Source organism: Protomyctophum parallelum, assembly GCF_964188405.1.
Source record: "Protomyctophum parallelum genome assembly, chromosome: 2".
Lineage (NCBI taxonomy): Eukaryota > Metazoa > Chordata > Actinopteri > Myctophiformes > Myctophidae > Protomyctophum > Protomyctophum parallelum.
The window spans coordinates 19,981,416-20,053,504 of NC_139699.1; the positions used below are offsets into that span (position 1 = coordinate 19,981,416).

The 72,089-nt window shown below is 44.0% G+C and overlaps 2 protein-coding genes across 2 annotated transcripts; one reads left to right on the forward strand and one right to left on the reverse strand.

The window, feature by feature from the left end:
• Positions 1-15,896: 15,896 nt before the first annotated feature.
• LOC310854918 (putative phosphatase phospho2) lies at positions 15,897-22,683 on the reverse strand. Its single transcript, XM_083759679.1, has 6 exons — positions 22,617-22,683; positions 20,173-20,253; positions 19,233-19,327; positions 17,531-17,694; positions 16,920-17,063; positions 15,897-16,177 (listed from the first exon to the last, which is right to left on the reverse strand). The coding sequence occupies exons 2-6, from the start codon at positions 20,241-20,243 to the stop codon at positions 15,920-15,922; spliced, it is 732 nt and encodes a 243-aa protein (XP_083615805.1). The 5' UTR covers positions 20,244-20,253; positions 22,617-22,683; the 3' UTR covers positions 15,897-15,919.
• Positions 22,684-23,258: 575 nt separating this feature from the next.
• On the forward strand, positions 23,259-50,900 carry syap1 (synapse associated protein 1). The gene is made up of 9 exons (XM_083794399.1): positions 23,259-23,558; positions 27,646-27,764; positions 30,332-30,398; positions 31,228-31,301; positions 32,463-32,602; positions 35,507-35,646; positions 37,919-37,968; positions 39,828-39,987; positions 47,802-50,900. The coding sequence occupies exons 1-9, from the start codon at positions 23,363-23,365 to the stop codon at positions 47,930-47,932; spliced, it is 1,077 nt and encodes a 358-aa protein (XP_083650525.1). The 5' UTR covers positions 23,259-23,362; the 3' UTR covers positions 47,933-50,900.
• Positions 50,901-72,089: the final 21,189 nt, after the last annotated feature.

Sequence of the window (72,089 nt, forward strand, 5' to 3'; positions counted from 1 at the left end):
ACAACTCACAAAGCTAAGTTTAATTCAACCGTCCGTCCTTTCATTAAGCCACAGCGTAGCTCAGGGCTTTCGGCTTTCCATTCATGCCCGAAGCTCACACTACGCGCAGCCCGTCACGTCATCACTCCGTGACAGCCGCAACCAGAACCAGTTCCTGCTGAAACCACACGGGGTCGCTGAAGGCCAGCTAACGGACTGCACTCAATTCAATTCAATTCAAAGGGCTTTATTGGCATGAGAAAACATACGTTTACATTGCCAAAGCAGAAAGAACAGTACAACAATACAGCAATACAATCAAAACAAAAATTATGTACTTTGTCAGATTCTTCAATAGATCAACTTCTATGTTCAAGATCACTCGATGCAGGTATAGTGCAGGCATATACACAATGATTAGTCTTTACGGTGGTTGTGTTCCATTTGATATCCTTCTCCTATCACAGCAACTCACAAATCTTGCTGCTGTGTTTGCACATTGTTGTACTTCGCCCAGCAGATATGGGAGTTTTTTGTCATTGGTCATGTTTTCAAAATCTCTGTGTGTGGTTGTAATCTGTGGGAAGTATGTGTCTCTGATGTCTTGGTACAATGGACAGATGGTTAGGAAGTGTAGCTCGGTTTCCACTTCATTTAGTGTGCAGTGGGTGCATAGTCTGTCTTCTCTCGGGATACAGGTCTGCCTATGACGGCCTTTCTCGATCGCGAGACTGTGCTCACTGAGTCTGTACCTAGTTAAGATTTTTCTTTGTTTTGGGTCGGTCACAGTGCTCAGGTATTCTGCCACTGTGTATTCTCTGTTTAGGGCCAGATAGCATTCTAGTTTACTCTGCTTTTGTGTTGCCACTTTCCAGTGTGTCAGATAGTTTTCCTTTTGCTGTTTTATAATTTGGTTTAGTCCAATGGGTTTTCTATCTCGTGGCTCTGTTTGTGTTTGTGCCCGGAGTTCCAGGGCCAGCTGGCTGAGGGGGCATCTCTCTAGAGTTTCACTGTGTGTGAGTGCCTTGTTATGGAGTGCATCTAGGTCACTTTCTTTTAGGTGGTTGTAGAACTTAAGTGCTCTCTTTTTTATTTTGATTATGAGTGGGTATCGTCCTAATTCTGCCCTGCATGCATTATTTGGTGTTTTTCGCTGGGTACGGAGAATGGATTTGCAGAATTCTGTGTGTAGGGTCTCGGTTTTGTCTCGGTTTTGGTGCACTCACTAGTGCTTCTCCCTGCGGTCTCAGGCTTCCACGCAGCCTTCTTTAATGTTAACGGTTCGCACTTTCACAGTGCTTCCCTGCAGCCAAGCTTCCTTACGTTGTGCGTATCATACCGTATGGACATAACAATTGCTTGCTTTCACTCAGCCATTCAGTCAGACAGCCATGCTCCCAGCCTCCCATCCCCAGCCATTATTCAGCCTTCTTTCAGCCAGTCACGCTCCCAGCGCCTCCTTCAGGCCCCAGCCATTCAGCCATTCATTCAGCCAGCCACGCTCCCAGCCTCCCATCAGCCTTTCTTCAGCCATTCTTTCAGCCAGTCACGCTCCCAGCGCCTCTCACAGACCCCAGCCACCCCTTCAGCCATTCATTCAGCACCAGACGTGCATTTTATGTAGTCCTAGCCCTTCATAGTACACACGTATATTGTATAATACTAATATAGCATAGTACGCATAGTTGACATAGATACTCCACCATTACGTTCTTAGTTTATACATGATTCACGATACATTATTTTATATACGTGATGTACGACATGCTTTGTTCCTGCTTAAACGTTCTGCTAAATGCCTAAATTGCAAATTGTATCTTGTTTTCAGCCAGGCGGTCAGCCAGCCATTCTTCAGCCATTCATTCAGCCAGTCACACTCCCAGCGCCTCTCTCAGGCCCCAGCCATTCTTTCAGCCATCCATTCAGCCAGTCACACTCCCAGCGCCTCTCTCAGACCCCAGCCATTCCTTCAGCCATTCATGCAGCCAGTTAGCCAGCCACGGCCCACGCCCCCTGCCACGCTCCCAGGGCCCCATTCAGGCCCCAGCCACCCCTTCAGCCATTCATTCAGCACCAGAATTGCATTTCACGTAGCCTAGCACTTCATAGTACACATGTATATCGTATAATATACTATAGTATAGTACGCATAGTTGACATATATACTCCACTGTTACGTTCTTAGTTTATACATGATTCACGATCACCACTTTTATATTTGTGACGTATGACATGCTTTTGTTCCTGCTCTCAGCCTCTCACTCAGCCTCAGCCATTCTTTCAGCCAGCCAGTCAGCCAGCCAGTCTCCCGGCCTTTTCATGCAGGCCCCCGTCCCCCCTCCTTCTCACCTTCCACTGCTAGTCCGACGGCTGCCCCTCCCTCTCTCCTATCCCCCCCTCCCCCTCCCTCTCTCCTATCCCCCCCTCTCTCCTATCCCCCGTCCCTCCCCCCCACTCTCTACCCACCTCCGCCGAGGCTCCGCCCACCTTCCTCATGGCTTCTCCTGCTGAGGTTCCGCCCGCCTTCCTCATGGCTTCTCCTGCCGACGTTCCGCCCACCCTCCCTCTGGCCTCTCCGCCTTCCCACAGGCTTCACCCGCCTACCCTCCCCTCCCGGCCCCCCCTCCCCAGGCTCCGCCCACCCTCCCTCTGAAGCCTTCCCACAGGCTTCACCCGCCTACCCTCCCCTCCCGGCCCCCCCTCCCCAGGCTCCGCCCACCCTCCCTCTGAAGCCTTCCCACAGGCTTCACCCGCCTACCCTCCCCTCCCGGCCCCCCCTCCCCAGGCTCCACCCACCCTCCCTCTGGCCTCTCCGCCTTCCCACAGGCTTCACCCGCCTACGCTCCCCTCCTGGCCCCCCCTCCCCAGGCTCCGCCCACCTTCCCTCCGGCCTCTCCGCCTTCCCACAGGCTTCACCCGTCTACCCTCCCCTCCCGGCCACCTACTACCCTACGCTGGATCTCCCCAGCGTTCACTCCACGCTGCTACCCCTCAGCGTCCTTTCCGACCCCTCCTACCCTCCCCCCCCCCGTCCTCCCAATTTATCTCTCTCCACAGCAACCCCAGCGGTCGTCCCGTCATAATTTACAGATGATCTGCTGCCTGCCATCTCACTCCTCTCTCTCCTGTCCTCCTACCCTCCCCGTCCCCCCCTCCCTCTCTCCACGGCCAGACCAGGGCCGCCCCGAGAGTGCCTGCCCCAGGAGATCCAGCTAGACCACTTCCCCCACGCTCGATCCACCTTCCTCCCGACCCACTCCCACCCCCAGTTCCAGGCCTTGCTGTTTTTTGTTTTTTTTGGGGGACCTATAATACAAACTATGCGCAGACACGGGTTCCTCTCTCAGACCCGTATCCTGCCCCAGACACTCAATTTCAGGTTCAGGTTCAGGTTCAGGTTCATTCGTCATGTGCATAGATACAGAGTAGGCCTATAAATAGTTGATGAAAATGATTTAGTGTTAAGCGTTATATGCGACTTCGTCCGTGATGTGCATGCCCGCAGGTCACCATTCTCCCCCGGATCTTCCCCTCGACACCTCTCCGTAGCGGCCCTCCACCCTCCTAGGCAGTCGGCTCGGACCGTCCTCCCTTCCCCAGACCTCGCCACGCCCTCGGCCCTCACTAGCCACGGCCACCTCGCTCCTCCGCCCTTACAACTCTCCCTTCCCTAGACCTCGCCACGCTCTCCATCCTCCTCTAGTCACTTTCACTAGCCACGGCCACCTCGCTCCTCTGCCCCTACAACTCTCCCTTCCCTAGACCTAGCCACGCTTTCCAACCTCCTCTAGCCACTTTCACTAGGCACGGCCACCTCGCTCCTCCACCCCTACAACTCTCCCTTCCCTAGACCTAGCCACGCTCTCCAACCTCCTCTAGTCACTTTCACTAGCCACGGCCGCCTCGCTCCTCCACCCCTACAACTCTCCCTTCCCTAGACCTCGCCACGCTCTCCAACCTCCTCTAGTCACCTTCACTAGCCACGGCCACCTCGCTCCTCCACCCCTACAACTCTCCCTTCCCTAGACCTAGCCACGCTCTCCAACCTCCTCTAGTCACTTTCACTAGCCACGCCACCTCGCTCCTCCACCCCTACAACTCTCTCTTCCCTAGACCTCGCCACGCTCTCCGCCTCCTCTAGTCACAACTTCCACAGCACTCCCCCCACATCGGCGCCACATCCACTGCAGCCAGCCGAGGCCCCCAAGACCTCGCCGCCCACCTGCTTGGCAGATGGGCCTCCCAAGCCTACCAGTTCCACCCGTACGAACCTCCCTGCTTCCCTTAATAAGTATAGTCGCGGCCCGTTTCTCCTTTTGGGGATATCGTCCATGCGCACCGTAAGACGAATGCCTTACGACGAATGCCACACGACGAGTGCCATTCGACCTCCTCCCCAAAGACTCCAGGGTCGGCGACCCCCCCCCCCCCCCCCCCGGAACCTACACATCCGCATTCATTCACCCCTCCTTCATCCTTCCATTTCTTCATTGTCAATAAATTCCTTAAACCTCCCCAATGGCGTGTTTATTCCTACTAGTGAAATGGAGTTGGAACAATTGATGTTCAGGAGGAGGAGAAACGCGCATTGGCCATGCCCTTCATGCCACTCTCCGCCCTCCACGTCAATCTACCTGTCCCCTCTTATACCTGCCCAGTACCACCCAGAATCCTCCCTGCTTCGCCCGCCTCGCTGCGTCGCACACTAGCCACCTTCCTACAGGCTTCTCGCAACCCACCCCCACCCCTTCACCTCCATAGCAGCTCCTCTCCTCTCTCCCCCCAAAGGAGCTACTACATCCACCTTGCCAAAAGTGGATCAAACGATTAAAACAAAACTCTCTCCCGTCCTTATCAGGTTCCTGCGGGGGGATATCGTCCATGCGCACCGTAAGACGAACGCCTTACGACGAACGCCACACGACGAGTGCCATTCAACCTCCTCCCCAAAGACTCCAGGGTCGGCGACCCCCCCCCCCCCCCCCCGGAACCTACACATCCGCATTCATTCACCCCTCCTTCATACTTCCATTTCTTCATTGTCAATAAATTCCTTAAACCTCCCCAATGGCGTGTTTATTCCTACTAGTGAATTTTCCGTTAATGAATGAGCTACTTTATCATACTACATCGTCACACAAACCTCAAAAGTATCAGCTCTGGCCTAGATAGCTGGCGTACGTATCACAGGGTTTGAGTCCCGATCCCAACGTCCTTTGTTGCATGTCACCTCCCACCCCCATCTCTCTCTCCCCATTCCCTGTCAGTCTACTGTATACATCAATAAATGTATATCAATAAAGGCAGAAACTGAGAAGTCACAGTTTTGGAGATACATTTCCACCCGACAGAGTGAGTGTGTGCGTGCGTGCATGCGTGCTGTCTGTGAAGTTCATTCAATCACTGATTATGTTCTGTTTGTGGGAAGGTAGATCCAGTAGATTACAAAGAATGTGCAGTTAGATGACATGCCCCTAAATAATATTTAATTATACTATTAAAATAAATACTATATACTATTCCATTTCCCCCTGCTCTATTTCCAGTTCCAAGTGCGTTTGTCTTATATGTCACGCCAGCTCCGCTATTCCAAAGCTCTCTCAGGTACATTCATTTTAGGTAGCCTACACATACTCTTTTCAGCAATGGTATAATATTTTTTTTTTTGGGTGGGTAGATCTTGTTGAGCTGGTTATTTTGAAAGTAGCTCTTGAGTCAATTAAGTGTGGGCACTCCTGGATGATAGGGATCAATGTCTGTTCTTTGTTGTTACTGTCGACCAAGGACCACACTGGAATTAGGTCTTTGACCTTATTGCGTGTCCTATATCAGGTCTGGCTTAGCATCTATATGGCATGGAGCACAGGCATCTTCCCTTATGGAGGATATTTTTGAGGATGAGGTAGACCATGGGGAGAGAATTTTGTCCATGCCAATCAGGAGGGGAAGGGCCAGGAGGATGTGGTGGGTGAATTCTCTGATCCCAATTATGAGGGGTCAGCACCATTACTCGCCATGACTCGCCCTATTACGAACCCTGTGCTATATCTTGCGTCACCCCTTACCCCTTGTCCCTGAACTTATTTGCCATTTTTGAGTGGTGCAACCACTCCTATAGACAGCTATGTGTGTCTCTGGGTGCCTGGGTCCCTGGCTGGCTGGCACTACATTTAGTTGGGAGAGGGAAGGGAGATAATAGTCACTGTAGTGTATACGTACAGTATAGGCTACTCCCATTGGCTGCAGGCGACACCTGTCGGCAAGGAGTGTTGGGTGGGAGGACTAAAACGAAGGCTCTACGCCGAATTGTTTTCGTATACTAGTATAGACTATCGAGAAAGTCAGATGCACCACGCGGTGGATTCAAAACAACCTCTGCAGTGGTGGGCATGAGGCACTTTACCACTGCGCGGCCGCGCCACCCCTAGCTCTTCTCTGAGTTTATGGTGACAGCTGTTTTGTGCCTGTAATGGGTGGCTTCCGCTGTGTCGCGGCCACATGCAGCGTCATACCTTTCATGGATATGCTTCACTGCGAGTGCCGCGGGTATTAGCTGAGAGCGGAGGAAGTGGCTGTTGTTGAAATAATGCCACATGAGTCCTCTCCTCTCTTTGAGACGGTTCTGTCAGCCTCCGTTCTCCAAAGCTTTGTTGATCAAGATCCATTCGTCATATACAGTAGCATATCATGTGTTGTCTCTCAGATAGAATAGGAGTTATAGCAGTCCCAAGTTAACGTGTGTGCACAATGCACATGCACTTACACATACATACGCACGTACACTGTACACATGCAGTTACGCACAGATCCACACTGGCGATAATAAAGACACTCATATGGTATTTTACAGCCATGTAGATTCAACCTAACATGGCATAAATAGCCTAATCATGGAAATGTGATTGATTGATTGATTGAAACTGTTAACTGTGGACAACACCATAAAGCATTATACACTTGTTTACAATAGGGTCCACCATGTTCAATTCATCATAACATTTAGACTTCTATATAGTTCAGTTTCGAATTGCAGCCGTCCGTAGGTGCCCTTTGAGAGCAGTTTTGTAGGAGTCAAGGGATTTGCATGTCTTAATGACCGTTGGTAGGGCGTGCCACATTTTGGTGGCATTGGAGCGAAATTAATTTAGTCCCTTGTTTGTGCCAAATCTGGGTTGCACATGGTTTGTTGAGCACCCTCTGGTGTTGTGGGAGTGGACTTCGTTGACATTAAGAAAGTATTTAGACAGGTACATGGGTATCTTGATAGTGTATCGAATCTTGTGGCCCAGACCCATTGCAAGATGCTGTACTCTGTCGTCAACCCTAAGCCATTCCAGCCTGTCAAAGTGGGCAGGGGAGTGAGGCCAAGTAGTAGCCTGACCAGTTTGTTTTGGAAGTCTGGAGCCTTTGGGCCTTTGAGGTGCTGTGGTACCAAGAGGTGCATGCATAGTCGAAGAAACCTTGTACGAGGGCTCCTGTTAGGATCTTCAAGGTGTTTTTGTCGATCAGTGAGGAGATCCTGTATACTATAGGCATCTTGTTCTTTGGTTGACTTTTTGAGTGGTGCAACCACTCCTACAACCAGCCAGCAATATCCGTGTGTATCATGTATCATGTATCATGAGCACGAGTGGTGTGCACATGCGTGAAGCCAGCAATGCCCAGCAATATCCGCACGTGTGTGTACAATGCGCGTGCCTGCACAATGCGTGCCTCACATCTTGTGCTAAATAAATAGCATCAATGCTAGCAAGCTAAAATATAGCCATCCTTGCGCTAGAAAGCACCAATGTTTCCATCTAGACCACCGGATAATCAGCAACATCGCGCTAATTGACCAAACCATGGAGAGATCCGTAGATTAGGAGTTATTCAGCTTTTAGTCTGCCTGTATAATGGGAGGTGGTTCACACAGGTGTGATTTTTTTATTACGTTGCCATTTTATCACGGAAAGATTTTCCTCCAGGATGGAGCCATCAGGATTGTCTTTGCACTCTCCTCCTCAGCTAAGCATCCCTCAAGTATATCATAGAAGCCTTGCTGGTCAGAAATATGTTTACATTCCGAGCCGTTTAGAAGGTAAAAGTCGCTGTGAAACTCCTCTGTTACGTTTCCGCATCGTTCCATCTCTTCCTGGTGTATAATCCATGGTGAATTTAAGTACAAACACATCTTTTAAATGTTCTGATATGATGTCGTAGCTACTTATGCAAATGTTCTAATTACACAGTAGGCTACGTATAAAACACAGCTATATTCATAGTGTTGATTTAAAGGGGAAAACGCACTCATTTTCTAAATTGAACTGTCGTGAGTTGATTGTTGTGTAGAAGTAATACAATCCTTCTGTTTAGCCTAGAACTGGAGGTCTAGAACTTGAGGTCATGTGATCAGTGACATCACAAAGATGTACACAGGCCAAAAAGTTTGGCCTGCAGAGTTCTAGACCTCCAGGCTAAACAGAAGCGAGGACGTTTTTTTGTATTACTTATACACAACAACTCTAACTAATGACATAGTTCAATGTTGAAAATTAGTGGTTTTCCCCTTTAAGTATACAAAAAAAGGGACATTTACAGGCCCATTTGGTTCCATTGGTACATGCTCACGCTCACTAATGCATGCATGCACCCCAATTTGTCTTTCAGTATAAATAGCTATACTGTAGTGTATACAGTCTGCCAAGTATTGTGTTCTGTAGATGTCACACTTGCAAGTCTACATGTTCAGTATTGTTTTGAGCCCCTTAGATATTCCACCAGATTGGTGTTATTGTGTGGCCAGGCGCAGTCCATTAACCCAAAAGGATTAGTACACCGCGGCGCAGAGAGACGGAGGAATTAGGCAGGTCAAAACCATCGCCTGAAAGCACCTTTGGAAACGGCACCCTCCATTTAGCCTCGGGTTAATATGTCTGATAGGGTAGCCGGGAATCACATAAAATAAGTCTAACTCCAGACAAAAAAAGCCCTGGATTGAATGCATTGTCTCGGTCCAACATATAATAATGAGTCTGGTGAGCTCGTGATGTGGGGGGTTGCTTATGTCAGTCAGTGGTTCCCAAACTTTTTCATGTCAAGGACCCCCAAATTGACACTAATTAGGCTGCGGACCCCCATTCGAAAAGATATGCCAGGGACCCCCATAACAGAAGATTTTTACGGCTCTAGCAATGATTCTCAACCATTTTCTATCTCTAGGAACCCCAATTTATATTGTAAAATCAATGTTAATTTGATACACTTTCAGAGTGACAGACCCATAAGGGTCCATTTGGTTCCAAACTATCATTTAGCTGGGGACCCCCTGGAACTCCCGCCCCGGACCCCGCTTTGGGAACCACTGGCTTATGTATTCCGCTCATGGTCTGCTGTGTACAGGTAGGCAGGAGGTCGTTTGGCCAGAGAGGTGCAGAGAGAGAGAGCACAGCTATTATGGATGAGGACTAGTGATGGGAGATTAATCTACAAACACATCGGTATCGGCCGATATAGGCCTTAAACCAATTAATCGGTAATCGGTATCGGTAAATAATATATCGGATTTATCAGATATTTACATTTATTATAATGATATAATTTAATATAATATAATTTATTATGTAAAAAAATAAAATTGAAAAAAAGCCTGAACAAGCCTTTTCTGATGAAGGCTACAAGTGTTTTCTGGGGAAGCTTTCGAAAGAGTAGTTGGAACATTTAAAAAGAAAGAAAACTACATTCAAGCTGTTTATGTTGGGATATGAGCCAACATTTCAATCACGGTGCATCCCTAGTTTTGGAATAAAGAGGCATTGTTTTTTTTTTCAAATAGCCTATAGCCTTTTTTCAGAATGGCCAAAATAATTAATATATTTTTAATACAGAATGAGATCATATCGACATCGGTTATCGGCCATAACAGCGATTAATTATATCGGCCAAAATTTCTCATCAGTACATCCCTAATGAGGACGTCTGTAAACTAGTCTGAAATAAAGTATCTGCCGTAATGATGCTTCTGTGGTGGTGTCCTTGCTTCAAGTACCATGCTATAGTAGCGCCTTTGATTTATCTGGGTTTCTAACTTGGCCAATTACCTACAAACTTGCTGCCTGGTTGTTTTCCCCACGTGAAGGAGAACATCTTGTGTAACCCATCCCCCACGCCCCCCCTCCCTGCTATACCCCCCCCCCCCTCCATGTCAAACAACACTTTGTTGCTAGGCTTGCAGGAAAAAACACAAAAAACAAAAAAAAATGAGAAAATTAATGGCAACAGTTCCGACCTTGCGGGGTTTCGGCATCATAATTTTCTACAATTTATACAATCATAAATTTACTACAACGATCACTGCCGCACAGAAATCAAGCGTGACGTACATTTGCCTATTCGTCATGTTATCCACTAGGGGCTATATATACATATAGACTAGTGATGGGAGATTAATCTGCAAACACATCGGACGGTATCGGCCGACTATAGTTGTTTCTTCATCGGTCCGATTGTCTTTACAGATAAACAAGCCCAAAGTAATTAACAGCTTGAACAGATATATATTCTATCACAATATTAAAATAAGGTATTAAGTTAAATCTGACTTGCCGAAGCCTGCTTTGCAGATTTGCACATCTGCACACACACACAATAGTAATAAAATAAGAACAAAAATACAAGCTTCTCTGGCTCAGCATTCTCACCAAAAGTCTGAAAACGAAAGGAAATGAACTATAACATCTGTGGGTTTGACATACTACACTGATGAAGACAGCATGCTAGCATAAAGATGAAGACATTGATGAAGGATTTTCGCTGGTAAAGCGGCGAGTTCTCCGGTATGCTAGTATGACAAAGTAGGGCAACATAATTTAAATCTGGACATAAGAGGTTTCTGCCCATGTTTTGCCAGTGTATATTCCCTGTGGCTGTACTGTACGCGGTGGTTCATCATCAATAATATATGAGTGTCTGTGTGCTGCATAGTGCAATGACAACTGTCAAGGCGAAGTTATGCTGAGTAAATTATGTTAACTTGATAGGGGGGGAAACAACAGTCAGCAAAGTCAATATCTATAGACTTTGCATTCATTTCCTTTTTATTTTAGAGTATAACATTATGATTTGAAGGCATTTGCAGTTTTAGTGGTGCCTGTGATTAATCTTGTTGTAGCATACTGTAGTTTTGTTTGAGTTGTTGTTTGTAATTGCATTGAAATGTGGTTTGAGATTACGGGGAGGAGGAAGGAAGATGCGTGGAGACAGTGTGAGACAGACAGACAGACAATGACCAGACGAGAGAGAGAGAGTGAGAGGAGAGAGAGAGAGAGAGAGAGAGAGAGAGAGAGAGAGAGAGAGAGAGAGAGAGAGAGAGAGAGAGATGAGAGAGAGAGAGAGATGAGAGAGAGAGAGAGAGAGACACAACACACACACAGACAGACAGAGACAGAGACAGAGACAGACAGACAGACAGACAGACAGACAGACAGACAGACAGACAGAGACATGAATAATTGAGACAGTAACAATAGTGTATTGTTTGCTGGGTAGACATTGCCCTCTGGTGGTCAGAAAGGAACAATCAATCTTAATAGGCCAGAAGGACATCTCTATGATGTGTGTGAACAACACCTCAACAATATCACCCACTCATCTGCTTTTGACTATTATAGAACAGTAGTTGTCACGTCTTCGTGCCACCCCCAAATTGATATGTGTAAAAACATATTGTGCCAAGGGACCCACAGAAGAGAATATTGTAAAAAAGTAAGAGCAACATTATTCAAACATTTCCGAAGAAATAAAATAAATATAGTGTGTGTGTGTGTGTGTGTGAGAGTGTGTGAGTGATGTGTGTGTGTGTGTGTGTGTGTGTGAGAGAGAGAGAGAGAGAGAGAGAGAGAGAGAGAGAGAGGAGAGCATTATGTGCACCATGTGCAGTAAGGAACAGCAGGATTATGGTTGCTCGATGTAAAATAAATCAGTTCCCTCCTGGAGGGTGGATACGGGGTTAGGGGTGTGTGTGCGTGGGTGTGTAAGCACACATCACAGGTACCCTCTGGTTGGCTACCCTGCTCTCAAAGCAGGACGCATGATGGCTTTGAACAACAAGAGACATATAGGACTAGAACAAAGGCAGACACTAGAGATGTTGCGATTCCTGTGAGAAGTGAGTGCGTGCATGCGTGTGATCAGAGAGAGAGAGAGAGAGAGAGAGAGAGAGGGGGAGGGAGAGGGAGGGAGAGAGAGAGAGAGAGAGAGAGAGAGAGAGAGAGAGAGAGAGAGAGAGAGAGAGAGAGAGAGAGAGAGAGAGAGAGAGAGAGAGAGAGAGAGAGAGAGAGGATGCTCTCCTCAAGGTCAGTGGGGTCACAGCAGGTGGGCTGCAGGTCAGAATCAATGAGAATTGCGAGAAGTGGACTGTTCAAAGAGAGACACAGGAGGGACATTTGATGAAAAATATTCACCGGACAAAATATACTGAAATTCGTCCATTGTTTTCCCTCTGCTTTCTCTCTACTGCCTATCTGCCTCCATTCTATTCCTTTCTGGTCCTTTTCGGTTTAAATGTCATATTCTATTTATGTCGCTGTTGCTATCATTTAATTTTCATTAATTTGTCTATGTCTATGAAAACAATCCCAAAATAAGCCTGACTAGTAGAGATGCGCGGGCCAGCTTTTATTCATAACCCGCCTGTCCCGCCCCGCCACGGGAGCCAGCCCGCACCAACCTGCCCCGCAAAAAATGCTCCGTGCCACCATCAGCGATGTCATCTCTGTCTACAGAGGTCAGTAGTAAGTACCACATAGTCCAACCCCTAGGCAGCGATGGCCTTAGCGGTGTTGTAGGGCTCGTTTGGGTCATAGAGGAGGCGGCCGGCGGGCCGTCTTCACAGAGCAGAACCTGCACCCTCGGGTGCATGTATCTCCCATCAGCATTATGGTAGCCGTGGCTGTGGCATACTCTCCTCCTCCCCAGCACTCCCCGATATTTGGACACCTGGCCTCCTCACACACGTGTGCAGGTTAGATCTCTCAGTGTATTCTTCAACTTGTTGTAGTTCTTCCCAATTGGAATCTCCGTCTTCAGCCAAGTAGGAAGCCTAAGCCTCTCTCCTTTCTCTCTCTTTAGGTTGCCTCTGTATTCATCCCACTTGCCTCTTTCTGAAAGTTGCCCAGAAATGAAATCTTGCAGGTCAGGCCCATCATCTCTCGACGAATCTTCCAGACGTCTCTTGCTGCCGTGGATGATTTGTCCACTGTGATCATGCCACTGGCGTACATATATCTGCTGCATTTGGAACTCGACCACAACGATGAATGAAATGACCAGAATAAACAGGTTTGTTTGACCAACAGCATGATACGGGGGTGCAGTACCCAAGACTGAAAATGTGTTTTTGCAAATCTGCACTGATCTCATTAAATGACCACCTATGAGATCCTCAGGACTGAAACCAGTCCCAGGACTTACTTTAAGCCCTGTAGACTAGTCATCTGGGAACTAACCTGGAGACTAGTACAAATTCAAAATAGCATCTGACATCAGACGTGGATGTTTTGGTTATCTCCATATATGGGGGTTCCAGGAGTCAGATTTGAGTATAATCCGCGTATAATCCGCGAATACGTGTAAAATCCGCGAATAATACACGAATACACCTATAATACACAAATAATACGCGAATACGCAAAAAATGAAAGAAAGCGAAAGAAAACGAAATTCGTGACAGTGTGCAATTTGTTATGATAGTTTATGAATCACATTTCATATGGACAAACAAGCCATTTGGACAGATTTAATTCAAAGAAAAGTACCTGATTGGGTACAAGTCAGTGCACACATAAATGTACATGTTATTTATGTTAAGACTGTTAAAGGTCAAAGTCAAGTAGCGTCCAACACAAACGTTTTGTCCAAACCAGTGGTTCCCAAACGCTGTGCCGTGAGACAAGTCTAGGTGTGACAACCACATTATTATTACAATATATATACTGTATACAACCATACAAAAAGTTATGCATTTTACCCAGTTTAAAAAACGTTATGCCACCCTATACTCTTCTGCTCCGGCTGACAACTCCCTCACACAATTTTTTTAGATAAACTGACTATACCAAACATCAGCCAAGAGCAACAAGAATACATGGATAACCCAATAACGGAGATGGAAATAAATGAAGCAATAAAATAAATACAAAATAAAAGGGAAATAAGTTTAGGGATAAGGGATAAATAAGGCAGTGGCAAAAATAGGGCACAAAGTCTATAATAAATGATATGCTAAAACACTTTTAACCTCATTATAGTCAACATAACCCAAACCCCTAATAATTAATTATTTTTAATAACCCATTTAGACCTGAGGTTGATTCTACAGTTCGACAGTTTTCTGAAAACCTATGTTTCTATGTCAGTGATCCTCAAACTATTCTATTAAGGACCCCAGAAAATTATATGAAATTGGCCGCCGACCCCCATCTGAAAATATGTTGTTCCACCGAAGCAAAGATTTCACTCTTCACTATTCTTTCTTAGCTTCTGAAAGAGGCGGTCGCACTTTCTCCTCTCTCTTCAACCTCTCTCTTCAACCCTATCTCCCTCACCGCGTGCCCCTCTGCACTGCCTCTCGTCTGATCTCTGACCAAACATGGAACTTATTAGCTGGTCCTTGAGCGCTTTCGACAAAATTCTTTCGGACAGGCACTCCGGTGCTGGGGAGCCAACATGCCCACCGGGATCGTACCCTGCTGGTTATGTCAGAGACAACTACCGGGAGAATTGGAACATCCTCTGTTTCTGCACTAACGGTGGTGGACGTAGAGGACATCTGGATCATTGGATTAATGGTGGTGAAGGGGCTGCTATGTGGACTAGGCGGCACCCTGATCTACCGGAAAATTGCCCAAATTTCGAAGGGAGCAGTCGACAACGTCGGTGAGACTCCGAAGCCGCTCACCGCGATAGATGACCTTGGGAAATTGACGGGGAACATGTACATGGCATTGACTGAGCTAATTAGAAAATTGGATACCAACATGCAAAGACTATCTGATAGACTCACATCCGTGGAGCAGAGATCCCCCCCCCCCCCCCACCTGCTGCCGGGTGTAACAACTTTTTTCCTGCCTTCAGACAGCCCCCTACTGAGGCGTTGTGTGAGGATCAGAGTTTTTTTTATTTGTTGCACATCCAAAAATCCAACCCCCCACCCGACCTCCCAAGTTCCGTGCCTATACAATGCAACTGTATGTGATATGATGTCTCCATCCCTCCCCCCCCCCTCTCTGTCAATACCCCTCACCCATTCCATGCCTCCCCCTCCCCCCCCACCCCCCCCTCCCAAGTTCCGTGCCTACACAATGCAACTGTATGTGATATGATGTCTCCATCCCTCCCCCCCCCCCCCCCCTCTGTCAATACCCCTCACCCATTCCATGCTTCTCCCCCCCCCCCCCCCCCCACCCACCATCCTTCTTTTTTCTTACTTTCTTTTTCTATGATGCAAGAAAGATGTATTTGGCGCTGCACTGTGGCGACATGGACTAGGGCTACGCTTGCATGCGGGCCCTTTGTCTAAGACAAATTTCTTCCTCGGGAGACTAATAAAGTATATCTCTATCTCTATCTCTCTATCTCTATCTCTCTGAAAGAATATATATATATTCAAAGATTTGCACCACATTTTCAACATTATTCAAATAGAGCAGATCTTCAAGCTCGTAGCCAACCTTGTAGACCTGCTATTTTTCAATAGCTAAAGTATAACATAATGCTTAAGACATCAAAAGGGGTTCCCGCCTGAATGGCATAATTAAGAAAATAGCCAATCGACACATTGTGAGCTTGTAGATCCGCCATTTCCCACAATGAATGCAGGTGTGCCTTGGGGCAAACCCCCCCCCCCCCCCCCCCCCCCCCAAAAAAAAAAAAAACACCGGTCCAAAAAATAAGAAAAAGAAAACTACGCGCCGACACTCGTCTTCAGTTCGTGCAGGATCTCGGAGCCGCTGCTCCAGGCGACCACTCTGGCCTTCAGGGAGACGAGGTCGTCGTCCTTCAGTTTGACCAGCAGCTTCTCCAGGGTGAAACCCTTCCGGGGCATCACCACGTCGCTGCCGCGGAGACACGACGTCGGGCACAGGTCGTTACCGCCGTCGCCCACGTAGAACGTGCGGTGGTACTCTACGCCTCGCTCCGCCCGCCGCTCCGCCAGGTACACCTCCAGGGAGGGGTGGGGGGGAGGGGGGATATGATAATATATATAATATCAAGCAGTATCACTGTTATGATATTTGGCCTCAGCTGCCTGACTCAGTCACAAAACATTTTATCTGCATAAGCAGCATAATTATTGATAACCATAACACGGCCACTACTGTATCAGAGGAACTGACTGTACGTGCAATATAAGATATGAGATGCATGCTTGTTCCTGCTCATTCTGTTCTTGGTTTCCATAATCTGCTATAGGGACGTCATAGATCCACTGTTCTCACTGTATATATTTCTCTGTGTGTGTAATAAACTTCAGAAGGTACAGTATGTATATACACCGCTGTGTTGGCATATATGTTTGGCCTGCGACTCGACGGATCTTCACCCACCACTCCAAGGTTTAGATGGAGACTTCTAGAGGCCTTATAGATGGTCGCCCAAAAAACACGATACATGATATTATCACGATATTTTCCCATAATTATGTTTTTTTTTTAGGGTTATTGTTCAAGTTACTTAATCGTACAACTACCTACAAGACAACAGAAACTAAGAGAAAAAGGAGTAACGGAACATTTAGAAATGAAACTGTCGTTCTACATAAGTATAAATTAAAGGTATAAGAACTGCACATCACAGAATGCGCATTCACTGTATCACAACATATACTGTACGATATCTCTGAAAAGGCATAGACATTGTATCACAATACAATATTTATCACCGTATCGCCCACCCCTACATACCTCCAGGACCTTCCGCTTGCAGAGGTTGACGGGGCAGCGCGTGCAGTCGTGCAGGTGGTGACGCTGCACCTCCATGTAGCCGCGCTCGTCGAACCGTGCCGGGTTGGTGAAGACGTGGTCGACAGCCGCCTGGACGCCCGCGGCCTGGAGGTAACAGTATAGGGGTCGTCAGAATTATTTACATTAGTGGTTTTCAACCCATTTCCTATCAATCAAGTCTGGTCCATCATTTATTTGGCATTTGAGCCACGGACCACCATTTGATGAGATTTAGACTCTCAGAGGCAACACTAAAGAATATTTTTGTTGCTGTGCTGTGTTCACGTTGGTACCAATAGGAGACTGGCAAACGTTGATCACAATAACAGTTCTTCTACATTCTCTGATTGTGTAGACTCCTTTTAAATTAAGTAATGCAGATGTAACTCTTGAGAGCGTAAAATGAAAATAAAAGTGCACCTTTATGTTTACAAACCCTAAAAGCCATACAGATTTTCTTTTTTAATCTAAACATTAAATGACAGACACGCAATTAAATCGTTAATCACACACTTATTTGAGCAATTTACAATTGACCATCAATAAACGTCATGACCGTGATAGATCCTAACCTGGAGGATCCAGTCGATGAAGATGGTGTTGGAGTCTGAGATGACGATGCAGTCGATGGTGCTCTTGTGCTCCGATATGAACGTCAACAGTTCGGTCATTCCGTCAGTGAACGGAATGGTCTCCATCACACTGCGGACGCTGGCTGGACTCACGGCCTGGTCTCCTGTAGGGAGGTGCAGAGAGTGCTAGAGAGGCAGGGGCTGAAATCCCGTAAGAGGGCACTTTTGGACAAAAATTGCGAAAATAGCAGATATACGCGGTGCGGCGCAACCCAGCTCTCTTCATCTACTGGAGGTGTACGACATGGATTTTAATTTGAAACAAATTAGTTCAACGCAAAATGTTGCGTTCAAGTTCAGGAGACTTCAGAAAAAAGCAATTCTCCTGAATGCTGCCTTCAACATTAGTAAATGTATGCTGCATTCGTGGTCTGGAGAGGGCAGTTGTTTTACAGACGGTAAAAGGGCTGGGGCTGAATCACCCTTTGATGTCTATTTGTGCACGTGCCTGGTCTCCTGCTTGGACCAGACAGGATAGAGGATTTAGGGTTGGGGTTTGGGATCCGGAATCGGAGGAACCGGAACCAATCACATTTGGAAACAATTGTTTGGTTCTAGAACGGTTTCTGTTCTAAATTCTTGGAACCTTGGTTCTTTCACGGAACCCTGTTTTTGGTCCGTTCTGAACCAACTGTTAGGATTTTGAACAAATTCATTTTCAGTGGAAACAAATGATTCCATATTAGGCAGGAAAAAATAACCTAACCGGTTCAACCGGTAGAAAGGGGACCTCAGAGTCAGAGCTGGTATGTGGACATACCATCTGCTATACAATTACAATACCAGGGGTTCTCAAAACGTTTTCATTTAAACAACCAGAGTTACAGACCTTCAAGGGTCCATTTGGGACCCCCTCAAGTACCCCAAAGGGTCCCTAGCTGTACCTCACTTTAAGAACCAGTGAGGTATAGGAAACGTTAAAGGGAATGTTAAGGAATCCAAATCGTTAAAATCCTAAACGAATCCCAACCCTAGATAGGATAGAATAGAATAATCCTTATTAACCACGTAACCCCTCTTATACTTTGTTGATCGGCGTCCCCCAGGGGTCCGTACTTGGCCTCCTCCTTTTAGCCTCCCTCCACACCAAATCTAAATAGCATAGTACAAGCCACAGTACAAGACGGGCTCATAATCCAGGTGTGATACAGTCACACATTTATTCTGAAATAGGATTAAACGCATAATGATATGACACCTTCCTTCATACCTTCATACCACCTTCCTTCATCCCCCTCACTGTATACGTTTCTTTTCCTTTTCCTTCCTTTTTTACCTCCTGTTCTGTTCTTTGGCTATATATAAGTGACTATTTGTACGTCTCTAAATGTTTTGAGGAATTGAACAAGGTGGACCCTCTTGTAAACAAGTGTAATGCTTTATTGGGTCGTCCACTCACAGTTGACAGTCTTTGTATTGAGTTGTGCTCAATACAGAAATAATGTACTGTAATTCTGCAAACTGTTAATACATTATTTCAATCAATCAAAATACGTGTTTTCGGATCAAATCGTCTGCCAAGTCAATCAAACAAAGGTATTGGAAAATAATACATTAAAACAGAAAATAGGTATGCCACCTTCAGTTTAGCAAAGAGCCCATATATATATATATATATATAACAGCATAACAAAATGCTCACCAATGTAGGACATTACTCTGCCCATGTATGCTGTCCACTGGCCTTTCTGATAGGATTGTGTCAGGGAATCAGGAAGGGATTGATCGGGGAGACATCTAGTGAGAGGCAACACACGCGCGCATGCGCGCACACGCACGCACGCACGCACACGCACGCACGCACGCACACACACACACACACACACACACACACACACACACACACACACACACACACACACACACACACACACACACACACACACACACACACACACACACACACACACACACACACACGTTTAAAAAATGAAGGAAACATAAATCTGAGTATAATGTTAGAAACTATATGGACAATTCAGTGACAAAGTATAGTGCAGTGGTTCTGAAACCTTTTTTATTTATTTCAAAGACCTGCATAACTCTGAGAGTATGCTAATGTGCACTCTCTCTCAAGAGTTACAGACCCGTCTGTAAGGGGATTTAAAGTATATACAATACGTGGTTTTGGCCCCAAAACATGTCTAATGTCTAACGCGTGAAATATGTAACATCGTCAAATAATGTTGTGCTGCACGGGCCGCGTGAGAGCGGCCTAATACAGGACGTCATGTGACAAAAAGACTTCCTTGTATAATTGACACAGTGCAACAACACTATTGGACAATTATTTCTTGTATATGTTATTTGTCATGAGACACCTCTGCTCGAGTCTGTCTTTGATTGATAGCACACTAGAGTAAGAACCTCATTATTGCACCATTATGATTGCATAATGCTACAATGTGTGTGTGTGTATTCTCACTAATATTACATCAACTGTCTTAATGCTCAATTCACACACGCATGTGTGAATTGACTGTTTTTTAAATGTGCTATTACTAATAAACACACTCAGTTACATATCACGTCATAATAATAATAATAATAATAAATAAAACAATAGTGAGCTGATTAATCACCTAATCACCCAGGTGTCACTGTTGTCGTTAACCACTGTGTAGTCAAAATCAAACACGACCAGGGTCTTCATCGTTCTTCACCTGAAGTGGGAAGAAATACTTTTTGGTCAGAGAATGCTATAACTCTATGCTATATAGACTCAATCGAGTCTGACTTTTGCTTTTGTATCTTCAAGTAAAAGTCAGACTCGATAAAATAATCTATTGATCTTGATCCAAGCTAGGGTATAGCTTAGCCCCTTTCGGAAACCCTCGGTTAGCTTTTCTGAACTTTGGACATCGCTACCCTAGGGTCCCTGACAGCTTATTCCACCCTCCATAGGATGAATATGTACATACTCTCTGTTCACAGAGAGTGGCGGCGCCGTTTGAGTGTTGGTGAGATGCTTCAAAGATGCATAACACAGCTATAGGAGACCGCCGCAACGTGTACGAAATGGCATTAACCGCCGATGCCTTTTTTTTTAAAGTTTTGGCTTCTCTGAAATTCTCTCTTTCTCACTTCCCGCCTCTCATGTCCCGCCTCCCACGACACAACAGCATTATAAACATCCTGCATGTACGCGGTCTGCCAATCAAAGGCAGTAACTAGGACGTGCAGCTAGCCAGTCGCCGCTCGGGAGGCGGTACAATAGGAAGTCAATAAGGAAGTCAAGGAAGAGAGAGGAGAGAGAAGTTCAGCAAAGCAAAACTTAAAAAAAAAGATAAAGAATACTTACCGGCACCGGCGGTTAATGCCATTTCGTACACGTTGCGGCGGTCTCCTATAGCTGTGTTATGCATCTTTGAAACATCTCACCAACACTCAAGCGGCATCGCAGCTCTCCGTGAACAGAGAGTATGTACATCTGCATCATATGGAGGGTGGAATAAGCTGTCAGGGACCCTAGGGTAGCGACGTCCAAAATTCAGAAAAGCTGTGCCGAAAGGGGCTAGGGTATTATGCTATAACTCTATAAGTGTCCATTTGGTTCCTAACTATTAATCATTTAGCTGGGGATAGGGAGAACCACTGAGCACACCACTCCATGCACAATCATCAAACAAGTTAATAATCACAATGCATTGTATAATAGGACCACATTGGAAACAAGCCTGCATGGATTGTTGAATTACCACTGTATTTGCAATAAAGTATTCAATCAACCAATGAAGCTTCATTTATTTATGCTAGCTGTTGTTATAGAGTCTAGACCAGTGGTTTCCAAACTTTTTCATGTCAAGGACCCCCACACTGACACTATACCTAGCCCACGGACCTCCAGTTTGAAAAGATATGCTATAGGGACACCTAGCCCCTCTCGGAAACCCTACATAAAGCTTTTCTGAAATTTTGATGAGTTTTATGTAGGGTCACTGTTCATGACTATATTTTCGTATGGGAATTCTGGAACGCGGACGTAAACATGCTCTCTAAGCTCGTATCTGCGGCGTGTGACGGCCTTTTTTTGCTTGAGTTATTCTGAATTCGGGAACTTTAAGTACCTATACATCCCGCTGCGAATATCTCCTGTGGCGCGGAAGCCGTTAAGTATTTTTAATCTTTGTTTGACCGATTTGGTCGCTTTATTTCTTCTTGTTTGTTTACCGTTTATTGTACCGCCTCCCGGTGTGCGGTTGGCTTGTGTCGGCTACGTCCCTGCCTCTGATCTGCTCTGTCATAGCTATAGCGCCACTAGCTAGCCAGATAGGCGGTACAATGAGGTGTCAATAAACAAGGAAGGAAGAGAAGAATCAAAGCGACCAAATCGGTCAAACAAAGATTAAAAATACTTAACGGCTTCCGCGCCACAGGATATATTCGCAGCGGCATGTATGGGTACTTATACTTCACATATTCAGAAACCCTCACACGAAAAAATGTCGTCAAAGAGCGCAGACAGGCGTTATCCATGTTGTTTATGTTTTATGAATGTCCGCGTACCAGGTGGCAGGATACTGATGCAACAGGACCCAATGCACTGGGTCTAACAAATGTCAGAAACTTCAGTAGCATTGGGTTCTGCTTGGAGGGCTAGGGACCCCCATAAGATAATATTTTTACTGCTCTAGCAGAGATTCCCAACCCGTTTAATTTAAATGACCCCCAATATGAAATGCATTAGTGTACGGACCCCCATTTAATGGCATTTATATCTCTGGGACCCCCAATTTATATTGTAAAATCATCACTGTAAGTTTAACTCATCACTGTTAGTTACATTCCATTCCAGTCATACGCATCTGTCAAAGCTCATATATATTCATAATAGGCTCATTAATTATGTCTAGTACACAACAGCGTTAATGCTGAAATCAGTCTCGACAGAAAAGCTCAGTCAGTAGGACTACAGAAGACACCATTATAACATATCATATAATTGACCAGGAATTAAAGGCAGCCCAATCGCACTAACATGAAGACTCATTTTAAGGTTATAATTGATGAATAAAGCGCTCTGTACCCTGAGTGTGTTGTCTGTCTGACTGAGCTGAAAACACCGGCACTGTTGTTGGTCTTTCTGTTTTTCTTCTTCTTCTTCTTCTTCACTTCACGGATCTCTTCAAGTCTATGCTTCATGAAAGCAATGCAACAAAAACAAATGGAGCTCATCACTGCCATCTAGTGGACGAGCAACGCGTGCACAGACGCACGCACACACACACACACACACACACACACACACACACACACACACACACACACACACACACACACACACACACACACACACACACACACACACGCACACGCACGCACACACACACACACACACACACACACACACACACACACACACACACACACACACACACACACACACACACACACACTGACACACACTGTTCATTTTTAAATGTATACAAGTCATATATGAGAGAGAGAGAGAGAGAATCAATCATAATATCATCATCCTGCAGATGATTGGAGGAATCATTCTTTTACAAACGAGGAGATGCATTACATCCAAAGCAACACCAGATGGCGATGATAAGTCACAAGAGCAGGACAGCTATATGTATGCAGAAAAAAAGCTAAGAAGAAGAAGAATAACCCCTCATCACCAAACTTCCTGCTTACGTCACAACATCATATCTAGAAAAACATCGAGTCAGTCAGTGTGTAGTGCGGATCATTGTTTACTTTAGCTCTTTATTTACGTTACGTTTCCATAGTCAGAAAACACAACAACGGTTGCTCATCGTCAGGATGTTGAAGGGCTGGGGGGCGTGGCTGGGCCTGGAGGACCACCACAACAAGGGGTCCGTGGTGTCTGTGGAGGAACAACAACAGACAGCACAGAGTCAGGAGGAGAAGATTGTTCAAACACAGAACGAAGTCAACAAACAGCAAGCAGCTGATCCAGAGTCGGATCCTACGCAGGAGAATAATAAAGGACTGAGTGGTAAGAATAAGAAAACCCGAACGTTAACTTTTCTTAGGACTGATCATGAGTCAGATCATTCTGGGCTATATAGAAGTGTATATTTGTATACGTCTCTTTATTATGATGAATTGAAAATGGTGGATCCTGTTGTAAACAAGTGTAGGCCTAATGTTTTATTTCATGGTGTCGTCCACAGTTAACAGTTTTTGTATCGAGTTGTGCTTGGAATGTACTGTAATTATCCAAACTGTTAATAAATACTTCAATCAATCAATCAATCAATCAATCAATCAATCAATCCTATAACAGAATAAAGGACTGAGTGGTAACTTGGTAAGAAACCCGAATGTTTTGGACTGATAAGGAGATAAGAGTCAGATCATTCCTATAATAGTGGTATTAATAAAACCCCATTTTAATAGTTGGTCCAGAATCAGATAATGCCTAACAAGGAGAAATAACTGTCTTAAGAAAACAGAACCGAATATTTGGACAATTTGCACACTCTCTCTATGGCTACTTTGTTCTATGAATACTGAAACTGCAAGTCTGCATGTCTTCTTCATTTGAGATGTTAAAATAGGTCAAAGACAGTACTGCACAGCATAGGCCTACTCAGGATTCTAATGTGTTCACAAACATTGCATTAACAGGATATGAACTTGGGATATTTTAGAATGATTAGACCAGTGGTTCCCAAAGTGGGGTCCAGGGACCCCCAGGGGTCCTTGAGGGAGTTCCAGGGGTCCCCAGCTAAATGATAATTTGGAACCAAACCGGTCAGCGGTGGACTAACGGTTTGCGGAGCGGTCTTGATATCGGAAGGTCGCTAGTTCGTATCCCCGGACCGGCACGTTAAAATTACCACCGCTGAAGTGCCCTTGGACAAGGCATTGAACCTCTACCATGGAATGTTCTATGAGCAGGGCCTGGCTGTAAACAAGTTATTGAGCTTAGTCAAGTTACCCTGGGTAAACATAGTACCTTTCCTTTCCTTTTCCATTTGGTTCCATTTGTACACAGGTTCCATTTGTACACAGTTGGTTAGTTAAATTAGCATTGGTTTTACAATTTAAATTGGGGGTCCCAGAGATAAAAATGCTATTAAATGGGGGTCCGTATACTAATGCATGTCAAACTGGGGGTCCTTGAAATTAAACGAGTTGAAAATCACTGCTATAGATATGCCAGGGACCCCAATAAGAGAAGATCTTTATGACTATAGAGTCATAAAAACCTTCTCTTATTGGGGTCAAGTGGGGGTCCGCGGGGCTAATGAGTGTCAATTTGGGGTCCTTGAGATGGAAAGGTTTGGGAACCAGACTATCAAGGTAACCTGGTGACACCCAGTCTGTTCCTACTAGTACTTCCTATAGCAACATAATTACACCACTATAGACTTGTTTTATTTGGTGTTATTTTATCATCTATCCCTGTGGAACCCATTTAACTCTGTACCTGTGCAAGTTTTCTTTTTCTTTTTTACTGTGTACTGATTATTCACAAACACTGCAGTATGTCTACTAGAAATAAACTTGTCCAGTCTGTCCTATAGCAATGCAAATCCAACTATAAAATTATACAATTTGAACCTAGAAGGATTTCATTTGGAATACTAATACAGACAGTAAAGTGATGCAATTTTATGAACTTACCACTCTACTCTGTGGTAAGTTATATTATTTGTTTTACCCACTCTTGGTTATAGAGGTATTGTCATATTTAACTATTATTTATATTTATCAAAACTGTGTAAATGATGATGATAATAATAATAATAATACTTTTGTGGAAGCACCATAATAGTCATCCCTACCACAAAATGTTGTGACATTTTAATTTGTCATTGCCCAGCCCTATCTATACATTTGAACTAAACTAAGCTACCATACTGTACATGGGGTATGCGATACATGCAATGCATGTACTACGATTTACAATTTAGGCATTTAGCAGACGCTCTTAATCCAGAGCGATTTACTGTACAATAAACATGGTGATACTGATGGGCCATATGGAAAAATATGATATCACGATATACTTTCAAGCAGTATCATGATACATGATATTATCACAATATTTGTTCAAGCGTTTTTTTTAGGGTTATTGTTCAACCACCTACAAGGTAACAAACTAAAAGAAAAAGGAGTAACAGAACATTTAGACCAAAATAGTTATTAATTTTGGCTAACAACACAACTACTTCTACAAGTATAAATTAAGGTATAAAACTGCAAGTCATGAAATGCACATTCATTGTATCTCGACATATACAATATCTCTGAAAAGGCATACTGTGGAGACATTGTATCACAATACTACGGTATTCATCACCATATATCGACCCACCCCTGGGTGATACATCAAATACATCAAAATAGTCATCAAGAATCATACATACATCAATCATCATACTCAAACAGTGTGATGAGGCACACTGGTCCTTCATGAGACAAGTCCAGGTGTGCCTTTGATTTTGTGACAACCACACCTTAAGTACAGTGTGTTGTAACATGTGCAACTATTATAATTGTAACCACATGAACCCAAGCGTTTCCACATTCAGTGAAAATGTGTAGAGGGGTAAAAAGGAAGGGGTCTAGTGTAGACTTGTGGGGGACTCTGTCAACTAAATATGTATGTGTTTTTAAGTGGTGCAACCTCTTTCTTAAGTAGCTTTTGTGTGTGTGTGTGTGCCTGCCTGCCTGCCTGGTTGCCTGCCTGCCTGCCTGGCTACTTGGGTCTGAGCACGGAAATTGCATTTGGTTGGTTTGCAAAACCAAGTGCTACTGTTGTGCAGCCTAACACACACATACATATTAACTGTATATATGATAATTTCAGGTGTATCAGTACAGTACAGTACAGTACAGTACAGTACAGTACAGTAGAGGGACCCCCTGGGGACCCCCACATGGTAACTCTGTCATTTCTCGACCATTTCGGACGCGGGGCGGCTCGCCGGAACCGGGCCGGCACCCTGGGCGCGTTCCTGCGGGTCCCCCGGGGACCCCCACACGGAGTTGTACCACTTGCTTCACATGGGTGTGATTTCTTATTAACCCGCTTATGGCCAGTGACGTGCCTGACGTAGTGAAAGCCATAAATCCATCATGGCCAGTGACGTGCATGACGTAATGACACTCCCCTGAAATCGGGAACATAATAATAAGAAAATGTAGAAAATGTAACAACGGCTGATGTAATCTACCAAAAACCGGCCGAAATCCGCACGTGAACGGGCGATCGTGCACGCGCGCCATCTTTATGTGCATCGCTGCGTAAAATGCGATCTTTTGGGCTTGATTAGAGCTTAATTTGACATCAGATTGTCTGTCTGACTGCAGAAAGCTAGTGGATGTTGTGATCCGTAGAACCGGAAATGACATCGCCAGATTAGCTCTATTTGGTCAAAATAGGCATAATGGTGAGTTCCCGCCACCTGGTGGCAATAATATATATTACTATATGATTGCCGTGTGAGAATTAGCTGTATATACTATATCACAGATTTTTCTTTTGGCATTAAAATGACGAATTTAAACATATGCTGGCAGAAGGATCAATCCAATGTTAGGCTGGCAGTTTTAATAAAAAAAAAAAAAAAATGCAATTTTCTCCTTTCACTCCAAACATGCTTTGAGATTTTCATTCACCCATCAGTGTGCCTTGCACAACACGTTTGAAAACCACTGGACTTTCTGACCTCTGTTCTTTCTCCCCTTTCCTGTAAACCAGGGATTGCCAAACTTGTTTGTCCCAGGTACCCCTTCGGAGGGAGATTAGCATATACATAATCTTACATTTAGATGCCATTGAAACCATTTGTATTAAAACTTTTCAGTCAAAGTCACAACCACCCTTTCACAACTGTTATTTAAGATGCTATCTTAGAATAGATGGAGACTTATTTGACAGTGCAGAAACTGCCTTCCTTGATGCATTGACTGCATCAAGTGTCTGCTGTTTCATTTCTATTCTAAAGCCCTTGAATATGATGGAATTATGATTATGGTAAGCTCACATATTACACATACTGTACAATTCACTAGCCCAAAAAATAATAATTGACAAAAGATTGATTACAACATTTTTCTGTTTGCAGACTACATCTTCACTTTCGCCTCTTCTGCCTCCAAGAAGATCTCTGAGTCTGTAGCTGGGACTGCTCAGACCATCAAGAAGAGTGTGGAGGAAGGAAAGATTGATGGCATCATTGACAAGGCATGTATATTCTGAGAGAGAGAGAGAGAGAGAGAGAGACTGATTTAGAAGACATTTTTTTAAGTGGGTGCGTGGCGGTGATCCTTTTTATGTTATTCGATTTGGAACTCTGTGGACCGTGTAAGGTTGGGCGATATGCCACTTTTTTTCAACCGCCAATCGTCTGACCAATATTCGCCGATTAACGATGTATTCGTGTCATAAAAGTAAAGTGAGAACAGCTCACTGCAGGTCGCAAAAAAGCCAGATATACAAGCTCTCAAGGCGCCGCGTCCTGCCTGTTTTCGCAGCTCCGTTCGCTAGGCGTTGAGAGCTTGTAGATCAGTCTGTTTCTGCAGACTGCAGCGCAGCTGCGCAGCCAGGGTAACTTGCTCCCTTGCCTCCCCGCACCGGTCGTCGGAGGCTCGGATCGGAGCTGCCCACAAGCTGCTGCGGCCGGGCTGATCCACACAGGCTCTCAAGGCATCGCGTCAGGCCCGGCGCCAGGATGAAATGACAGAGGGGGCAATCGGGGGCAGGTATTGGACATGAAGACAATGCGCCACATTTGCATATCTATAGAGGGCAGAGGCGCACAATTTCGTTGGCTTCCTTCCTTTCAATGCCTGGAAATGTACCATTGTTTTGTCTGTAACTATTTGATCTAAGGGGGCAAAGAGGTTGATTTAGGGGGGCAAACACCCCCTTTGCCCCACCGTGGCGCCGGGCCTGCATCGCGTCCTGCCTGTTTTTGCAGTGCCATTCGCTACGCGTTGAGAGCTTGTAGATCTGTCTATTTTTGCAGCGCTGGTGTCGGGGTTAGTTCACGTTGTCAATAAAAATAACTTGGATTACAGGCGGAGATGAAGTTCAATCAGTGGGTTGCACCAGTAGGGGCTACACGCTAAGCTAAGCGCTAAGCTAATGAATGATCCCCGTGCCTATACACTAACACTAGTAGACAGTTTTTTTATTTTCCCCCCCGCCACTCACGGGTGGCGCATTGGGATTGTGATGAGACACGAGACAGCAGTGTGCATTCTGTTGTGACTGTATATTATTAAACTGCATGGGTCTGGACTCCGGAGCTTAAACAACATGTAGGCTACAGCCTCCCTCGGCTCCCAGCCAGGCTGCCGTAAGTGCCGTGCCGCGGTGCCCGATGCTGGCTGCTGACAGTGCTGAGTGCGGGGACTGTGGGAGCATACCATTATAACGGGGGATTTCCACCCGGCCGCTGTTACTACTTTGCTGGGCCAAATTGATTCACATGTTGCTCACACTTTACAGGTTATCTGGGCTAAATCGTCCCGAGAAATCGCCTAATAAAGATATTCGGCGATTGGATTCGTATATTCGCGATTGACGATGTATTCGTATCGTCACCCAACCCTAGGACCGTGCACCCTGTAAACTAAAGAGACAATTGTTTGAGACGAAAAGTTCCTGCATTCCTTTTCCAAGTTATATTCTTAAAAGACTTGTCTGGCAACATGTGGAACATGATGCCAGTGGAACAGTTGGAATGTGCCTTGAGGTTGTTTTCAATCTCACATGCATGTGCGCGGAAACAGGAGGCCTACATTGTTGATCCTGTATGCTTGTATCAAAGATTAAGCCATGCATGTCTAAGTACAATTGGCTTGTACAGTGAAACAGTTTACTATGTTTACTATGAAAACCTGCAAAGCCTGTCAGTCAGTCTGTCCGTCCGTCACGCCTCGTGATATGGCCAATACAGAATTCATTCCATATGTTGATCTGACCTCATCAAACTCTGGACACTCAATACACTGACCCGCTGCCACCCTTAGATCTCCATATATGGAGCTGACCTGTTCTGACATTCCATATGTTGACCTGATCTCATCAAACCATGTTCAAGACACGCTCCATATATGGCCAGTACAGAATTCATTCCATATGTTGATCTGACGCCAGCGCTCGCCCAGGCTGATGTGTTCCCGCAACTTCACCCTTTTAGGGTGTGGTTGCTTCTCGATGTCAAGGCGGCTTACTGGTATTATGACTAGATTATTATACTATTATTATGACTAACTCTAGCTCTGGTCCATAGCATTAGGATAACGTTTCCTTAACGCTATGGTACTTTAAACTTCCTGCGCACGCATGAAATCGTATGACTTTGACTGCTGCAAAAATAACAAGAACGCTCACCAATACAATGTCGGTTTTGTGGAGTTGATAGTGTACTTTCCCCACCACACGTAGAAAATGCACTTTTTGGGCAGAAAATACAATATTTCGGTGGAAGAAAAAAAATATGTTTCTTACTCCACTGCACCCTCTGCAGATTTTGCCAATAGAAAATCCCCATTGACCAGATATTTCCTTCCGGGGGAAATAGTATTGGTGAGTGGCGAAATCGTAATTTTTGCAGTGTGTTTAGTGTGAGATGAGACCTTTTCGGACAGGCTCTAACCTCTCTCGTGTGTGTGTGTGTGTGTGTGTGTGTGCGTGTGTGCGTGTGTGCATGTGTGTGTGTGTGTGTGTGCGTGCGTGCGTGCGTGCGTGCGTGCGTGCGTGCGTGCGTGCGTGCGTGCGTGCGTGCGTGCGTGCGTGTCCAGACTTTCCTGGGAGATTTCCAAAAGGAACAAGAGAAGTTTGTCCAGGAAAATAAATCTAAGAAATCAGGTAAGAATGAAAGCACGTCAAATGTCCTTATCCTTTTGTGTTCTTCTCGTTACTTAACCACTTTCACCTGGATGTCCAGGTTGAGTCTTATTATTTCCGACGGAAGAGTGAACGTGAACACAGCTTCTGGACCAATCTTTAGCCCCCATGGTCACAGAACTAAATATTGGACCCAGGCATAGAGGGACAAATCTGAAGGAAATCTACATTATTCTCAACCTTTCTCTGTCCCAGCAACACACACTCGTGGGATCTAGTACCAGTAAACTGTTACAAATGATGCAAAACTGACCCGGGACTGGGAATGGTTTGGTCACTTTCTAGAAAAGGGAAACGACAGTTAAGGCCTTATCTTACCCTTTATCCCTAAACTTCTTTGCCATATTTTACTATCTTGAAAAACATTTTAAAATAGTTCAACAACTAGCCGATCGACAAGTTCTTAGCTTATAGATAGGTCTTTTGAACAATTTTAAAACGCACTTTCTATGCACAGAGCCAGTTAAGCTCTGACAGCATCTAGTGCGAACACAACTAGCTCTTTATTCCTCGTTTCCTGAAGGGCATTTCTCTATGACCTGCGGAAACGTAATAGGTGTGTGTGTGTGTGTGTGTGTGTGTGTGTGTGTGTGTGTGTGTGTGTGTGTGTGTGTGTGTGTGTGTGTGTGTGTGTGTGTGTGTGTGTGTGTGTGTGTGTGTGTGTGTGTGTGTGTGTGTGTGTGTGTGTGTGTGTGTGTGTGTGTGTGTGTGTGTGTGTGTGCGTGTGTGTGTGTGCGCGCGCATGTGTGTGTGTGCACGTGCGTGCGTGCGTGCGTGCGCGCGCGCGCAGACTCGGCAGTACCTCCCTGGGTTGGTTACAATGAGGAGGAGACCATTCAACAACAGATCCTGGCTCTGTCTGCTGTGAGTACTGCAGTTCATATATTGCATGGTGGTGTCAACATGTGCCTGTGGAACTGTGCTGTATATGGCAGTGACCCCCAAACGTTTTAGCTGGAGACCCCGAAAGGGAAATGTCATGTCTCCCCCGAGGACCCAAACTAGTGAAAATAGCCAATTTCTTAGAATGTTTTATAGCTTTGATTTTTTTATGTTGTTTATGAAATGTATTTGGAAAAAGGTTCGTTTTTTTTTAGTTTTTAGACAATGTTTTAAAATATTGCAAAAAAGGAAGGAAGGAATACCCAAAAATTAAGCCAGGGACTGATGGCGGGCAGAGAACCACAGGGGCGTGTGCACTGGCACTGCCCTTTCTTTTTGCGCAGTCAGAGAGCAGAGCTGTCTGTCTTCATGTTGCCAGGCAACCAGATATGCACCTGTCACTCACTTTCAGGTTTCCGCCCCTATCACAAAGGAGTTGTCTCTAGAGCCCAAGTTCTTAACCCATTCTGAACGGGCAACCATTTTGGTGTTAGCATCATGTTATGCTTTAGCTATTGAAAAATAGCAGATCTACAAGCTCATATACGAGCTTGTAGGTCTGCCATTTTTTGAAAAATCGAAGAACGACTGACATTTTTAGAATCTGATCTCAGGTCAGAATGGGTTAATCAGACCAGTGTGTGTCCAGTGGAAAACTCGTATGAATCTGATCTCAGGTCAGAATGGGTTAAAGTGTGTTGACTCTGAGAGAGTACAATTTACAATTCAGGCATTTAGCAGACGTTCTTTATCCAAGAACGTAGCATCAGTATAAACAATATAATATATAGAGCGTCGAAGTCTGACGTCAATATCGGTAGAAGAAACAGACTGTATCAAATATGACTGACTGACTGACTGCGGCCCAAACTCCCCAAGCTGTGTGTGCGTGCGTACCCCCCAAGCTCACAATACGCCGATCTACAAGCTCACAACACGTCACAGTGAGACGTGTTGTGAGCTTGTAGATCGGCTTTTTCTGGTCATTTAATAGTTATTTTAATATTAAAGGGTATTTGAAGTGATCAAACTATGGAATTGAATACTCGTTTAGAAGCATCTTCCATGAACATGAATGGCCTTACAAATTTTATAAAAGCAAATAGGTTATTTATTTATTTTTGCTTTATTCCATGACTTCAGGACAGGAGGAACTTCCTGCGCGACCCTCCTGCAGGTGTGCAGTTCCACTTTGACCTGGAGCAGATGTATCCTCTGGCTGCCGTGATGCTGGAGGAAGACGAGCTGCTCAACCGCATGCGCTTCGACCTCGTTCCCAAACAGTCAGTCCTCCAGCACAACTCTCTCTCTCTGTGCGTGTGTGCGTGCGCAATTCATATCGTTGCTGTCAGGCAGAAACATCTCATCCATTTTTTTTACATTTCTTTTGTAAATTAAAGCACTATACTTGATCATACTACAGCGTCACACGAAAACAAGGTTAGAAGACGTGACAAGACAGACCAACTCAAATTCCTGAATTTTCTTTTCCCCAGGAGTAAAAAGAAAAGAGACATTAAAACAAAACAAGAAACAAAACTGATCTGCTATTTTTTTATTAGAATCCTGAACGGAAAACTGTTTTGGGCATAAGGCTTCCACCCAACAGAGACGATACTGTATGTATGAATGCCTACAATTGACGATATTCAGACCGCGGCCATCTTGCGAGCAAGATGTGCAACTTCCCATAGACAGAACATTTTTATCTCACGATTTTGCAACCCATTTCTTCACCCAGTGTCAATTATCTAATGTAATCCTGGGCGCTACACTTCCTCTGCCAACCTGGGGGGGAAGCGGACTGACCTCATGCTTCCTTCTATGCATGAGGAGTCCAAGCTGCATGCAAGGAACACGTTGTTCCGACCAGATCCTTTCCCCTCCATCAGGCGCCCCGGCTGGCCAGGGGGAGGTAGTTTAGAGACCAGGATTACTGTATGTTTTTTGTGAGGGTACCTTAAGGCTACCTTAAGGCCTATTCATAGTCTGGATTTTTGGTGGTGAGGTGACCACCGCTCCGGTGTTGAGGTGACCACCGGAGCTGAAATAACGTTGAGCGGTGGTGAGTAAAAACAGAGAAGGGCTGGAGCGGTGGCAGTGGTTTGCTCTTCACTGCGGCTCGTGACGTCATGTTGTAGTTCGGTGGTCACCTAACCACCGAAAATCCAGACTATGTATGAGCCTTTAGGAGACACGGGGAGAACATGCAAACTCCACACAGAAAGTCCCTTTCGCCAACCCCGCCTCGGGTATGGGCACTGATGACACGGAGGAGGGAGCAACACCCACAGTGTCCCGAACAATCGAACAATTAGAGAATGTCTACACAATTAGAGAATGTAGAATAATTGTTATTTTGATCAACGTTTAAAAGACGGTGATTTATTGGACCGAGGTCCTCGGGCAGGCCGTTCCAGAGTGGAGAAGGCCTGACGGCAAAGACACAGTCACCATTTGTCTTCAGCCTGGACTCGGGAACAACCAGCAGGTTTCCGCCTGAGGCCCTGCGGCTGCATAAGCTAACTAGATAAAGTGCCAATCGGCACAGGTCTCCACCAGGATTCTTCCTCAGGCTAGTGGGAATATGCGTGCACAGTTTCATCGCAATGAATCGGACGCTGCATTGAGGAGTTGTGGCCATTTGCTACATTTGCTAGGCAATCGTGGTCAATCAGGATGGAATATGAGAAATCAAACAAACCTGTGTTGATCACATGACTATGGAGATCATGTGTACCGATTTGTGTGAAATTTGGATAAAAAAAAAGGAGTAATAATAGAAAATGTGTTTTACATATGTCGGCCTCCTGGTGGCGCTATAAAGAGCAGATGTGAAAAATTCCAGACAAAGGTTTTTCCTTGGCCTCTAGGGAGTTGGCATACAAAGTTATCCACAGATCCGTGCAGTTAGAGGTAAAAACACTTTTCTGCCAGTTATAGCGCCACCTTGAGGCTGAGTTGAAATTGTTCATGTGGCATTTTGTCCTGGGCCTAGTGGGAATGTGGGTGCACAATTTCACGGAAATCACGCGATGTGTTCATGATTTGCAGCATTTTGTTTGTTTTGCACAAAGCGGCCTCCTGGTGGCGCTATAACAGGCCGTTCTGGAAATCTGAAAGACTGGTTTTGTCGAATGGCTCTAGAGAGACTGTGTACCAATTTGCGTGATGTTTGGACAAAATCTGTAGGTGTACTGTGCAAAAACTTGTTTAGCACAAAGCGGCCTCCTCAAAGCGGCCTCCTGGTGGCGCTATAACAGGCCGTTCTGGAAAGTTTGGGGCAGAGGTTCATCGTTGGCATCCAGGGAGTGTGTGTGCAAAATTTGGCATCGACCGGGTTAACGGTGGCCGAGATTAGCTGGTCACGGACACACGGACGGACGGACGGACGGACGGACACACAAACGGACGGACGGAGTGCAAAACATACTCTCCCCTAGCCTTCGGCTGGTGGAGACAATAACTCTAAAATGTAATTAGGAGCCGGGCCATGAAGTGCCTAACTATAAATTGGGCTGGGGCGATCGGGTGGCATAGGGGTAAAGTACCTAGTGTCCACCACCAACCGGTGGCTGGAGTCTAGATGTCCAAATGCATTGTGGTTTATATCCGGATATACGTGGTGCATAATGTGCCGCGCTCGGAGGAGGGAAGTCTGGTGGAGGAGACTGTAGAGGCACTAGCAACTGCTACTGGCTGGTGCCTTGTGAGAGGTGCCTGTCACAAGGGTGGTGTTAACCCATTCTGTACGGTAACCCCTGTTGGTGTTTTAATCATTATGTTATACTTTAGCTATTGAAAAATAGCAGATCTACAAGCTCATAGTGCAGCACTCGGTGCCGCGCTATGAGCTTGTAGATCTGTTATGAGCTTGTAGATCTGCTTTGAGCTTGTAGGTCTGCTATTTTTGAAAAATTGTAAAAATGTGTCTCAAATCTTTTAAATATATTCTTTCAGATACATATAATTCTGGGGTCCTTGACATGAAATAGTTTGAGAACCACTGATATAGAAACGTGTGTGTGTGTGTGTGTGTGTGTGTGTGTGTGTGTGTGTGTGTGTGTGTGTGTGTGTGTGTGTGTGTGTGTGTGTGTGTGTGTGTGTGTGTGTGTGTGTGTGTGTGTGTGTGTGTGTGTGTGTGTGTGTGTGTGTGTGTGTGTGTGTGTGTGTGTCTTCTGCTACAGTGTGAAGGAGGATGCGTTCTGGAGGAACTATTTCTACCGGGTGTCTCTGATCAAGCAGTCAGCGCAGCTCACTGCTCTGGCTGCCCAGCAACAGATGCACAACGATGGACAAGACAGAGAACAGGATGTCCCTCTCCCAGGTCTGCATTTCAATACAATGGATTCAACATACTAGAGAACAGGATGTCCCGTCTGCATTTCAATATTCAGATACAACATACTACTACTACTCAGTGTTGTTTTTGTCAGCACAATTTGATTTTAGTTTTAGTCATAGTCTTTTGAATAGTTTTCATTTAGTTTCAGTCACATTTTAGTCACCTGGAATGTTTTAGTGTTGCTCTAGTTTTAGTCGACTAAATCTACGGTTGATTTAGTCGACTAATATGTATTTTGGTGGGCCTTGATGCCGTCGTAATGGCTGATTTTACACTTGCTGAAAATAGCCGATCTACAAGCTCACAACGCGTTGCAGTGCGACGTGTTGTGAGCTTGTAGATCAGCTATTTTCAGCATGCAACCAAATATAAAATGACTGATAGTGGATCTCTTGTCCACTAGTCCCTTCCTAACATTTTAGTCTGGTTTTTATTTGTTGACGAAATTGTCAGTATATTTAGTCTCAGTTTTAGTCATCATAGCTTAGTTTTCATTTAGTTTTCGTAAGTGAAAAAAGTTAGTCGGCGAACATTTTTCGTCATAGTATTAGTTGACGAAAACAACACTGCTACTACTACTACTACTACTACTACTACAAACCACCTAACTACTAGAGCACTAGCCTACCTATTATATACTAAGCCATCATGTTTTCTATGGAAGCAGATACTGTAGCCTACTGTACATGCTCTCAGTGCATTACTTGTAGAATAGGCTAGTTTCAGTTATTATTTTAAAGGAGAATTTCATACTAGAAGGCTTTCTTACTTTTATTTGTAGTTATGTCCCCACCAAAGAGGTCCAGGTGTTATTTTGTGCAAAAGTGCATTTATGGCTAGTCTGAAATTCTCCTTTAAGATTAGAGCATTTGAAGTGGTCAAACTAGCAATATGTTCAGAAGCATCTATCATAAAAAATACCCTAATGGTCTCAGATATTTCATAAAAGCAAAGGTTAGAAACCTCAATATGTGATTTCTTCGCCTGGTCGGCAGTATGTAGGACATTTCCAGCGTGTCCTACAACATCATACTTTCACATGTGACCAGATTTGACTGAGAGCCTGCCATTGCGCAAACTCCAGAGGAGAACACTTTTTTTTCCAAAATGAGTTCATAGCACAGGCAGACTCTTCACATACTAGAGCATGTCTGAAATAAGTGGCAGAGCTGAAATCGACATGTAAATATGAAATACATTTTTAACATGTAGCTAGGTGTAATGTTAGAGACCACAGAAGTGAACCTTTCAAGCCTGTTTTCTCCACTCGCTGTTTTTTGCAAGACATTACTCTATAAGCCATATTTCTAAAACTGGTGGGTCAAACTGAACAACCAATATGTCAATTTGAAGATATGATTCCCTGCTTTCATATGACATGAAAAAAACGAAAATTCAAACAAATCCAATGGCAGCGCCTCAACCTATAAAACGAACCTCTATGTTCATCATTCAGAAACCTATAAAACTAACCTCTGTATGTTCATCATTCAGAAACCTATAAAACTAACGGCTGTATGTTCATCATTCAGAAACCTATAAAATTAACTGCTGTATGATCATCATTCAGAAACCTATAAAACTAACGGCTGTATGTTCATCATTCAGAAACCTATAAAACTAACCTCTGTATGTTCATCATTCAGAAACCTATAAAACTAACGGCTGTATGTTCATCATTCAGAAACCTATAAAACTAACGGCTGTATGTTCACCATTCAGAAACCTATAAAACTAACGGCTGTATGTTCATCATTCAGAAACCTATAAAACTAACCTCTGTATGTTCATCATTCAGAAACCTATAAAACCAACCGCTGTATGTTCATCATTCAGAAACCTATAAAACTAACCTCTGTATGTTCATCATTCAGAAACCTATAAAACTAACCGCTGTATGTTCATCATTCAGAAACCTATAAAACTAACCTCTGTATGTTCATCATTCAGAAACCTATAAAACCAACCGCTGTATGTTCATCATTCAGAAACCTATAAAACTAACCGCTGTATGTTCATCATTCAGAAACCTATAAAACTAACCTCTGTATGTTCATCATTCAGAAACCTATAAAACCAACCGCTGTATGTTCATCATTCAGAAACCTATAAAACTAACCTCTGTATGTTCATCATTCAGAAACCTATAAAACTAACCGCTGTATGTTCATCATTCAGAAACCTATAAAACTAACCTCTGTATGTTCATCATTCAGAAACCTATAAAACTAACCGCTGTATGTTCATCATTCAGAAACCGTCAGACCAAAAACCCCACCTGTTTCCATCAGTGACATGCAGAAGGTAAGAGCAACCTTTTTTATGATTGACATACTCAGTCGCCATGGCTGATTTCAGTCATTTGGATTCCATAGAAGCCAGCATGTCTTCCATTTAGTCCGGGAGCTAGGCCCAGCCCTCATACTATTTTTTGCTACCTTTTTTCACTATTATTTCCTGTTAGCATATACCTTGGGCCATCTCAAAATGAAGGGACCACCCCCAACTCGGGGCCGTTTGGTTTCAGGGGCCCCAAAACCCCTTTTTTGGTATTGTGTCTCTGGCGAAATTGTGTAAAGGCAAATAATAATTCACTAAAATTACATAGATACACATGGAAGTGTAACATTTGGCACATATGGTTATGTAGCAGAATAAGATGGGGCTATCTACCATTGTATTCTTAAATATGACCTACATCATCTCCAGAAACACAAAAATATATACTTTCCGCTTAACAAATAACAACAAAGATGGTTATTTTCCAGCACATTATGGTAAATATCACTGCCTCACTTGTATATAGAAAACTTTCCATATCCTTAAGCTTCAATTTAAGACCAAGATGACCTTTCTATCTTGAAAAAAAAAAGTTCTGTAGCCAAAAGTCAAGACAATTTAATTACATAAGGCCTTTTTAATAATTCTAAAATGAAACTAATACCGGTTTAAAAGTTCATTACTGTCAGTATTAATCGACAAACTGTTCTATAACATTAGGATCCCCAGAATATTTTGGAGGGGTCCCCAGATGATTAGCTTAATGTGCAACATTGTTTTGTCATTCAACAGTAAACAAACCAACATATCAACGTAAGTGCACACACTGCAGGGTGTCTGCATATTTCTAAAGTTACAATTTAATGACTTTTTTTAAGGCCTATTTGATACCAAATTGTCATATTATGAAAGACAGAGACAGACACACATTATGTCTATAGTGATGAAAATAATGTAATTCTATTGATGCTGTGTAAGTATTTTTGGATTGGTGCAATTTAAGCAAGGTAATACTACGTCCACTCTTCACAGCCTTGAGTATAGGAAATGTTGGGAGTGGGGCAGATTTAGTTAGCTCTTCAAACACAATTTCCTAAATGTATTTGCTCAGTAGGTAGGGGAATGCCAAGTTAGAACAGAACATAATTATCCCATTCAAACTGGGAAAGCGTCATTTTTTTTATTTTTGTGTTGGCTGTTTCTGTGAGCTGCTATTGTGCTATTTTTTTAAAACATTTTAGAAATATCTTGAAAGTGTTAAAACTACTGATTGGAAAGGCATTTGTAGAATTGCTCTCAGGTCTTGGGATATACGTAATCGTATCACACACACACACACGCACGTGGTTTTTTTCCAACATGGGTTGCTTTTCCAGCATCACTCCGATTGCCCAGGGTTATTTAATCCATAAAATCGATTTATAGCAACGGAGCACTTTTACCGACGGACCGGAAGTTATACCGGATGTGGCTGGAGCAGCTAAATGTAGCCAAAACACTCTAAAGGCGATCGACAACAACAGGAGGCATGATTAAATCTAACGCGACTAGCGACTGGACAGCGGGGGGCCATCTGATACAGGATCTTTTCTTAGAATTGGACAGGATGATTTAGATCGTGTGTTATTGACGTTTTAAGATTTTCATTGTCGTCGGCTAAACGAGGGGAACATTTTCGATGACGTCCCCCTGTTGTGCAACATTGAGGATTGCGCAACAGAAGTTGATGTGGAGGCTGTGACGTTGATGCGATCGGTTTTCATATCAATAAACTTCGTCTTTTGGATAAAACTTTGTCCTGAGCGCTGGGTGTTACTAATAGAAAGGACGGTGAACTTCGTCCTGGGCGATTGGGGTGTTAAGTTGTTGTTGTCCTCTCTCAGCCACCTCAGGAGGAAGACGAGGAGATGTCCACCAGCCCTGGTGTGTCCGAATTTGTGAGTGACGCCTTTGACTCCTCGTCCATCGACCAGGACGACTTCAGGAAGGAGATGGAGCAGCTGGTTCTGGACAAAAAGGAGAGCAGCCCCCCCACCCCTGATGGTCAGAATCCTTACTTTCCTAAGGGTTATAGGGTACTTGAAGCCCCCCCCACCCCCACCCCTGATGGTCAGAATCCTTACTTTCCTAAGGGTTATAGGGTACTTGAAGCCCCCCCCACCCCCACCACTGATGGTCAGAATCCTTACTTTCCTAAGGGTTAGGGTACTTGAAGCCCCCCCCCCCCCACCTCTGATGGCCAGAATCCTTACTTTCCTAAGAGTTATAAGGTACTTGAAACCCCCCCACCCCTGATGTTCAGAATCCTTACTTTCCTAAGCGTTATAGGGTACTTGAAGCCCCCCCCTGATGGTTGTGAGCTTGTAGATCGAAGAGGTTTCTTTAGAAACCAAGGTTTTGTAAGTAGAGTGAGCGAAATACTTCACTCTATGGGATGTTTCCCTTTGCGGAGCAAAAGGGCAGAAACTTCATTCATGAACTCCCCAGGGCATATGCTCCTAAAATATGCCCTGTGGGTTTAAGAGCGATGACGTAGATGCCCTGCTTCTCGAAGCATCTAGGCTGCGTCTACGTCACAGCGCGCTCATTCGAACACTTTTCCTTCTGCCGGGCCAAGACAGAAGGGTGTTTCGAGTGAAGTATTTCGCTCACTCTACTTACAAAACCTTGGTTTCTAAAGAAACCTCTTCGTTTTGTTAAGTATTCGTTCACGAAATACTTCACTCTATGGGACCTTATGAACTCCCGTGTCTTGAAAATAGTCAAGTGTGTTCAGGGCTATATAAAGTAACCTAATGAGGGCTGGGCAACCTCTGGTTGATAGCCCGGTCCCGGTGGAGAATGGTAGTAGCCTCGGGCTGATATACATTCTCAGTGTAGATGCTTCATGTAGGCCTGGTATATCCAGGGCATCTAGACTTATGTGATTACACATGGTTTAATGGCCTAATAGGTCCATTATGGTGCGGCAGCCCCCAACACTGCGTGCGCCACAGAGGGCGCTGCCACGTCTAGGTTATAGTATGTGGCAAATGTTGAGGGAGAGGACCAGCTCGCTGCGGTACAGACCTCTTGGATTGGGACACCCTTACAGAGTGCCCAGGATGCTGCCATGCCTCTTGTGGAGTGAGCCCTCAGCGCCTGTGGGGGCTCCACTCCCTGACTAGTATAAGCCAGGCGGATGGTCTGCACTATCCAATTGGAGATGCTGACCGTTGTGACAGGCTTTCCTTTGGTCCTGGTACCCCAGGATACGAATAGTTGATTCCCTATCCTGAAGGGGGCCGTCCTGTCCACGTATGCTCGTAAAGCTCTCACTGGACAGAGACAGTTTAACCTCCTGTCTTCATTAGAAGCAAAAGGAGGGGGGTGGAAAGCCTGTAGGTCCACTGGAACGCACACGGAGAGAGCGTTCTTGGGGATGAAGGCTGGGTTGGGCTTGATAGTGACCTTGGTTGACCTGTCATCGAACCTCATGCACTCTGGCGAGGTCGAGAGGGCGTGTAGGTCGCTGACCCTTTTAGCAGTTGTCAAGGCAACTAGGAGGGCTACCTTCAGTGTCAGGTTCTTCAAACTAACTGTCGTCAGTGGTTCGAAGGGATCCTTGGTTAAGGCCTCCAGGACTAGGGTTAGATCCCAGGAGGGGACCAGGGATCTGTTGATCCTGTGTTCCCTTCGTACGCCCTTAACGAACTGCCTAACTAGGGGGTGTTTCCATACCGTCTCGTTTTCAAACCCCACATGGCAGACTGAGATTGCTGCCAAGTTGTTTTTGACCGAGGAGAGACCTAGTCCCCTGTCTAGGAACTCTTGTAGGAAAGTCAAAATGTCCACTACTGACGCTCGGTAGGGGACCACTTGAGTAGGCCGTGTTGAGCACCACTGCTCAAAGACGTGCCATGCCGTATCATAGCGGGCCCTTGTTGATGGAGCCCTTGCCCTCTGAATTGTGGCTATGACATTCGGAGGGAGGCCTACGTCGGACAACATCACCCTCTCACGGGCCAAACCCATAGGTCTAGGTCCTGGGGGCGAGGGTGAAAAATCTCCCGACCTGCTTGAGTGAGGAGATCCACTCGTAGAGGGAGTTGCCAAGGTTGGTCGTAGAGGAGGTGAGTTATCTCCGACCTCCAGACCCCCCAGGCTGGGGCTACTAGTAGCATTGTCAGACCCTGAGTCCTCACTCTGTCCAGAGTGGGGGGAATGAGGGTCAGTGGGGGAAATGCGTAGAGTAGGCCTTTGGGCCATCGGTGTGACAGGGCGTCTAGTCCCAGCGTCGATGGCCCCTCTATCGAGAAGAAGAGGGGGCACGTCGTGTTCCCTTCTGTGGCGAATAGGTCCACTTCGGGTGTCCCGTACTTGCTCCAGATCTGTGTGACCACCTGTGGGTGTAGAGACCAGTCTGAGTAGCGGAGAGGTCCTCTGGACAGCAGGTCTGCTCCTGTGTTCAGAATACCGGGGACGTGACATGCTGTGATGGACAGAAGCCGAGAGTCGCTCCATAGAATGAGCTCTCGAGCTAACTGATGAAGACGGGGGGACCTGAGACCGCCTTGTTTGTTTATGTAACACATCGTCGTTGTGTTGTCTGTTCTCACCAGCACGTGACAACCCTGTATGAGCGGTTCGAATTGCCTCAGAGCGAGGAAAACCGCCATCAGTTCCAAATAGTTGATGTGGGAGGAGCGTAGGTGCTCTGACCACATCCCCCTGGCTGTGGCACCCTCCAGCGTGGCTCCCCAGCCTGTCATGCTTGCGTCTGTGGTGACCACTTTCCTGATCAGAGGTCTCCCCATGGGGACTCCTTCTGAAAGGATCCGTCTGTTTATCCACCATTGTAGGGCTAGTATGCAGTGTGACGTCACTTCTACCCGTTGGTGGCGACGGTACATAGGTACACGCAGAGAGTTCATCCATAGCTGGAATGGTCTCATGTGTAGCCTGGCCAGGCGGATTAAATGGATTGAGGAAGCCATTAGCCCCGCCATCCTGAGACATATGTGGAAAGGAATCGAGCGTCCTTTCTTGAAAGACGTTGCCGATTGTATCATTGCGTCTATTCTCTCTCGGCTCAGGCGAGCTCTGTAAGAGACTGAGTCTAGCGTTATACCGATGAAGTCTATTGACTGTGTCGGCGTTAACATGCTCTTCTCGTAATTGATTTGAAATCCGAGAGAGCGGAGGTGGCTGAGCACTATGTGTGTGTGTGACAGCGCCTCTTGTTGAGAGTCTGCGGATAGGAGCCAATCGTCTATATAGGTTGCTAGACGAAGACCCTGTTGTCGCAGTGGCGCTATCGCCGCTGCTGTACATTTCACAAAGACTCTCGGACTCAGGGACATTCCGAAGGGAAGTACTGTGTATTCGTATACTTTCCCCTTGAACCCGAAGCGCAGAAATTTTCTGTGCGGTGGGTATATTGGAACGTGAAAATATGCGTCCTGTAAGTCTATTGACGTGAACCAGTCCCCTCTGCGGATTGATCGCAGTAGGACTGGTGGCGTCAACATTTTGAAGCGGAAGGTTTTTAAATAGCGGTTGAGAGCTCTGAGATCCAAAATGGGTCTGAGCCCTCCGCCTTTCTTTTTCACCAGGAAGTAGCGGGAGTAAAACCCGTTCATTGCCTGGTTGTGAGAAACCTCCGTGATGGCACCTTTTTGCAGGAGGGATCTGATCTCCTCCTGTAAGATGTCTGCTTCCTGTCCCCTCGCTTGAGAGAATAAGATCCTCTCGAAAGTGGGCGGTTTCGACACGAACTGGAGCCTGTATCCGGTCGCTATAGTGCGCATGATCCATGATGATGCTTTGCACTCCCGCCATTTTGACAGATGACGTGACAGGGGATTCCCCGTGTGTGGGGGGAGACCCGCCTGTATTGTGACGTCTCTCTGTGGCCTGTGGGTACATGAAGACGGTTTGCCTAGGGGAAGACTCACCTTGTGTGGAATGTCTCCCTCTAGTGGATTCTTCGGGTAGTGAAGAAAATTTTTGGCGTGGTGGTCCCGGCCTGTAACAGCTTGTGCTGTTACAGTATGGGTTATCTCTCCCATGGCTGGGCTTGTGCCCTTCAGAGTTCGTTGTGTTGTTTTTTGTGTTTTTTTGTTTTTTTGAAACTTTATTGAAGTAAAAACATTGACACTTTGTGAATTGCACATAACAACATTTTGGTACGTGTGTACACTGCTGCCCGTGGCAGTCTGTACACTCGTCCTTAAGCGCTTTAACGCCGGCTCGGAGGCGAGGTCCGTGACCACTGCCTCCGGCCTTGAACTCTGTGGGAGAGAACGGGGGGGTGAGGCTAGGACCCCCCTCTGGGACCTGCCATGTAGGTCACTTCCGCTTCCCAGCGCCTCGGCCTCTGGACGCTCCTCCTCTGGGCTTGTAGGGCGGGGGGGAGCGGCGATGGTCGGTGCGTGGACCCTGCGGTGGACGCTGTCTGTCCCCGGAGTAGTCCTTCGGGGGCCCGGGTGGGTCCTTGCTGGACGTCCTGGGCTTCCATGGGGCACGCTTGCCCTTGCCGCGGCCCGGTGGAGCCTTGGCAGCCAGTGGCTGAAGAGCCTTCATCGTTTTGGTGGAGGTCTCTGCCTGCTGGATGGAGACAGACATGTCTTCGAGAACCCCATGGAAGAGGCTCTCGTGTGATATGTTCTTCCCCACCATGTCCCTCTTCACTGAATCGGGGAGAGGGGCGAGGTTCACCCACCTCATCCGCTCCTGGAGGATGGAGGCCACCAGAGCTGCTCCAGTGTGCTTGGTGACATCATACTGGAGCTGGGCCAGCTCGTGTACGAGGCGGCGCATCTCAGCCAGTTCTTCTGGGGTGGGTGTGTTGCCCATTTCTAGCAGGAGAGCCCTCATGGATCCATGCAGAAGGCTTCCTGCGTTGAGCCCCCTGGCGACGTAGGTCATGTGGTCATACAGCCACCTGTTGACCTTAGACCCTTCTTTATCTGCCGCACTGGAGAAGACTGGGTCTTTGTCCTGTGGGATCACAGTTGGGGCTTGGGGGTTAGCCAGGTAGGAGGCCATGGCTCTGTCCATGGAGGGCATTTTGAGCAGGTTGAGCTTCTCCATGCCCTTCATTTCGGTGGCTGACCTTTTGCCACGGCGGTGGATGGCCTCTATCTTGGGTACAGGGTCGGTCCAGGCTTTGCTGAGCAAGGTCTCAAAGCCTGAGGCCTGAGGAATGGCCTGCTTCTTTGGTACAGGAGGGGGGACGTACTCATCACTGCGTCCATCCCATTTCACCGTCTCGCTGGGGGTCTCCTCCCAGGCGTGGTCAAGGCGGATAGCAGCCCTTTTGTAGATCTCCATCAGGGTTGAATTATCCTTGGGGAGAACAAAGCAAGGCTGAGGTGGGGGTGTTACCTGTCTGTCGACGGGGGGAGGAACTTCCTCTACCTCGTCGTCTTCACTATCCTGGAAAGGGCGGCGAGTGTACTCGTCTGCCTCTGACGAGTCGTCTTGATAGTTGCCCTCGTCTAAGACTTCATAGCGCTCGTCGCCTCTCTCCTGGAAGGAGGGGAGTTCGTCGTAGTCGATTTCCCCTTCTTCAGCGTCAGCCCAGTCCTTAATGGGGGCCTTGCTGCGTGGTGGAGAGGCTTCTAGGCGAGCTGCCAAGGTAGTAGAGACCGCAGTGCGGAGACGAGGCTTTGCTATCGGCCTGGCGGAGCGCTCCTCCATGGTAGCCGGGATCTCGCGGCCGCGAGGCCCGGTTGCTGGTGTACTCACTTGACGAGGTATCAGAGGGCGAGAGCCGCTCTTAGGTCTGGCTCCGTCAGCTTCGTAGCGGGCCGCGGAGGCCCTGTCTGCCGCTGCTTGGGAGGAGACCGTGGCTGTAGCGCGGCTACGGGGGGCCGGTATAGGCCGCTCCTGTCGCTCTTGAGTGGAGCCTCTGGCTGTGCGAGGCGGAGCTGGGGTATAGTCCAGCTTCTGCCTCGGTCCATAGTGCTCGTGCTCGCGGTCGTCGAGTGTGTACTGCTTGTAGAACTCATCGACGCGCCTCAGCCTGCCTCGTAGGTAGGCGAAGTCCATACTTCTGCATTTTTCGCAACCAAATAGGTCGTCGTAATTGAGAAGCGCATTGCGTGCATGATCCACGCCGAGGCAGTACAGACATACTTCGTGTCTGTCGGAGCCGGACATCTTGTTGCCGCATCCCGCCACAGTGCACTTCTTCTGTGGCTCGGGAATGATGCCTCTTCGGCGTCGTCTAGCTGCGGCGGCGGTCTCCCTCACCGGGGAAGACATGCTTGTAGCTTTCCGTCGAGAGGGGGACCAGGAATTAGCTAACTTTGTGAAAGGGCTTCGTGGCCACGAACGTGAAGAAAGCTAATTTGCTACGGGCTTCCAGGCCGTGTAGCTTAGGTGAAAGCTAGACTAGCGAGAAACGGGCTTACCGGCCTCGTAAAACACCAGGTAGCTTATCGTATAGTCTCTAGGTGAAAAACTAGACTAGCGAAAACTGGCTTACAGGCCCCGTACAACACCGGCTAGTTTAACGTTGAAGGTGCTATGCTAGCGCTAAGCTAGTGAGTAACAGGCTACGAGAGCGAGCTAGCTCGCTAGAAAAGATAGCACCTTGAACCTTCGTTGAGACTGAGGCTATGCTAACCGTAGCGGGCTTGTTAGCCCCGAGACGAGAAAGATAGCACAATAGAAGGTAGCGCCTTGCTAAGCTAACCGCTAAGCGGCGCTAGCTGTAAGCTAGTTGTTACCCTTCTACTTTTGGCGGTCTTTTCGAAATGTTCTGATAATAGAACTTACGAACCGTTTAGGAGCTTTGTTTCTGCAGAGTTTTTGCGAAAGATTCTGTCGGAAGAAAAGTCCAAGTATCAGGGAACCTCACGGTACTCGAGTTGCACTCTTGTCCGATTTTTAAGGTATTAATTGCCCTAAACACTTGACTTAGTAACAGAAGTCTGTCCTTTCAGCTCGGCAGAAGAAAAGCGAATGAGCGCGCTGTGACGTAGACGCAGCCTAGATGCTTCGAGAAGCAGGGCATCTACGTCATCGCTCTTAAACCCACAGGGCATATTTTAGGAGCATATGCCCTGGGGAGTTCATGAATGAAGTTTCTGCCCTTTTGCTCCGCAAAGGGAAACATCCCATAGAGTGAAGTATTTCGTGAACGAATACTTAACAAAACAGCTATTTTCAAGAGATTTTTTTTAATGTATTTTGAATTTCTGCATAATGAGTGCTTTCTAATTTTGGTACTTTAAACACAATCAGTGCCGGGATTCCTTCAAAATAAATAGTATATCCATTAAATCAAAACCACGGAGAGCGCCCTAGATGAGCAGATACGAGGCATTCTTTCTGCCGCGCTAACAGCTAATCGAACGGTAAGCTAATGACTGAAGAGCGAAGTACGGTGGCCGAGAATCCGACTGAAAAAGCTTTTTAAAAGGAAAAAAATCTGAATATTCCCTCGGCTGATGATATTGAGGATGCACTAGAACGTGTACACACGTCCAATGCATCCCTCGATTGCATTCCCTAGGACGTGTGTACCTTTACTTCATTACAATTATTTGAAGATTTTAGTTACTAGTTACTTTGGCGATTTTAATTTTGATTAGAAAACATGCATTAACCACTTCAACGCTATACATTTTGGTATTTTGAAAATAGATTTTGTACACATTCTGAACTTGTGAAATGGGACATTCTGCAATATGAGTACTTTTACTTTTAGTACTTTAAGTACATTTTGATGGTGATACTTTTGTACTTTTACTCAAGTACATTTTCAATTCCATACTTTCACTTGTAACAAAGTACTTCTAAATTGCAGTATTGGTATGTTTACTTAAGTAAAACAATTGAGTACTTTCTCCACCACTGCGTCTCAGAGGAAGCAGCCGACTGGGAGAAGGAGCTCCAGCAAGAGCTCCAGGAGTACGAGGTGGTGACGGAGTCGGACAACAGGGACGACCAGTGGGACCAGGAGATCGAGAAGATGCTGCAGGCCGACGACGGCTAGACCAAACGTCCTTCTCTTCTCTTCTCTTCTCTTCTCTTCTCTTCACTTCACTTCACCGTCTTCTCACTCAGCAGGCCCCTGAAGTATGACCCGGAAAAGAGCGTTCAAGTCCTGACATCAATTGCTATTTTTTGTTTATTTTTTCCTTTTATTTTCCCAGGGTAGTAGCTGATCACAAGTGCTCATTATCAGCAACGCCCTGCACATAGACGCACACATTAAAGCCTGGGAGCTGACCAGTACAACATGTAGAAGGTTTGGGACATACAATAGTTATGACCTGTGCTGATGACCGTTTGGTGGAGTGTGTCCTTTAGGACTGGGCGATATGGACAAAAACCTAATGTCACTATATATGTTGTTTGACCAGATACTTCGATATTGATTCTATTCTATTCTTTTAATCTTTTTTCAAGATCTAGATACAATAAGTAGCTAGATGGTATTTCTGAAAAAATAAAGCATAAAATAGGATTCATGTGATTAAAAACCAGGAAAAGACAACACTTTTGCCATATCACAATATCTCAGACGATATCAAGTCTATATTGTTCGTAATATTATTACGAACGATATAGACAGGGGTGCACACTATTATTTTGGGCTAGTACTCAAAGGAGCACCTGCCCATGTAGTTTGGTGCGCACAGCGGGGAGGGGGGGGGGGGGGGGGGGTACAGACGTTCGTATCCTGCCACAACGTTATGCTGCTTTCACACGGGCAGATGCAACTGATGCAAAGCTACACTAGTACACCTAGTCACAAACAGTGTCGTCGTTAAGCAGCAGTATATCCCACTGGCAGCACCTGTCCGTTTATCTATAGCACAACCACAAACGTCCAACACATATACAATGAATTACTCACCTAATGCTGCCTGCAGGTTCCATGTTTAATTCCAGTGTGTGTAACCTACATTGTCTAAGTGACAGTTTTCATATTGTAAACATGGTCGCTAACGAGGTTTAGCGACTAGCACTTTGACAGCTCATCCATCATAGCTTGTTTACAAGTGTAACGGACTTTCTGTGCAGAAACTGCCTCATCAAAATAAGAGACACTAGTTTTATTTCTAAGTCTTCTTACAGGACGTTAAAGGGTAAGACAACTTTTTTGGAGGTTTGGGTTGTTTTCTTACCTTATTATGGTCAAACTAGTCCAGTCCAGGAGTTAATTCGCTCCATTGTGCAGTTTTATAGAAAATAACTTTATAAAAATACCAGCCCAATGAGCCCATTGACTTACATTGTAGCGGGGAAACAGCTCTCAAAGTCACTCTTTTAGCACATGAACGAACGCAACAAAAGCTGATTCTGACAGTTTATGACATCAGGAAAACTCATGCGGTTTTATTTTCGTGTTTTAACGTATATTTATAAAAGGTACTATTTTGTTTGGAGAGACACTGAAGCTGCAATGCGGTCTTCCGTTTCCGGTTTCATTTGTAAACAAGGAAGCACGCTGGCTGCCTGTGTTGTACGCTGAGAGCACCAAATCCATCTGCAGTCGAGCAGACAGAGACACCCACGGCAAGCAGTCATAAATTTGTAGGCTTACGATACTTTTAGAACGGAGGATAAAGTGCGCTGTTCCAGATTGTTGCAGTTAGAGTTGGACCAATCGGATCGTAGTACCGCGTCACGTGAAAACAGAAGTGATTCGGTTAGCGTAAGCATACCTACCAGATCTTCGTTCTACACAAATTAATCAAAACAAGACAACGTTGACATTTTTTATTAAAAATAAAACCGCATGAGTTTTCCTGATGTCATAAGCTGTCAGAATCAGCTTTTGTTGCGTTCGTTCATGTGCTAAAAGAGTGACTTTGAGAGCTGTTTCCCCGCTACAATGGAAGTCAATGGACCCTATTTTTTATTTCTTAAATTGCTAATAAACAACACAACGGAGCGAAATAACTCCTGGACTGGACTAGTTTGACCATAATAAGGTAAGAAAACAACCCAAACCTCAAAAAAGTGGTCTTACATCTCATTTGAGTTCCTTTTGAATGCCTGTCAGCATTCTCTAAATCCCTGTCTCTCAGCTGGTGTGCAAATCTATACCGCGCACCAAACGTTTTGACGACGCATGCGCACTGGCACACCGCTTGTGTGCACCCCTGGATATAGATATCGTTAGGGACCGGATACAGTGCTATATTTTATTTCTGTCCTAGCGCAACATGAAAAATTAAGATGGGCCATCCAAATGTTTGTTTTTCCAAGCTCCGCAAGGCCACAAAAGGTAGTCAAGCTACCTTTATATGCACCGCCAATATGTCAATTCCTTTTCCCTATTCAGACATACTAGGGTGTAACGTCACTGTAGCTAAAATAATAATATCAATATATTGCCCATGCAGCCTTTAATGTCCTTTGCTTCTCCCTATAGCAGTGGTTCTCAAAGTGGGGTCCAGAGACCCTCGGGGTTCGTGGAGGGCTTTCCAAATGGACCCTCACAGATCTGTAAATCTGAGAGTGTACATATTGAACCTCCTTATGGGTCTATTTGGTTCCATTTGTGCTCGAGGGGTATATACATTTGTATGGGGGGTTCCTTGGAATGGACAAAAGATGTTTGAGAGAACCACTGCACTTTAGTTTACATTAGTCCGTTGTGCTAAAGAGGGAAGCCTGCAGATGGCGCTTTAGTACCAGTCCCAGACGTTCTACTCTGGTAGAGAGGGGCCTGTCTGAAATCATAGATAGACTTGGAAATTGGTGGTGATTTGTACAGTTTAAGTACTGACAAAACTAGAGCTACTTGTATGTAAATAAAGGGGATTGTGACACTGCACAATAATGCATAATTATTCCAAATAAATTGCCATAAATTGCATAGGTATGTCCTCTTAAAAACAAAAAAATATGTTATTTGAATGATTCCTGATTGCATATGTACTGCATATGTGAGGTTTCTGTTTGATACTTTATCTTAATAAATATTCCTTTTCTTATTATGGACAGAATTCTGCGGGTGCATAATTGGTGGTAACCAAATGGACACTTATCTTCATTGTACGTTCTCAAGAGTTAAATTGATAAACATCTGCATTACTTAATTTATAAGAATCTACACACTTAGATGGGAGGAAGTGTCTCAGGGGTAGAGTGGCCAAACCGCAAGGTTGCCAGTTCGAACAGAACCCCAAATTGCTCCTGATGTGCTGGTTTGTGGCTTGCATGGTTCCACCACCATCGGTGTATGTGAATGGGTGAATGTAATTTAAAGCAGCTTGGATGAAGGCACTATATAAATGCACCTCGTACAACATTTAAATACCACACACACCAACATACCTAGTGCAAAAAAAAGAACATCACCTCAAAACCTACCCCTACCTGTCTGCCCTCTGCAAGGACTAAGGAGTGTGATTGACAGAGGGACAAAGGCATGCTTGTACCTAGTATATGTGCAGGTAGCCGCAAGCATTCCAAAGTGAATGAAGCTTATGTTATTGCTGAGTGGATGTTTTGAGCTGCACAAGTTTGTCTTTGGTTAGTTGGCACACAATCATGCTCGCTTGTTTTATCATGCTTAACAAACAAACACGCATGACCGATGAGACCACCAAAATTCACAAAATATTGTTTGAATAGAGTGACAAGGATCCTCAAGTGATGTGTTCAGCCTATTATTGTCGGAAGTGGGTTTCATATCAATGTACATGCATGACAGTTATTTTCTTCTCCCGACAAAAATAGCAGTTCTGGCTCGACCGTGCAGTCAGTTTTCGTGAAACTCTGTATGGTAGAAGGCCATGCCAAACGGTGAGGATGTGAAGCCTGCGACCATTGGCCAAACGGTGGCGCTATAGCACTCAATATGCGTCTCCTCATGCCAAACAAGTATCGTGCTCTTACTTTTGACCTATGACCTCTAGATACCCACCATTTTGAATTATATGAATATCAGTTCAAATGTACCTCCAGGATCTTTGATCAAAATGCACGGAAATTCCTACACGTGAACTTTGGACCTATAGGCTACGGACAAGGACATCTATGGTACTATATTTTAAGTGAAGTAGACAATGCCTGAAGGGCAGAGACACACCAATACTGAGTTGATCATTTGAGGATGATACACAAAAGAATACAAACAGTTTTATCATTAGTTAATGGAGCCTGTGATGAGTGTGATCTCACTTGTAGGCCAGTCAATCTAAGCCATAAAGGGGCCTGACCCAAAATAAATGGCAATAGCAATCGTTAAAGATTTCTTTATGATCTGTTGGGTCATACAAATAACATATTACAATTTGAGTATTAGGCTACATACATTTTTGACCATGGTGAATGCAGGTGTTGAAAGTTGGAGTAGGCTACCATTAAAAATGGGCAAACACTATCTATTGTTTATTTTTTATGTGTCAAACTAGGGTTTTTTCAAGTTGGCACGAAAAACACTCAAGCTTGGGCTAAATTAAGCCATAACCACTTTCCCAAATGTGTTTTTGTGCAAAACGAATGCTTGGAATGGATTCAGAATCATTAAAAAAAAACCTAGTTTTACACATTGCATGCTTCTTAGCATAATTCAAATGTGCCTTATATGTTTTTAATGGTACTCCAACGTTCAACCCCTGAATTTACCATGATCCAAAATGTATATAATACTCATTTTATTTGGATACACGATAGGCCTGCCAGGTACAACAATACTGCCACCAGGTGGACAAAAGAGTGAATTCCAGGAATACATTGTGTTTGCCTTCTATCCACACTTTTCCTGGGCTGTGTGTGCTCCACTTCCTATCGATTTGATCCAATGAAATCCAATTAAACTGGTCAGATGACCAATGATATCCAATGAAATCGACAGGAAGTGGAGCACACACAGCCCAGGAAAAGTGTGGATATCACTGTGCCCTCAAACAAGGACTGTCTAAAGAGGACAAGAAGCGAAGACCGTAAGGGCGCCGCCATGTTGATCACATGGTGCTCCATGGAAGGAAAGGAACATGCGCAGTTGCAGACCAAGGAAGCTGAACGTGGAAGAGTTGGCTGCATAAAGCCCACTGTGCATGTTTCTTTCCTTCAATGGAGCACCATGTGATCAACATGGCGGCGCCCTTACGGACTTCGCTTCTTGTCCTCTTTAGACAGTCCTTGCCCTCAAACAGGAAATGCATTATATAGGCAGAATATCAAACAAACACCAAGGCCACATAAGATTATGATTATTATTGTTTTATATTCATCATTTTCCTAAAAATCCATACTGTATTTCATGTGCTACAGTGGGTGAATATAGCAGCCAATGCAGCCCATGGTGAGATAGTTGTTGACACATTACAGGACACAGCATTATTTTGATATGAAAGCATTGCTAATGTACTGTATGTTAACCATTTAGACCGCATTGGTGTCTTCTTATAGCTTTTAACCACTTTAACCATTATTTTAAACTTTAGCTGTTGAAAAATAGCAGAGCGGCATACTATAGCATGCCGTTTTTCATCATTTTTGAGGATTTGAAATAAATGAAAAAATGAAAAAAAAAACGATGGGTTATAGCCCATCGTTAAAAAAAAAAGAATCCTCGTTTTTCATCATTTTTGACCATGGGCTGTAGCCCATATCGTACGGCATACTATAGCACACCGTTTTTCATCATTTTTGAGGATTTGAAATAAATTAAAAAAAACGATGGGTTATAGCCCATCGTTTTTTTTTTTCTTTTTTTAATCCTCGTTTTTCATCATTTTGGACCATGGGCTATAGCCCATATCATACGGCATACTATAGCACGCCGTTTTTCATCATTTTTGAGGATTTGCAAAAAAAATGAAACAAACGATGGGTTATAGCCCATCGTTTTTTGAATTTTTGGAGGAAAGAAAATATCCTCGTTTTTCATCATTTTTGACCATGGGCTATAGCCCATATCGTACGGCATACTATAGCACGCCGTTTTTCATCATTTTTGAGGATTTGAAAAAAATGAAAAAAACGATGGGTTATAGCCCATCGTTTTTTTTTTTTTTTTTGGAGAAAAATAAATATCCTCGTTTTTCATCATTTTTGACCATGGGCCATAGCCCATATCGTACGGCATACTATAGCACGCCATTTTTCATAATTTTTGAGGATTTGAAGAAAATGAAAAAAACGATGGTTCTTTTAAGTTGTGTTCGCGAAATACTTCGCTCTATGGGAGGTTTCGTTCTAGAAAGCGAGGTGCAGATTTTCATTTATGAACTCCCACATTACATTTTAATATGTCCTGCGGGTTTAAGGATCGTGACGTAGGCGCCCAGCGCCGCGGGGGTAGTTAAGGCCTAGCGACTGCGTCACGAACCACTCGTTTTCCTTCTGCCACTGAGGTATGCAAGAATGCGCTAGCCAGCTTTGTTTGGGGTAATCTACGTCTCGTAAGCCGGGCAAGAGATAGGACTCGAGCTCCGTGAGGCTCTCCGACATATCTGGTTAGTTATACATTGTTGCTTATTGCAGATAAAACTTCATCAGAACTTTTTTCCTCAACGCTAAACTTGTTTAAACTCGGGAAACTAGTTTATTCTCAAGCTAACTTCCCGCTCGCGCGGGGAGCTAACTAGCCTTTAGCTCTGTGTATAGTCAACGGGCCTACCCGCGGCTCTACTAGCTTCCAGCTAACTTAGCTAACAGGCCTATTAGGATAAGAAACGGGCTGTCAACACCCGCTCTTTTAGGCTAGCTGTTTCCCAAAAGAATAAGCTAGCCTCACTCTACGACAAGATGTCTAAATGTCCGTCGAAGACAAAGAACCTCTCCGAGGGTCCACTTCCCGCGAAGAGATGCACCGTAGGGGCTTGCGGCAACACGATGTCCGGACATGACGAGCATACAATATGTCTCTATTGTCTCAGGCTCGCGCATGCTCGCAATGCTATGACCGGGGAGGGCCCCGTCTGTGCCGCCTGCGACAACATAGTGGACCTGGCCCTCAAGAAGTCCCGTCTTCACCGAGTGAAGCAGTACTTCGAGAGGTTCGAGTACGAGAGACCCAGCCGAGACTCGCCACCCACGGATGAGCAGTTCTGCGGAAGGGCCTCCGCGCTCTACACCAAGGCAAAGGGTCGATTGGCCGCCGCTAGCACGTAGCACCCCGGCGCCACGTGCTAGCTCGGCTAACAAGGAGAGGCCTGTGCCGGCTCCGCGCTCTCGCGCCCCGGCTACAGCCACCATCACCTCCCAGGCTTCAGCAGTCAGGGCCGAAACCCGCGACTACGAGGCTTGTGGAGCGAGGCCCAAAAAGACGACCCAGCCAAAGCAGCCAGCTGGGCGGGATAAACTACCTCCTATCGGGCCAAAACCCATAGAGGAGTTTCCCCCCGCTCCGATGGCCAGACCGCGCCAGCTACTAGTCAGGACCGCCACGGAGCCCCCTCCGAAGCGCGCAGCTCTAACCGCTGCCGCGCCTAGCAGAGTGGCTGACTGCCTGGACCCGTCCCCACAGCATTACGAGGGGGAAGGAGAGGGATGCCTCCCTTCCTACCAACTAGAGCCCTTTGACGAGGACTTCGTTATCGTTGACGAAGCCGGCTACGCGGACTACGAATACAACGACAACGACGAGGATGACGACAGCATGCCCCGCGGCCCTCTCTACGAGGATGACGACGGAGACATGCAGGTCGAACAACAGCAGCAACGGGACCGCGACAAAATGCTTACAGATGAGTCTGGGCATTCATGATGATCATGGGCATTTACAAGACGGCGGTTCTACGCTGCGGGCACGAGTGGCCCGAATCCTCAGTCAAGAGAATCCAGTGGGAAGGTAGGAACGAAGAACGTCGTCCTCCTAAGAGACAGAAACTTCCCCAAGGTAAGGGTTTCCACGACACCATTACCATGGCGTGGAGGGAGTGCACCACCCGCAGCACCAGAGGTGTCATGGAGATGGTGGACATGAATGCCACGGGCCTGGAGGGCATGACGCCAATGGACAAGGCCGTGGCGGCCTACCTAGCCAACCCGTCTGTCCCACGTGTCGTCCCCTTGAGACCCTGTCTTCTCCTCCACAGCGGACAAAGAAGCAGCAAAGGTCAACAAGTGGATGCACGCCCACATGAGCTTCGTGGCCAAGGCTGTCAACGCCAGGGCCCTCCTACAGGGATCTGCAGAGAAGCTCCTGTCTGACATGGGCAACACGTCCTCCCCAGAGGACCTCGCCGAGCTCCGCCGCCTTAACCATGAGCTGGCGTCTCTGCAGTGCGAGATAGCGGAGCACACAGGAAAAGCCCTTGTGTCCTCCATCCTACAAGAGATAATGAGGTGGGTCAATCTAGCCCCTCTCTCAGACTCCGTCAAGAGGGACATGATAGGAGCCCCCATCTCTCCTGAGAGCCTGTTCCACGGGGTCCTAGAGAAAATGTCCGTGTCCATACAGCAGGCCGAGTCCTCCACTAAGACTATGAAGGCTCTCGTACCTTTGGCTTCCCAGGCCCCCTCCTTCCGCCCTAACAAGGCTAAGAAGGCGCCATGGAAGCCCAGGACGGACAACAAGGGACCACCCAGGAGCCAGGACCGTGGCGGGGACAGACCACCGCAGCGGGGGCGTCCCGCTCTCCCCCGCCCTACAAGAAAGACGCTCCCAGAGGACGTGGTTATGGGAAGCGTAAGTGATGCGCCCGGCCGGGTCCAGAGGGGGGTCAAGGCCGCACCCCCCCTTCCTCCTACAGTTCAGAGATCAGCACAGAGAGCAGTGGTCACGGACCTCGCTCTCGAGTCGCAACCCAAGCGCTTCAGAGGGAATGTACAAGCAGCTGCTGCCACTGTACAAGTCCCTCAAAAGTTTTTGGAATGTGCAATTCACATGTGTATGTTTTCAATTCAATAAAGAAAAACAAAACAAAAAAACAAAAAAACAACAATGAAGCGTACTCTGACGGGCACAGGCCCACATGTGGGAGACATGACCCGCCCTACGACAGCCTTAGCTGTCGTAGGGCGACGCCCGATTTTCCTCTCACACTCTGACACAGTGGAGCAGGAAAAAGTGGCCATGCCTCTACGCGCCCAAGCCGCTAGAGGGCACCAGAGCCTCACGGACAGAATCCCCCTGAGCACAGGGGACTCACTGTCATGTCACCGAGCTCAGTGGCAGACGCATGGGGCTTCCCCATGGGTCATGCGCACTATAGCAAAAGGTTACAGGCTCCAATTTGCCTCAAAACAGCCCACTTTCGAAAAGATCATCTTCACGGAAGCGAGCGGGGGGGCGGCGCGCATTCTAAAGGAGGAAATCAATTCCCTCCTGCAGAAAGGCGCCATCTCAGAGGTCTCTGCCAACCAGTCTCTCAACGGGTTTTTTTCCCGCTATTTCCTGGTGAAAAAGAAGGGGGGCGGGCTTCGCTCCATTCTAGACCTCAGAGCATTGAATCGCTTTTTGAAGACATTCCGCTTCAAAATGCTGACGCCGCCAGTCCTACTACGCTCACTCCGCAAAGGGGACTGGTTCACGTCAATAGACCTACAGGACGCCTACTTTCACGTTCCAATTTACCCCCCGCACAGAAAATTCCTGCGCTTCGGGTTCGAAGGGAGAGTATACGAATACAACGTCCTCCCCTTCGGAATGTCTTTGAGTCCGAGAGTCTTTGTGAAAGTTACAGCCGCGGCTATAGCTCCACTACGACAACAGGGCATTCGTCTAGCAACGTATATAGACGACTGGCTCCTGTCAGCAGACTCGCCACAGGAGGCGCTGTTGCACACTCAACAAGTGCTCAGTCACCTCCACTCTCTCGGGTTCCGAATAAACCACGAGAAGAGCGTGTTAATTCCGAAACAGTCTATAGACTTTATCGGTATAACGCTAGACTCGATCTCTTTCACGGCTCGTCCGAGCCAAGAGAGAATAGAGGCGATAATACAGTACGCGGCGTCATTCAGGAGGTATCGTTCGATTCCTTTTCATGCATGCCTCCGGATGGCGGGGCTTTTGGCCTCAGTGGTTCACATAGTCCGCCTAGCCAGACTGAATATGAGACCTTTTCAACAGTGGATGAATGCTTTAGGCATATCTATGTACCGTCGCCACCAGAAGGTAACAGTGACGTCACAATGCGTGCTAGCCCTGAAATGGTGGACAAACAGACGAGCCCTCTCAGAGGGCGTCCCTATGGGCAGACCTCTGACCAGGAAAGTCGTCACCACAGACGCCAGCATGACTGGCTGGGGTGCCACGCTGGAGGGCACTACAACCAGAGGGGTGTGGACAGAACGACTACGGTCCCACCACATCAATTATCTGGAGCTGATGGCGGTATTCCTCGCACTGAGGGACTTCGAACCACGCATCCGAGGTTGTCACGTCCTGGTCAGGACAGACAACACGACAACGATGTGCTGCGTCAACAAGCAAGGGGGTCTCAGGTCCCTTCGCTTGCACCATCTGGCTCAGAGACTCAAGTTGTGGTGCGACGCTCGTCTCCTGTCCATTACAGCATGTCACGTCCCGGGTTTTCTAAACACAGGAGCGGACCTGCTGTCCTGGGGACACCTCCGCTACACGGACTGGTCACTACAACCCCAGGTGGTGACCCAGATCTGGCACAGGTTCGGGACACCCGAGGTTGACCTGTTCGCCTCAAAGCAGGACACGAAGTGTCCTCTCTTCTTCGCCATGGGAGGACCATCGACATTGGGACTAGACGCTCTAGCACACCAATGGCCCAGGTCCCTCCTCTATGCCTTCCCCCCACTGAGTCTCATTCTTCCCACTCTGGACAGAGTGAGGACTCGGGGTCTGACGGTACCTCTAGTGGCACCAGCCTGGGGCACCTGGAGGACCGAGATAGCTCCCCTCCTCTACAGCCAACCATGGCAGCTCCCTCTCCGGGCGGATCTTCTCACGCAAGCGGGAGGAGAGATCTTCCACCCTCGCCCCAAGGACCTAGACCTATGGGTCTGGCCCGTGAGAGGTTAATGCTGGCTGAGACTGGTCTCCCTCCGAATGTTGTCGCAACTATTCAGAAGGCCAGAGCCCAGTCAACAATGATCCGCTACGACACAGCCTGGAGCGTGTTCGAGCAGTGGTGCTTAGAACGACCTAACCAGGTTATCCCTTTCCAAGCTTCAATAGTTAACATTCTGACATTCCTGCAGGAGCCTCTCCTCAGTGAAAACCCACTTGTCAGCCATCTTGGCTTGCCATGTGGGCTTTGACAACCAGACGATATGGAGACATCCGCTAGTCAAACAGTTTGTGAAAGGCGTACGCAGGGAGTACAGGTCAACAGACCCCTGGTCCCCTCCTGGGACCTGTCCTTAGTGTTGTGATATGCTGTGTAATGATACTTGGTACTTGTACGTGAATATGCAATGTACTTATATGTATGATGCACTGCCTGAACTGTAACATACTTTAAGAGCTGCGTTAGGGCACGCTGAAGGCCGCGTGCTGGCAGGCAGTGATTGTGATGTCTAGTCAGTGACGTCAGTAGGACATGAAGTATCCAAGCTATATATGATCCTGTAAGTGTAATAAACCTTGTGAATGAATTGATGTGACCAAGTCTCCGTGTCATGTTAATCTCGTTCTCCTGGAGCAGGCCTGCCCGTATGTCCGTCTGTCCGAACCATGGAAATATCAAGGGTCGTCACACACCAGAACCAGACGAGGGTCCGAGTACTTAGATAAGAATCATTACACTTAGTCCTCAGGGCTCTAACCAATGAGCCCTTCGAGCCATTGCAGACGGCTGACCTGAAGTGTCTTACTCTGAAGACGGCCCTCCTAGTCGCTCTGACGACCGCTAAGAGGGTCAGCGATCTACACGCACTTTCGACTACTCCAGAGTGCATGAGATTCGACAACAGGTCAACCAAGGTCACCATTAAAGCAAACCCAGCCTTCTTACCAAAGAACGCTTTCTCGGTTTGCGTACCGGTGGATCTACAGGCTTTCCATCCTCCACCCTTCGCTACGGAAGAGGACAGGAGGATGAACTTTTGAATGAACTTTGTGTGTTTTTTTTTACCGTATATACTAAAAGAGCTGTTTCAGCGTACAATGTAAGTCAACGAGGAGCATATTTAGAATTATCAATTTCTAGACAATATAGAACATCACTAAACCTCCTACTGTTCATATACGCTAGTAAAGTCAACAGGAAGATAACATTTTTTATTAAAAAACCCCAAATGACTCTATACTATATTGTCTGAATCAACTTTGTGTTAGTTTACGTACTAAAAGAGTGACTTTGAGAGCTGTTTCAGCGTACAATGTAAGAACACGAGGAGCATGTTTTGAATTATTAATTTCTAATCACCAGAGCATTTTCTTTTTGTCCACATTTGGAGTTACATCGTGGCAAGATAACTACACAACCCACACCTCTACTAAAGTGGTCTTAACGCGGTACATAATGCAAATGGGACCTACAGCAGTAATTCAAGTTTATGCATGGGAAACTTTCATCATGCTCACTTTGAATCAATTAATCAATCAATCAATCAAACTTTACTGTCACATCACAGTGTGGGAAGAAAGACAATTACAAAGAGAGTAAGGAATACATGTTTATCTCAGGTAATCTATTTTTATGTAAAACACTGGCTGCAAAACAGCCTCCCCAGCCCACCTATATAATTAAGTGTCGTGTGTTCATGAGATCATTACTAAGGACAGAAGAAGAAAACACCATGTAATGCAAAACCGGGACGGCACCATGGGTTCCTGTGGGTCTGGAACTTCCGGGGACCCCCCCCCCCCCCTCGGGGGCCCCCACACGGAGTTGCACCACTCAGTGTCACTTCACACGGGTGTCATTTTCTTTTCTTCAGTCAGTGTTTGTTGTTTATGTTTTTCATAAATACACCTCTGCTGTGTGTCTGCCCCAGCTGGTCCTGTTGTGATTGTGTCCATCTGTGTCTGATGTGTTTCTTATCTGGTTGATTATTATTTGTTTCTATCACATTATGCTGCTGTAATGCATCATTTTGTATATCTCAAGTTACCTCATCAACTGACTTGTTTGTGCCTCAGCGCCTGATACCATAATGACATTGAGGTGAGACACAGCGTAGTACATTGCAATGCTGTAGTCACATTTTTGTTGTTGACTCAAATGACACAACACAGGCACACAGTATATATGGCTTTATTGTATTTAACTTAATTCCCATCAATTCCCATCCCTATAGCTAGATAAGAGACATATCCTCTCTTTCTCACTGCAGAGACATGTGCTGGCAGTGTGGCACTGCCACCTTTTGGTCGATGTGTGGAAGTGAATGGTGTAATGTTTAAAATGAGTGTTTAGTGGTTATTCTGGAGCTGAGCTGTTTGTTACAATTTGCAATTAAAATTTTGAGTGAAAACTGTGTAATTACAGAGCTGTCTGGGTGTTATAAAAAAATTATAAAAATTACTTTTGCGCTCTGCTTGCGCAAGTAACAAGTGGAATTGTAATGTAACAGACACAATTAGAACTGGAACATTAAGCTCATAAATAGCTACTTTCTCCTGATTGGCTGAAAATGTGTGTGTTTTATTTAAACCCCTTTCTATTTATTAAAGAGCTGGAACACACACTATAGCAATTATTACTGTCACAATAACTTTGTAATGCTACTGATGTTTGTGTGCAATATTTGAGCAGACAGGCCTTTTTATGTCAATCAATCAAGTCACCTTAATTCAAGTGATAGATTATATACAGGGGCATGCCATGTGGCACAGCCTTTGTGATCTACTGGTAGATCACAATGTAAATGTGGGCACCCCTGCAATACAGGATTCCTGTCCAGAATTGTTTTATTAAATACAGAGGGTTTAAGTCGTTCTAAATGTGTGTGTTTCTTTTTCTGTCTTTCTTTCGTAGGACGGAGATCAAGCCTGCCTGCAACTTGAATGAGGTGTGTAAACATTTATTTCACGGGTGTGGGTGTTGACCTTGGCTTTTGTGTTCTCCAGATGTTTTTTAAAGGAGAGTGTCCTGTCCAGTGTAACTCCAAGTTACATGGGGTGGGTATGGTTGGAGAGTTTGTGACCATCCCAAGTGACGCTCAGTTCTTTTTCCCCGTCTCGGTTCCTCAGGTGGAAGCTGCATAGTTGGGTTTTTGATGGGTTTGGGTTTCACGTGGTTGTATTGTAGTAGCTTGACATTTCTTGGAGGGCACTTTCAAGGACAGACTCAATCATCTGGACGTCTGCTTGTTGGGTGGTAATGCAGAGGTCGTCGGCGTAGATGAAACACTGGCATTCTGTGGGTAGTGGCTGGTCGTTTGTGTAGATATTGAAAAGGAAGGGGGCGAGCACGCTACCTTGTGGGAGGCCGTTCTTTTGGGCTTTCCATTTACTCCTCTGGTCATTTAACTGGACATAGAAGCGCCTGTTGTTGAGGAGGCTTTTCCTGACCATTGTGCGGTGTTGGACAGTGTCGTAGGCAGCAGAGAGATCTCTGAATGCTGCTCCAGTTATTTGTTTTCCCTCAAACCCATCCTCAATGTGTTGGGGGAGGTTGAGCTCTGTCCAGCACAGGAGTGGCCGGGACGGAAACCAGCTTGGTCTTTAGTCAGCTTGGTGTCTATGAGTGGCATGAGGCGTTGGAGTAGCAGCCTCTCTTGTAGGTGATGCAGAGGAGGGAAATGGGTCGGTAACTCTTTGGGGATGATGGGTCTTTGCCAGGTTTGGGGATTGCAACCATGCACTTTGGCCTTTCTCCAGACAGAAGGGATGGTTTTCTGTGCCATGCATGTGTTCAGCATCCCCACGAGCCAGGTATTTGCGTTAGGTCCCAGGTGCTGTATAATTTCTGCCAGTATGTCATCAATCCCTGCTGCTTTTCCGGGTTTCAACTTTCCCATTGCAGTTTTGAGTTCTTCTAGGTCGAAGGGTTTGGTTTGAGGGCTGGCTGATTGTGGTTGGTCTGATACCACTGTGCGATGGTATTCTCCTGTGGGTCGGCGGCGGTGTTGGTTACGACTGTTGGCCACCAGTTGTGATGCAACAGAGTTCGCTGTGACCGTTGTGAATTATGGGTGAATCCCTGAGGTCCTTGATCCCCATGGGGTCCAACAGTGGTCATTGAAGCGTGCACACACACATGCACACATCCCTACACACGAACAGGCGCACATGCGTATGCACACCTGGACCTGTAAATGAACAACAACACAAAAACTAAGGCACTGGTGTCGGACTTCTGGTTTACCGGAACGGGGTTCAACTCCCTGCAGTGCCCTGCTCAATGTGTTGTATTTACATGGTTCATTGGTCGATGGTCTCAGGTCATTGAGCGGCGTGCTATAGTGCGCGATTCTTCATCATTGTTGAGGATTCAAAATTAAAAAAAAAGATGGGTTATAGCCCATCGTTTTTTTCATTTTTTTCAAATCCTCAAAAATGATGAAAAACGGCGTGCTATAGTATGCCGTACTATATGGGCTATAGACCATGGTCTAAAATGATGAAAAACAAGGATACATTTTTTTACAAAAATTCAAAAAACGATGGGTTATAGCCCATCGTTTTTTTAATTTTTTAATTTTTTTCAAATCCTCAAAAATGATGAAAAACGGCGTGCTATAGTATGCCGTACGATATGGGCTATAGCCCATACTCAAAAAGTATGAAAAACGTGGATAAAAAATAAATCAAAAAACGATGGGCTATAACCCATGTTTTTTTAATTTTTTTCAGATCCTCAAAAATGATGAAAAACGGCGTGCTATAGTATGCCGTACGATATGGGCTATAGCCCATACTCAAAAATGATGAAAACCGAGGATAATCTTTTTTTCAAAAATAAAAAAAACTATGGGCTATAACCCATGTTTTTTTATATTTTTTTCAAATCCACAAAAATGATGAAAAACGGCGTGCTATAGTATGCCGTACGATATGGGCTATATATAGCCCATGGTCCAAAATGATGAAAAATGAGGATAAAAAAAATCTAAAATTCAAAAAACGATGGGCTATAACCCATGTTTTTTTTTTGTTTTTTTTTGTTTTTTCAAATCCTCAAAAATGATGAAAAACGGCGTGCTATAGTATGCCGTACGATATGGGCTATAGCCCATACTCAAAAATGATGAAAAACAAGGATAAAAAAAGAAAAAAAAACGATGGGCTATAACCCATGTTTTTTTTAATTTTTATTTTTTTTCAAATCCTCAAAAATGATGAAAAACGGCGTGCTATATTATGCCGTACGATATGGGCTATAGCCCATACTCAAAAATTATGAAAAACGTGAAAAAAAAAAAAAAAAAAATCAAAAAACGATGGGCTATAACCCATGTTTTTTGATTTTTTTTCATATCCTCTAAAATGATGAAAAACTGCGTGCTATAGTATGCCGTACGATATGGGCTATAGCCCATACTCAAAAATGATGAAAAACGAGAATAATTTTTTTTTTAAAATTAAAAAAACTATGGGCTATAACCCATGTTTTTTTAATTTTTTTTTTTTTTTTCAAATCCTCAAAAATGATGAAAAACGGCGTGCTATAGCATGCCGTACGATAGGGCTATAGCCCATACTCAAAAATGATGAAAAATGAGGATAAAAAAAATCAAAAATTCAAAAAACGATGGGCTATAACCCATGTTTTTTTTTATTTTAGATTTTTTTCAAATCCTCAAAAATGATGAAAAACGGCGTGCTATATTATGCCGTACGATATGGGCTATAGCCCATACTCAAATATGATGAAAAACGAGGATTTTTTTTTTTTAATTAAAAAAACTATATGCTATAACCCATGTTTTTTTTTTTTTTTTTTTTTTTTTTTAATCCTCAAAAATGATGAAAAACGGCGTGCTATAGCATGCCGTACGATATGGGCTATAGCCCATACTCAAAAATGATGAAAAATGAGGATAAAAAAAATCAAAAATTCAAAAAACGATGGGCTATAACCCATGTTTTTTTATTTGTTTATTTTTTTTCAAATCCTCAAAAATTATGAAAAACGGCGTGCTATAGCATGCCGTACGATATGGGCTATAGCCCATACTCAAAAATGATGAAAAATGAGGATAAAAAAAAACAAAAATTCAAAAAACGATGGGCTATAACCCATGTTTTTTTAATTTTTTTCAGATCCTCAAAAATGATGAAAAACGGCGTGCTATAGTATGCCGTACGATATGGGCTATAGCCCATACTCAAAAATGATGAAAAACGAGGATAATCTTTTTTTCAAAAATTAAAAAAACGATGGGCTATAACCCATGTTTTTTTTGTTTTTTTTTAATCCACAAAAATGATGAAAAACGGCGTGCTATAGTATGCCATACGATATGGGCTATAGCCCATACTCAAAAATGATGAAAAACAAGGATAAAAAAAAAAAAAAAAAAAAAAAGATGGGCTATAACCCATGTTTTTTTTAATTTTTGATTTTTTTTCAAATCCTCAAATATGATGAAAAACGGCGTGCTATATTATGCCGTACGATATGGGCTATAGCCCATACTCAAATATGATGAAAAACGAGGATAATTTTTTTTCAAAAATTCAAAAAACTATGGGCTATAACCCATGTTTTTTTAATTTTTGATTTTTTTTCAAATCCTCAAAAATGATGAAAAACGGCGTGCTATAGCATGCCGTACGATATGGGCTATAGCCCATACTCAAAAATGATGAAAAATGAGGATAAAAAAAATCAAAAATTCAAAAAACGATGGGCTATAACCCATGTTTTTTTATTTGTTATTTTTTTTTTTTCAAATCCTCAAAAATGATGAAAAACGGCGTGCTATAGTATGCCGTACGATATGGGCTATAGCCCATACTCAAAAATGATGAAAAACAAGGATAAAAAAAAAATCTAAAATTCAAAAAACGATATACGCTATAACCCATGTTTTTTTTTACATTTTTTCAAATCCTCCAAAATGATGAAAACGGTGTGCTATAGTATGCCGTACGATACGGGCTATAGCCCATACTCAAAAAATATGTAAAACGAGGATACTTTTTTTTATCAAAAATTCAAAAAACGATGGGCTATAACCCATGTTTTTTTTAATTTTAGATTTTTTTTTCTTCAAATCCCCAAAAATGATGAAAAACGGCGTGCTATAGTATGCCGTACGATATGGGCTATAGCCCATACTCAAAAATTATGAAAAACGTGGATAAAAAAAGAAAAAAAAAATCTAAAAACGATGGGCTATAACCCATGTTTTTTTAATTTTTTTCAGATCCTCAAAAATGATGAAAAACGGCGTGCTATAGTATGCCGTACGATATGGGCTATAGCCCATACTCAAAAATGATGAAAAACGAGGATATTTTTTTTTAAATAAAAAAACATGGGTTATAGCCCATGTTTTTTTTTTTTTTTTCAAATCCACAAAAATGATGAAAAACGGCGTGCTATAGTATGCCATACGATATGGGCTATAGCCCATACTCAAAAATGATGAAAAACAAGGATAAAAAAAAAAAAAAAAAAAAAAAAGATGGTTTATAACCCATGTTTTTTTGAATTTTTGAATTTTTTTCAAATCCTCAAAAATGATGAAAAACGGCGTGCTATATTATGCCGTACGATATGGGCTATAGCCCATACTCAAATATGATGAAAAACGAGGATAATTTCTTTTCAAAAATTCAAAAAACTATGGGCTATAACCCATGTTTTTTTAATTTTTGATTTTTTTTCAAATCCTCAAAAATGATGAAAAACGGCGTGCTATAGTATGCCATACGATATGGGCTATAGCCCATACTCAAAAATGATGAAAAACGAGGATATTCTTTTTTCAAAAATTCAGAAAACGATGGGCTATAACCCATGTTTTTTAATTTTAGATTTTTTTCAAATCCTCAAAAATGATGAAAAACGGCGTGCTATATTATGCCGTACGATATGGGCTATAGCCCATACTCAAATATGATGAAAAACGAGGATATTTTTTTTTTAATAAAAAAACATGGGTTATAGCCCATGTTTTTTTTTTTTTTTTTTTTTTTTTTAATCCTCAAAAATGATGAAAAACGGCGTGCTATAGCATGCCGTACGATATGGGCTATAGCCCATACTCAAAAATTATGAAAAACGTGGATAAAAAAAGAAAAGAAAAATCTAAAAACGATGGGCTATAACCCATGTTTTTTTAATTTTTTTCAGATCCTCAAAAATGATGAAAAACGGCGTGCTATAGTATGCCGTACGATATGGGCTATAGCCCATACTCAAAAATGATGAAAAACGAGGATAATCTTTTTTTCAAAAATAAAAAAAACGATGGGCTATAACCCATGTTTTTTTTTTTTTTTTCAAATCCACAAAAATGATGAAAAACGGCGTGCTATAGTATGCCATACGATATGGGCTATAGCCCATACTCAAAAATGATGAAAAACAAGGATAAAAAAAAAAAAGAAAAAAAAAAAAGATGGTTTATAACCCATGTTTTTTTGAATTTTTGATTTTTTTTCAAATCCTCAAAAATGATGAAAAACGGCGTGCTATATTATGCCGTACGATATGGGCTATAGCCCATACTCAAATATGATGAAAAACGAGGATACATTTTTTTCAAAAATTCAAAAAACTATGGGCTATAACCCATGTTTTTTTAATTTTTGATTTTTTTTCAAATCCTCAAAAATGATGAAAAACGGCGTGCTATAGCATGCCGTACGATATGGGCTATAGCCCATACTCAAAAATGATGAAAAATGAGGATAAAAAAAATCTAAAATTCAAAAAACGATGGGCTATAACCCATGTTTTTTTATTTGTTAATTTTTTTTTTTTTAATCCTCAAAAATGATGAAAAACGGCGTGCTATAGTATGCCGTACGATATGGGCTATAGCCCATACTCAAAAATGATGAAAAACAAGGATAAAAAAATAATCTAAAATTCAAAAAACGATATACGCTATAACCCATGTTTTTTTTTACATTTTTTCAAATCATCCAAAATGATGAAAACGGTGTGCTATAGTATGCCGTACGATACGGGCTATAGCCCATACTCAAAAAATATGTAAAACGAGGATACTTTTTTTTATCAAAAATTCAAAAAACGATGGGCTATAACCCATGTTTTTTTTAATTTTTGATTTTTTTTTCTTCAAATCCCCAAAAATGATGAAAAACGGCGTGCTATAGTATGCCATACGATATGGGCTATAGCCCATACTCAAAAATGATGAAAAACGAGGATATTCTTTTTTCAAAAATTCAGAAAACGATGGGCTATAACCCATGTTTTTTAATTTTTGATTTTTTTCAAATCCTCAAAAATGATGAAAAACGGCGTGCTATATTATGCCGTACGATATGGGCTATAGCCCATACTCAAATATGATGAAAAACGAGGATATTTCTTTTTTTTTATTAAAAAAACTATGGGCTATAACCCATGTTTTTTTTGTTTTTTTTTTAATCCTCAAAAATGATGAAAAACGGCGTGCTATAGCATGCCGTACGATATGGGCTATAGCCCATACTCAAAAATGATGAAAAATGAGGATAAAAAAAATTTAAAATTCAAAAAACGATGGGCTATAACCCATGTTTTTTTATTTTTTTTCATTTTTTTTCAAATCCTCAAAAATGATGAAAAACGGCGTGCTATAGTATGCCGTACGATATGGGCTATAGCCCATACTCAAAAATTATGAAAAACGTGGATAAAAAAATAAAAAAAAAATCTAAAAACGATGGGCTATAACCCATGTTTTTAAAAAAAAATTCAGATCCTCAAAAATGATGAAAAACGGCGTGCTTTTTCAAAAAAAATCTAAAATTCAAAAAACGATATAACGATATAACCCATGTTTTTTTTTACATTTTTTCAAATCCTCCAAAATGATGAAAACGGTGTGCTATAGTATGCCGTACGATACGGGCTATAGCCCATACTCAAAAAATATGTAAAACGAGGATACTTTTTTTTATCAAAAATTCAAAAAACGATGGGCTATAACCCATGTTTTTTTTAATTTTTGATTTTTTTTTCTTCAAATCCCCAAAAATGATGAAAAACGGCGTGCTATAGTATGCCATACGATATGGGCTATAGCCCATACTCAAAAATGATGAAAAACGAGGATATTCTTTTTTCAAAAATTCAGAAAACGATGGGCTATAACCCATGTTTTTTAATTTTTGATTTTTTTCAAATCCTCAAAAATGATGAAAAACGGCGTGCTATATTATGCCGTACGATATGGGCTATAGCCCATACTCAAATATGATGAAAAACGAGGATAAAAAAAAAATCTAAAATTCAAAAAACGATATACGCTATAACCCATGTTTTTTTTTACATTTTTTTAAATCCTCCAAAATGATGAAAACGGTGTGCTATAGTATGCCGTACGATACGGGCTATAGCCCATACTCAAAAAATATGTAAAACGAGGATACTTTTTTTTATCAAAAATTCAAAAAACGATGGGCTATAACCCATGTTTTTTTTAATTTTTGATTTTCTTTTCTTCAAATCCCCAAAAATGATGAAAAACGGCGTGCTATAGTATGCCATACGATATGGGCTATAGCCCATACTCAAAAATGATGAAAAACGAGGATATTCTTTTTTCAAAAATTCAGAAAACGATGGGCTATAACCCATGTTTTTTAATTTTTGATTTTTTTTAAAATCCTCAAAAATGATGAAAAACGGCGTGCTATAGCATGCCGTACGATATGGGCTATAGCCCATACTCAAAAATGATGAAAAACAAGGATAAAAAAAAAATCTAAAATTCAAAAAACGATATACGCTATAACCCATGTTTTTTTTTACATTTTTTCAAATCCTCCAAAATGATGAAAACGGTGTGCTATAGTATGCCGTACGATACGGGCTATAGCCCATACTCAAAAAATATGTAAAACGAGGATACTTTTTTTTATCAAAAATTCAAAAAACGATGGGCTATAACCCATGTTTTTTTTAATTTTTGATTTTTTTTTCTTCAAATCCCCAAAAATGATGAAAAACGGCGTGCTATAGTATGCCATACGATATGGGCTATAGCCCATACTCAAAAATGATGAAAAACGAGGATATTCTATTTTCAAAAATTCAGAAAACGATGGGCTATAACCCATGTTTTTTAATTTTTGATTTTTTTCAAATCCTCAAAAATGATGAAAAACGGCGTGCTATATTATGCCGTACGATATGGGCTATAGCCCATACTCAAATATGATGAAAAACGAGGATTTTTTTTTTTTTATTAAAAAAACTATGGGCTATAACCCATGTTTTTTTTTTTTTTTTTTTTTTTTTTTAATCCTCAAAAATGATGAAAAACGGCGTGCTATAGCATGCCGTACGATATGGGCTATAGCCCATACTCAAAAATGATGAAAAATGAGGATAAAAAAAATAAAAAATTCAAAAAACGATGGGCTATAACCCATGTTTTTTTATTTGTTTATTTTTTTTTTCAAATCCTCAAAAATGATGAAAAACGGCGTGCTATAGTATGCCGTACGATATGGGCTATAGCCCATACTCAAAAATTATGAAAAACGTGGATAAAAAAATAAAAATAAAATCTAAAAACGATGGGCTATAACCCATGTTTTTTTAATTTTTTTCAGATCCTCAAAAATGATGAAAAACGGCGTGCTTTTTCAAAAAAAATCTAAAATTCAAAAAACGATATAACGATATAACCCATGTTTTTTTTTACATTTTTTCAAATCCTCCAAAATGATGAAAACGGTGTGCTATAGTATGCCGTACGATACGGGCTATAGCCCATACTCAAAAAATATGTAAAACGAGGATACTTTTTTTTATCAAAAATTCAAAAAACGATGGGCTATAACCCATGTTTTTTTTAATTTTTGATTTTTTTTTCTTCAAATCCCCAAAAATGATGAAAAACGGCGTGCTATAGTATGCCATACGATATGGGCTATAGCCCATACTCAAAAATGATGAAAAACGAGGTTATTCTTTTTTCAAAAATTCAGAAAACGATGGGCTATAACCCATGTTTTTTAATTTTTGATTTTTTTTTCAAATCCTCAAAAATGATGAAAAACAAGGATAAAAAAAAAAAAAAAAAAAAAAAGATGGGCTATAACCCATGTTTTTTTTAATTTTTGATTTTTTTTTCTTCAAATCCCCAAAAATGATGAAAAACGGCGTGCTATAGTATGCCATACGATATGGGCTATAGCCCATACTCAAAAAATATGTAAAACGAGGATACTTTCTTTTATCAAAAATTCAAAAAACGATGGGCTATAACCCATGTTTTTTTTAATTTTTGATTTTTTTTTCTTCAAATCCCCAAAAATGATGAAAAACGGCGTGCTATAGTATGCCATACGATATGGGCTATAGCCCATACTCAAAAATGATGAAAAACGAGGATATTCTTTTTTCAAAAATTCAGAAAACGATGGGCTATAACCCATGTTTTTTAATTTTTGATTTTTTTCAAATCCTCAAAAATGATGAAAAACGGCGTGCTATATTATGCCGTACGATATGGGCTATAGCCCATACTCAAAAATGATGAAAAATGAGGATAAAAAAAATAAAAAATTCAAAAAACGATGGGCTATAACCCATGTTTTTTTATTTGTTTATTTTTTTTTTCAAATCCTCAAAAATGATGAAAAACGGCGTGCTATAGTATGCCGTACGATATGGGCTATAGCCCATACTCAAAAATTATGAAAAACGTGGATAAAAAAATAAAAATAAAATCTAAAAACGATGGGCTATAACCCATGTTTTTTTAATTTTTTTCAGATCCTCAAAAATGATGAAAAACGGCGTGCTTTTTCAAAAAAAATCTAAAATTCAAAAAACGATATAACGATATAACCCATGTTTTTTTTTACATTTTTTCAAATCCTCCAAAATGATGAAAACGGTGTGCTATAGTATGCCGTACGATACGGGCTATAGCCCATACTCAAAAAATATGTAAAACGAGGATACTTTTTTTTATCAAAAATTCAAAAAACGATGGGCTATAACCCATGTTTTTTTAATTTTTGATTTTTTTTTTCTTCAAATCCCCAAAAATGATGAAAAACGGCGTGCTATAGTATGCCATACGATATGGGCTATAGCCCATACTCAAAAATGATGAAAAACGAGGTTATTCTTTTTTCAAAAATTCAGAAAACGATGGGCTATAACCCATGTTTTTTAATTTTTGATTTTTTTTTCAAATCCTCAAAAATGATGAAAAACAAG

Excerpts from the sequence above, each read along its gene's own strand:
- LOC310854918 (XM_083759679.1), bottom strand. The coding sequence starts at position 20,243 with ATGAAGACCCTGGTCGTGTTTGATTTTGACTACACAGTGGTTAACGAC. Across the intron at positions 19,328-20,172 it reads AGTGACACCTGGGTGATTAG|ATGTCTCCCCGATCAATCCC; the intron begins GTGATTAATCAG and ends GCCTCTCACTAG. Across the intron at positions 17,695-19,232 it reads CAGAGTAATGTCCTACATTG|GAGACCAGGCCGTGAGTCCA; the intron begins GTGAGCATTTTG and ends ACCTCCCTACAG.
- syap1 (XM_083794399.1), top strand. The coding sequence starts at position 23,363 with ATGTTGAAGGGCTGGGGGGCGTGGCTGGGCCTGGAGGACCACCACAAC. Across the intron at positions 31,302-32,462 it reads AGATCCTGGCTCTGTCTGCT|GACAGGAGGAACTTCCTGCG; the intron begins GTGAGTACTGCA and ends CCATGACTTCAG. Across the intron at positions 35,647-37,918 it reads ACAGGATGTCCCTCTCCCAG|AAACCGTCAGACCAAAAACC; the intron begins GTCTGCATTTCA and ends TTCATCATTCAG.